The 72,089-nt window shown below is 33.0% G+C and overlaps 1 protein-coding gene and 1 long non-coding RNA gene across 3 annotated transcripts; both read left to right on the top strand.

Annotated features, from left to right (window-relative positions):
- Nucleotides 1-21,338: 21,338 nt before the first annotated feature.
- On the top strand, nucleotides 21,339-50,564 carry LOC127722062 (gamma-aminobutyric acid receptor subunit beta-like). Of its 2 annotated transcripts, XM_052228911.1 has the most exons (9): nucleotides 21,339-21,609; nucleotides 25,727-25,849; nucleotides 31,917-31,931; nucleotides 41,480-41,941; nucleotides 44,673-44,828; nucleotides 46,237-46,413; nucleotides 46,743-46,790; nucleotides 48,440-48,508; nucleotides 50,272-50,564. In XM_052228911.1, the coding sequence occupies exons 1-9, from the start codon at nucleotides 21,577-21,579 to the stop codon at nucleotides 50,392-50,394; spliced, it is 1,206 nt and encodes a 401-aa protein (XP_052084871.1). In that variant the 5' UTR covers nucleotides 21,339-21,576; the 3' UTR covers nucleotides 50,395-50,564. The 2 variants fall into 2 exon arrangements, with proteins under 2 accessions (XP_052084871.1, XP_052084872.1); XM_052228912.1 differs by lacking the exon at nucleotides 31,917-31,931.
- Nucleotides 50,565-60,960: 10,396 nt separating this feature from the next.
- On the top strand, nucleotides 60,961-65,111 carry LOC127722079 (uncharacterized). The gene is made up of 2 exons (XR_007991635.1): nucleotides 60,961-61,569; nucleotides 64,584-65,111. It is a non-coding gene; the product is annotated as an uncharacterized LOC127722079 (long non-coding RNA).
- Nucleotides 65,112-72,089: the final 6,978 nt, after the last annotated feature.

Below are 72,089 nucleotides of genomic sequence, written 5' to 3'. Positions count from 1 at the left end.
TCCCGTAGTTTTCTTGCCTCTATTTTGAAAACTCCTGTATCGCATCTGTAATATATATACATATATATCAATCATAAAATATTATAACTGTAGAAACAAATGAGTCCCTGGTACTCGGTTCTAAAGATCGTTTCATAAAGGATACAGTGATTTCTTAAATAGCTTAATACTGCAAGGTTATTGTAAATGTCTCCAGAACAGAATATTATCATTAAATTGAAAAGGGTTACATAAGTGTTTCTCGTTTCTCGTTTTTTATATAGATTAGACCGTTGGTTTTCCTGTTTGAATGGTTTTTACACATGTCATTTTGAGGCCCTTTAATGCGTGCTGTTCGGTATGAACCAAGGCTCCGTGTTGAAGGCCGTACTTTGACCTATAATGGTTTACTTTTACAAATTGTGACTTGGATGGAGAGTTGTCTCATTGGCACTCATACAACATCTTCTTATATCTATTAACATTGTAATATGTTTTTTGATTTATTGAGAATATAAGATATTGACTTTCACTTAACTACAGTTATAAACTTAAGGTCAGATTTTAAGACTGGGCAATAATGCGTTCTGTCATATTCACATTTTTGCTTTTTTTAAAAATCGGACCATTTGTTAAAATACCCGGACGTTTTACATGTTGATCTCAAAATAAAAAGAAAAATGTAAAACGCTGCATTTTAATTATACTTACGAAATAGTATCTATTCTCATGAAATATCACTCGAAAAAACCTGGTCTGGACTCGATAAAAGTGGACCGATTCACTCGAAAAAAAACTCGATCTCAGCCAAACACTACACCTACCGTGATACTATTATATATGTTTTCAAGAAATAGAGTATTAGATGTATAGTGCACTATATCATTTGTATCTCATATGATTAAATAGAAGTAGTCGAACTGAATAAATAATATATAAATAAAAAGATGTGATACGATTGCTAATGAGACTACTCTCCCAGGGGTTCAAATTAGCGGTGGTCCGAGGTCCGCGACCTTCCACTTTTGCAATCGGACTTTCGACTTGGTTACTAACTACGCCCGACGGACCTTCGACTTGAAAGAAAATAAAAATATAACTTTGAAAACCTTTTAAGGCTTTTTACCAAAGTGACGTCTCCAAATAAACGATCTCAAAACTTATTTTCATCTTTATTATTCATGACAGCGATGTTAATTTTGTTCAACCGCTAGCTTTATACAGAAAATCGCCGACAAGTTAGTTCAAGTAAGGTGTAAATTCGAGTAAAATCGTATCTGACTTGACAAAAACAATATTGAAAAACAATGGATGCCATGAAGACAATTACATTATCGGGTCCAATTCCGGAAGCGGATTAGGGTAATTCCGGGTTTTGGCGATCAACTGACTACATAAAAAAAAAATTCAGGCAGGTGACAAAATACATCTATGGTAATGAAATATAAACACTAGAATTGAAAACCAAAAGATATATGGAAAAGAAAGAAAAAGCAGAAAATATTTTATACAGAAACTCAAAATTACTTTTTGGCAAATTTTAATGTCAAAATCCAATACAATGTGACAGTATAAATTTTCTTTATCAGTGATAAATGTTAATAATGCATGTAGATGTTTTTAAAGTGTAAACATATTACTGCAATTTCAAGGGGTAATTTTTTCTCAATTTAAATTTTGAAGGGCCTGTTAAAATAGCTGGAAGTTTCTTACTTTATTTTCACAAATAGTACAACTAGATATGATACCTGAATGTAAGCAAAGCAGCATAAGCTCTAGTGGACTTTTAAAATCGAGCTGAAATACGTGTGAGCCCTGAGATAATCATGGCATAATTAGCAATTTAATACCAATCGTTGAGACAACACACCCATCCACAGTGACATGCATCCTCCCCAATACCAAAAAAAAAAAAAGATTACTTGAAATAATTATATACAAGACAATTACATTTATCGTGAAAAACCGTGAACATGGTGAAACTGACAATGAAATAAGCTAACCTCATACCAAAAGCACATTAATTTTGTATCTAACTGAGTTATGAAATATTTTAAGTAAAAGTAGGACCTGGAATTTAGGTTGTGGACCTTTCAGTTTGGAGAGTTAAAGGTCCTGAACCTTCCAGTACCAAATGTTAATTTGAACCCCTGCTCGCCATCAGAAACCAAATGACGTGGATGTTAACAACTATAGGTCACGGTACGGCCTTCAACAATGAGCAAAACCCATACCACATAGCAAGCTATAATGCCCCGAGATAACAAATGTAAAACAATTGAAACGAGAAAACTAACGGCCTAATTTATGTACAAAATAATAAAAAAAAAACAAATATCATATACAGCAACACACGACAACTACTGAATGAGAGGTTCCTGACTTGGGTCAGGCACATACAGAATGTGACGGGGTTGAACAAGTCATCTACTATTATCTATCCACTGATCTGCAACAGCTTAATATTAAACATGCACATGTAAGTAATAAAACTGAACCAAAGTTATTCTTTGAAAGAATCAATATTAAATGAAATAATGTTGCATATGCATTGGAGAAAATATCTATACATATATCTTAATCAAACTGACTGGATTCAAATTTACGCTCTCATCGTAAGACATACGGTCACGAAGTATTAATAAAAAGATTGAAACACTTTACAAGTATCTGTCTATATATTTATATCATAAAACATAACCATCGATGGGTCTTAACACACGGTGCTGTTTAGAATAAGATGCTGTCAATGACATATGATATGATATTCATGTGATTATAATCATATTCTGGTTTATTCTGTTAATTATATAAAACGAAAAATACATCCATTTACTACATTGAATTTCAAGTCAAGAAAATACTAAAACAACAGAAGTAATTTGTGCCACTCGATCATTCTTCTTTTTGAAGATAAAGGGGGTATGTTTTTTTTTTTGAATAAGGGAGCTATCATTTGATTTTTATGGGGGTGGGGGCTAGAATGAAATTTGAAAAAAAGGCAGGACAGGAGTTTTGAGTAAAAAAAAGGCAGGATGAACAACTTGGCAAAAAAAAGGCAGGATGACAATTTATGTAAAACAAAGTCAGGATAAACTAATAAAAAAAAAAGGCAGGACCGAATAGAGTGAAAAATAAAAAAGGCAGACAGAGATTACAACTAAAAAAAATGCAGGACAAAATTTTTCATCCTAGCCCCTCCCCCATATAAATCAAATGGTAGCTCCCTAAATTGTTTAAAAGAAATCAATCGTTTCAGAAAGGAAATGGAACAAATAGTTTGTTTCTTATAAAGATTAGAGGGGACATTAATACAGCATTGAATTTCAAAAGAAAAAATCTGTTTCTTGTATTTTTGGTTCAAATCGAAAAAAAAATGCTTTTCCCTTGAGAGAAACCCATGCTCTCCCCCACAAAAAAAAGAAGGATGGTCTGTGTCTAACCATAAACACAGAGACAACTACAATCAAGTACAATTACATCTTTATATGTTTTCAAGGGAATAAATATAAATCTTGTCAAATTAACAGAAAATACTTATTGTAGAACAATTAAGTTGATCTAGCTAATTTGTGTAATGTATGCATACATTTGTACGAATAGCATCATTCAAAAGGGATAACGTAGTTTTATTCTTGTTCACGTGTTTATTGTTGAAAACTATACGTTCCCATCTAGATATCGTTTTGGTATTATTGTGGCGCTTGATTGGTGTATTATTGATACATATCTAACAGTACCTTTAATGTAAACCCAAAATATAGAAGTACCCTGGGAACAACGCGTCAGGACATAAATGTATTTTAAGTCACGTTGCCATTTAAGCCTCTTTCAAAACTATCATGTTAAAATATAGCTGCAAGAGCTATCTCATACCGCGTATTTTTCTTTTAAGTAGCACATGTTTCTGAAAGAGCATACAAGTCGTAAGTTTTGCTATGATTTCATTGTATTATTAAGATAATGGTGAAATTTCTTGAAAAGTGCTAAATTTGCTGCAAGTATTTTTTGCTAATTTGACCAGTTTTGAAGTTCATACATGTTTTTATTCCCTTTTATACGTATAATTATTCTGCAAGAACTCAAACAAGATATCGTTATCTCAATAGTATTTGATAATTTTAAAAGTTTACGAAAATACGAAAATTGATTAAAAAAACGTATTCTTGGCTTAGTAACACCTGCCTCTTCTGTTTGAATGTAAAAAGACAACATATTTTGTCACGGGGAATAAAACCAAAGAAAACATATAGTAGCAAATTTCCCATGATATAAAGCAGAAATTCTATAGAATGTTGTTCTACGTCAATATATTTCATTTTTCCTTGCAACTTATATATAATGTACATTCAAATAGCTATTTTGTAATTAATTATTTCCTAAAATAAATGAAAATATGTATCAATAATGTATTTATATTCAAAAAGTACCAAATAATCAAAGTTACCTGCACGTGTGTGCGTCGAAATGGGTATGTCCTTTAATGCGATTTAGAGGCGAGCGTCCGCTTCCACATGTTCAAAGGGCATATATTACACATTTATAGAAACATTAAAATCTGATAAAATGAACAAATGTATATGATCGTTTAGGTTTAGAATCCATTACACTTAAATCCATCGAATAACGAAGTTTTTTTAATTCCATAAGTCGAACAATCTTCTAAAATAAGCTGAACAAAATTATGCAACTGTAATTACACACCGTTCTATTATTTAGAATTCCAAGTCTACTATGAAGTATTACACACCGGTTATTGTCTATCTTATTCTTCTATTCAGTACTACACACCGGTTATTGTCTATTCTAGTCTTTTATGAAGTATTACACACCGGTAATTGTCTATCGTAGTCTACTATTCAGTACTACACACCGGTTATTGTCTATCTTATTCTTCTATTCAGTACTACACACCGGTTGTTGTCTATTCTAGTCTTTTATGAAGTATTACACACCGGTAATTGTCTATCGTAGTCTACTATTCAGTACTACACACCGGTTATTGTCTATCTTAGTCTTCCATGCAGTATTACACACCAGTTATTGTCTATCCTAGTCTTCTATGAAGTATTACACGCCGGTAATTGTCTATCGTAGTCTACTATTCAGTACTACACACCGGTTATTAGATATAAGAAGATGTGGTATGAGTGCCAATGAGACAACTCTCCATCCAAGTCAAAATTTATAAAAGTAAACCATTATAGGTCACAGTACGGTCTTCAACACGGAGCCTTGGCTCACACCGAACAGTAAGCTATAAAGGGCCCCAAAAAATTACTAGTGTAAAACCATTCAAACAGGAATTGTCTATCCTAGTCTTCTATGCAGTATAACACACCGGTTATTGTCTATCCTAGTCTTCTATGCAGTATTACACACGTTATTGTCTATCCTAGTCTTCTATGCAGTATTACACACCAGTTATTGTCTATCCTAGTCTTCTATGAAGTATTACACGCCAGTTATTGTCTATCCTAGTCTTCTATGCAGTATTACACACCAGTTATTGTCTATCTTAGACTTCTATGAAGTATTACACGCCAGTTATTGTCTATCCTAGTCTTCTATGAAGTATTACACACGTTATTGTCTATCCTAGTCTTCTATGCAGTATAACACACCGGTTGTTGTCTATCCTAGTCTTCTATGCAGTATTACACACCAGTTATTGTCTATCTTAGTCTTCTATGCAGTATTACACACGTTATTGTCTATCCTAGTCTTCTTTGCAGTATTACACACCAGTTATTGTCTATCCTAGTCTTCTATGCAGCATTACACACCAGTTATTGTCTATCTTAGTCTTCTATGCAGTATTACACACCAGTTATTGTCTATCGTAGTCTACTATTCAGTATTGCACACCAGTTATTGTCTATCTTAGTTTTCTATGCAGTATTACACACCAGTTATTTTCTATCCTAGTCTTCTATGCAGTATTACACACCAGTTATTGTCTATCCTAGTCTTCTATGAAGTATTACACGCCGGTAATTGTCTATCGTAGTCTACTATTCAGTACTTCACACCGGTTATTGTCTATCCTAGTCTTCTATGCAGTATAACACACCGGTTATTGTCTATCCTAGTCTTCTATGCAGTATTACACACCAGTTATTGTCTATCCTAGTCTTCTATGCAGTATTATACACCGGTTATTGTCTATCTTAGTCTACTATTCAGTACTACACAACCGTCATTGTCTATCTTAGTCTTTTATGCAGTATTTCACACCGGTTATTGTCTATCTTAGTTTACTATGCAGTATAACACACCGGTTGTTGTCTATCTTAGTTTTATATGCAGTATAACACACCGGTTGTTGTCTATCTTAGTTTTATATGCAGTATAACACACCGGTTATTGTCTATCTTAGTCTTCTATGCAGTATAACACACCGGTAATTGTCTATCTTAGTCTTCTATGCAGTATAACACACCGGTTATTGTCTATCTTAGTTTTATATGCAGTATTACACACCGGTTATTGTCTGTCCAAGTTTCCTTTTTTGTTATTTCTCTTTCGGCAATACTTAAAAAGGCTAGTCTGTCCATAGTTAAGTGTTGTGCAAGCCAACCCAGTAAAGGTCAATTACCAAATGAGACATATGACTGAATTATACATATTACCGAATAAGATATATCACCGAACGAAACATATCACCGAACCGTTACTTACTGTGATCATTACAATAAATGCCACATGTGGAGCAGAATTTCTTACCAGTCCGGAGCACCAGAAATTACCCCCCCCCCCCCCCCCCCCCCGTATTTGGTGGGGTTCGTGTTGTTCAGTCTTAGTTTTCTATGTAGTGTTTTGTTAACTAGACATTGCTGTTCCCATCTACCAGCAAAGGCAAAGACAGACTATGCATAATTTCTATTTCAAAAAACAACGGCAGACATTATCTGTTAACAAAGCTCTGTTCATTACCGGTAAATAAGTTAAATAAAATTTTAGAGGATTGCAACACAATTTCATATAGCAGTCCTAAGTATGAAATCGTTCAAATTTTAATGGCATATTGTTATTCTAAACTGTTTCCCAAAATTATTCGCCCTGAAGATCATAAAAAACAGTTTATTAAAATAAAGTATGTCAATAAAGGTTTTGATTTTGTAAATATTGCCGGTATTTTTAACGACCATTCTGTTAAAAAACAAATTCCGGGATATTTTGATAATACTGAGCTCCCTCTTATTTGTTATATTTACAAGAAATCTACCCGGAAATTTGTGTTTAATTATAGCCAGTTGTGTAAAGATGTTAATATCAGTGAAAATACACCTACTTCATGTAATTGCAGTAGTTCCGAATACATTTATGGACCCATTTCCCATGTTATAACAGGAGATCTTAACATCGTTCAAGACCGAGAGTTAAAATCATTCCTCAGTAAAGGACCTAAATATCGTCCCCCGTCAATTATTAATTGGAATGAGTGTCGTAATATCATCCACGACTCACTCCATACTTACTGTTTGAAATGGATAAAACGGGAAAAAGCTGACAAAAAATCTTTGGACTCTTTTTTTAATTCAGTAATGAACATAGTTGATATACGTATTCAACATTTTAAAGAACATTTTACTCTTAACAATAACCACAATAAACCTATTTCTCGTATCAAACATAAACTAAAAGAACTAGCCAAGGAATTTGTTTTTGTCCCGGCCGATAAAGCTGCTAATAATATTATTATTGTTTGACGTAAATTTTACATTGAGGTTCTGAAAAAAGAAATCACCAATTCACCAACATTCCAACTGACTCCATTTTCAGAAAACGACATCTGTAACAAACATAAACTTTTAGCTACCGCTTTACAAGCAGAACCAAATACAATGAAAGTCCCAACTATGTATTGGCTTCCGAAGCTACACAAAACACCTTACAAATATAGATTCATTTCGTCTTCAAGCCATTGTTCCACTACTAAATTGTCTATTCTTCTTACCAGTACACTTGGTACAATCAAAAACCTGATAATAAATTGTTCAAATAAGGCCTTCGAAAATAGTGGAATTAATTACTTTTGGAGTGTCAAGAACTCGTTGGAAGTACTTGATAAATTACATGCATATATTAGTGATTTTGAATCTGTTCAAAGTTTTGATTTTTCTACCCTATATACCACATTGCCTCACATTCTCACTAAGAAAAAATTCACACACCTAATTAAATGGGCATTTAAAAAGTCAGAATGTGAATATATATGTTCAAACTCTTTTAGGTCATTTTTTTAGTAGCAATAAACAAAAAAACTATGTCAATTGGACATGCTTTGATACTACATGTATATATGCCCTTGAATTTTTACTAGATAACATTTTTGTTCGCTTTGGAGATTCCGTATATCGTCAGGTTATCGGAATTCCAATGGGGACTAACTGTGCACCACTTATTTCGGACCTTTTTTTGTATTGCTATGAGTTACAATTTATGACAAAAATCAGCAAAGACCCATCGAAACAACATCTGATACACAAATTTAATAATATTTTTAGATATTTGGATGATATTTTGGCTCTCAATAATGACGACTTCAGTATGTATACTAAAGAAATTTATCCTGTTGAACTTACTTTAAATAAAGCTAATACTAACAATGACCACTGCCCTTTCCTCGATCTTGATATCTATACATTTGTATCATTAATGGAAAGCTTAATACTAAAATATATGATAAAAGAGATGATTTTTCATTTCCTATCGTTAATTATACATTTTTAGATGGTGACGTTCCCTTGTCACCATCTTACGGTGTTTATATATCTCAACTTGTACGATTCGCTCGTGTATGTAACAATGTTTTAGATTTTAACGAGAGAAATTTATGTATTACTGAAAAATTATTACACCAGGGTTTTCGATATCACAAACTAGTCAAAACATTTACTAAATTTTATCATCGGTATAAGGACATCATTCGTAAATATAGCTCAACATGCAGACTTCTTATACGTTCAGGTATTTCACATCCAATTTTTTATGGAAATATTCTTTATAAAGCACAAAAATGTCAGTATTCACCTCTGAAGCTAACAAAACCTTTAAATAGACTTATTAAGAAGGGATATAGTTACGATACTGTTGTCAGGTCATTAAAGATTGCATATTTTGGCGTTAATATTGATTCACTTATAGGGTCTTTGCATCGGCACTAAACACATTTATCTAAAAACCAGTTGTTGGCATGACACGGGTTATGTTCTTCTCATATATGTTATGATGGTATGATACTAAACCCCTAACGGGAAGGATTGTGCCTGATATTCATATGATGAAGACATAATCTTTCAATCAGTTTAATTGAAGTCTGGAGCTGGCATGTCAGTTAACTGCTAGTAGTCTGTTGTTATTTATGTATTATTGTCATTTTGTTTATTTTCTTTGGTTACATCTTCTGACATCAGACTCGGACTTCTCTTGAACTGAATTTTAATGTGCGTATTGTTCTACTTTTCTACATTGGCTAGAGGTATAGGGGGAGGGTTGAGATCTCATAAACATGTTTAACCCCGCCGCATTTTTGCGCCTGTCCCAAGTCAGGAGCCTCTAGCCTTTGTTAGTCTTGTATTATTTTTAATTTTAGTTTCTTGTGTACAATTTGGAGTTTAGTATGGCGTTCATTATCACTGAACTAGTATATATATTTGTTTAGGGGCCAGCTGAAGGACGCCTCCGGGTGCGGGAATTTCTCGCTGCATTGAAGATCTGTTGGTGACCTTCTGCTGTTGTCTGTTCTATGGTCGGGTTGTTGTCTCTTTGACACATTCCCCATTTCCATTCTCAATTTTATAAAGCGTTTGAATAACAAGGTCAGTTACAAAATTACAAGCACGTGTAAAAACAGACAAAGTAAACATGGTATAATAACAGTCCGTAATGACTTTAATTCTAAACGAATTGATACCAGGTGTATGGAAAAGGCTTATGCATCTCCGATTATTAAAAAAAACATATTCAATTCTATAATTATGGTTTGGATGGTTAAGAACATGAGAAAGCTGGCAGTACATATAAGAGGGTCTGGATGGAGTTTACAAAATAAGGGATATCTGGCATACAAAAAAAAAGAATACAGAATACCATTTAGACCCTCGTAGACAGTTATAAATCAATATTTGTTATGACGTAGGAGAAAATGTATGACACCGACTTCTGTGCGAACAACGCGTTTCTGTAAATAAACTCCTTCAAGTACGCTCGAGGATAGAAATCTAGAAAGGTTAAAACATATACATTAAAAACGTCCATATCTAACGTGATTACCGAGGGATATGCTATATTATTTTAAGCGATGAATTGTTAGACTTTATAGTTTAAGTATGTTATATTAAGTGAAATATTGTCCATATTCTAAAAATGGTAATATTAAGGCTACATATAGAATTAGCGATGCATTGAACTGAAATGTCAAATCCTTCCGTAGGCCAACTAGTAAAGTTCAATGTTAGACACACTCATCAGATGTCAACAAAGCTTTTAAACAATGCAGCTCCAGGTCGTTTTTACATTTATGAAATTAGTTCCAATGCTGATGTTTCATCACCTCAACAACACTGCTTGTTGGTCGAATTGAAATAGTTACATAGTCAAAACGTGGTCTAACTATTGAAACACAAACATTTGATTGTGTACAATTTATTGCGTTTTCTAACCAAATTTAAAGACAGAATTAAAAGTTTTCTCAAACTATAATTTCAATGCTTACAGTAAACAAACTCTGTAAAATGGTCTAAATTGTATTACTGAATAAATCTATCAACAACTGGAAATGAATTACGTGAACGAAAGGAGGTATGATGTGTTCTCCAAACAAATTAAATGAGATAGCAACCTAACGACATACAAACGTGACGATTTCAGTTTTTCTATTGTCAATTGTCCATTTTTGTCAGTAGTAACATACCCTTTGTCCCATCGTATGGCGTTTTATATCTCATGATACATGCGATCATGCTCACATTGTAAGGGTTCCTAATACAAAACCTTCTACAGGAGGGTTGTTAGGAGAAACGACTAAAATTGACACTACACACGTTTTATGGTCACCATCATGATATAATTGCTTCATAAAAACGTTTAAAATATAGATTTTTTTACCAAGAAAGCACTAGTTTACTCTACGTAAAAGGAATTGTGTAAGTCTGTACGCTGAAAGGATTTGCGTAAGTCTCTACGTTAAAATGAATAGTGTGTGCCTGTACGTTGATAGGATTTGTGTAAGTCTGTATGTTAAAAGGATTTATGTAAATCTGTATGTTTAAAGGAACTGTGTAAGTCTGTACGTAAAAAGGATTTGTGCAAGTCTGTACGTTAAAATATTTGTGTAAGTCTGTACGTTAAAAGGATTTGTGTAAATATAACTAGAGGCTCTAAAGAGCCTGTGTCGCTCACCTTGGTCTATGTGCATATATATCAAACAAAGGATACTCTCCAACATTGTAGACGAGAATAGACTTCATGACGAAAATCTCTATTTTGTTGATCTTGTATTACTGATCTTTTAGTCTGATTAGTTTTTCTCTATCTTCTTTAGTTTTTGCTCAAAACACAAAAGAGGGTAAAAACAAATCCTCATTTAAGGGCAATCACTCTTATGAAGAGTAACAGTCTAGTACTATCTATACCGGCAACATTTGACTTTTTAATGGATCTTGCTTTGCTGATCATTTTTGTGATTTAAAGTGTTTAAAAATAATTTATCTATTATAATTTAAATCATATAAGGCATAACAGAAAAAACATGTTTCTCTCTAAATATCATAGTTAACATGATAATGGCAAAAATGAAAAAAAAATGGTAAAATTTGTCATTTATGGGCAATAACTCCTATAAGAATTTGTCTAACAGTTTTGACATATATGGACAATTGGTAGAGCTTATAATTCGGAACATTTTTGCTCTATTTATGACGGTTCAAAAAATAATAGACAAAACTTGCATATTACCCCTATGTCCTATTTTTAGCCATACCTGCCATCTTAGTTAGCAGGCAGGGTCATTGGACACATTTTAAAACTACATACCCTAATGATGATTGTGGCCAAGTTTGGTTAAATTGGTCTCAGTAGTTTCAGAGGAGAAGATTTTTGTAAAAGATAACAAAATTTGTTAAAAATTGACTATAAAGGGCAATAACTCCTTAAAAGGTCAATTGACTATTTTGGTCATGTTGACTTATTTGTAGATCTTACTTTGCTGAACATAATTGCTGTTAACAGTTTATCTCTATCTATAATAATATTGGCAGCAACCCAACTACGGGTTGTCTGATTTGTCTGAAAATGTCAGGGCAGATAGATCTTAACCTGATGAACATTTTTACCCATGTCAGATTAGCTCTAAATGCTATAGTTTCAGAGATATCAGCCAAAATCTGCATTTTACCTATGTTCAATTGATAGCCATGTCAGCAATCTTGGTTGGCGGGCCGGGTCATCGGACACATTTTGTAAACTAGATACCTCAATGATAATTGCGGCCAAATTTGGTTAAATTTTACCCAGTAGTTTCAGAGAAGATTTTTGTAAAAGTTAACGACGAACGGACGACGGACGACGGACGCCAAGTGATGAGAAAAGCTCACTTGGCCCTTTAGGCCAGGTGAGCTAAAAATAAGAAGATGTGGTATGATTGCCAATGAGACAACTCTCCACTAGAGACCAAATGACACAGAAATTAACAACTTTAGGTCACCGTATGGCCTTCAACAATAAGCAAAACCCATACCCCACAATCAGCTATGAAAGGCCCGAAATAAAGTCCGCATGTTAAAAGGATTTGTGTAAGTCTGTATGTTAAAAGGAATTGTGTAAGTGAGTATGTTAAAAGGAAATGTGTAAGTCTGTGCGTTAAAAAGATTCGTGTAAGTCTATATGTTAAAACGATTTGTGTAAGTCTGTACGTTAAAAGAATTTGTGTAAGTCTATATGTTAAACGGAATTGTGTACGTATGTATGTTAAAAGAATTTGTGTAAGTTTATATGTTAAAAGGAATTGTGTAAGTATGTATGTTAAAAGGAAATTTGTAAGTCTGTACGTTAAAAAAATTTGTGTAAGTCTATATGTTAAAAGGATTTGTGTTAGTCTGTGCATTAAAAGGAATTGTGTAAGTCTGTATGTTAAACGGATTTGTGTAAGTCTGTATGGTGAACGGAATTTAGTAAGTCCGTATGTTAAAGGGAAATGTGTAAGTCTGTTCGTTAAAAGGATTTGTGTAAGTCTAAATGTTAAAAGGATTTGTGTATGTCTGTATATATGTTAGAATGATTTGTGTAAGTCTGTACGTCAAAATAATTTGTGTAAGTCAGTCTGTACGTCAAAATGATTTGTGTAAATAGATAAAGGAAGATGTGGTCTGAGTGCCAATGAGACAACTCTCGTCCATCCTAGTCAAAATTTATTAAAGTAAACCATTATAGGTTAAAGTACGGTCTTCAACATGGAGCCTTTGCTCACACCGAACAGCAAGCTATAAAGGGCCCCAAAAATTACTAGTGTAAAACCATTCAAACGGGAAAACCAACGGTCTAATCTATATAAAAAACGAAAAACGAGAAACACTTATGAACCACATCAACAAACAAAAACTACTGAACAACAGATTCCTGACTTAGGACTTAAGTCTGTACGCCAAAAGGATTTGTGTAAGTCTGTACGTCAAAAGGATTTGTGTAAGTCTGTACATTAAAAGGATTTGTGTAAGTCTGTACGTTCAAAGGATATTTGGTTGTAAAGTTAAAAGAATTGAGTAAGTTACATTCGTTGAAAGGAATTGGGTAAATCTTTATTTCCGACTTCCACAGCAAAATGTATGCAGTTATAATTTTGAATCATGAGGAGAAAACTTAGAATCGGAATCTTACTTTCATAAAGTATATCAGTTATCTTCTTCCACTATAGTAATGCTTTTAGTCATTGTAGCGAACCAATAACCACTTCTATTTGTTTCGGATCCTTGATAAAAAAAATCATATAGAAGACTAAAAAAACAAACAGTTCAATCTCGGTCATTTCGCGAAAGGCTTAATAACCGTTTCTCTGTTTGTTCTCAATGAATTTCAATGTGCATCGATTTTACATTGCATGATATCAAAATAATTATTCCAATAAAACATTTCCTCTAATTCTTATTCGGTTTATTCGTCCTCTATCCAGTTGTTTGTGTGAAGGAGACACAAAGGATAAGAGTTGGGTCGATAAAATGATATCATAAGCCCGGTGGGCGACTAGTATCTTTTATGAATCAATGCCAATCATTTGAATATGTGTCTTACTTAAACTATTGTTATGACGGGTTTTTTTTTTAAGTTACAGAGCTTTTTTTTCTTAATTAGACCCTATAAAAGACGAGGTCAAAGAATCATCTAGTTCTTTTGAATAATCAATGACAACAATAATAAACAAAAACTATATACGTAACAGAGTTGAAGATATAAATCATGAAAATATAGTTAATAAAAAAAATACGATTTTGCGCAATCAGTATACTGTACTGAAATGTTTGTTGAATAAATATGATTCATATAGTTATCAATTATTATAGTTTACAAAACAAGAAATGTGATATTCGAACAAATATTCGAGTACAAATGTAATTTCACTAAGTATTTAGAAAGAAAAAGGATGAAATCAATGTTCCGATTTACACTCATAAAATTTTACAAATATGTATTTGTAATGGTAAGTATCGATACAGATGAACCAACCAGAAAATATTAAACAGCAATGTAATAAATTTCTTTTGAAATGGTTAAAATCTTTAAAAAAGATCCATTCTCAGGGCAACCCTATCAGAATTAACACAGAAAATAAGAAAAAAACAAACGGGAATCAAAAATAGAAAATCAGTGAATCTAACGGTCACCCTGCAATACGTCTTAACCTCGCAGCTACCGTAAATCACAGTTTACGAACGTCGTTTTTTTATATGTGGGGGCAATTTGGACTACCACTTGAAAAAGTTGTGTTGAATACGGATTCATTAAAGAGTTGTTGCAATGGTTCCTTAACGTGTAGACAGCTGCGTGGCACTTTACAATAATGTGGTATATGAGTTATCGTCCCCATTCCGACAGGACGTGGTCTCGTATTTATACTTCCCACATTAAAACAGACGCCCGACAGGGTTATACTACCGTACGACAGTAGTCCAGGGAAGATTATATTTCGAGTCTGCATTTAACCCTTGGGATACATGGAAAACGAAAGCATTGACATAAACCTAAATTGGATAAAGGACAGGACCTTTGAAAACCATTTTTTCCAAACTATTCCACAGATAATCTAAACTGAAAAATGGAAAGAGAGGATAAAAAAAATTGTTTGATTCACTTTTCACAACTGGTTTCATCGTTAAAATTTACCGTTTTGTGCATAGTTGATTTGCAAATGTTCAATGAAGTTCGATTTTATAACTGCATGAGAGAAACGCATCATACTAAAAACGTGCGGAAGAGCAACGATTAACAACCCTATAAAATAACAAAATATAAAGCATCCAATTACGATAACTACATTTAATGCTACATGCATATGCATGAAATTACGAGTTTGATCAAGCTTTTTATTGTTATTGTATACATTGTTGTAATGCTATCATGGAGAGCACGAACAGTACTAGATGTTGCATTTTATTCGGAAACAAAACTTTATTTTGAAATGTCTCGTGATTGTTTTAACTGCCAATCATAATTGTGGACTCTCGTGAAACATAAAAACATTATGGTAAGGGAGCTACCATTTGATTTTTAAGGGGGGGTGGGCTAGGATGAAAAGTTTTTTGTCCTGCATTTTTTTTTAGTTGTAATCTCTGTCCTGCCTTTTTATTTCTCGCTCTATTCGGTCCTGCCTTTTTTTTAAAGTTTATCCTGACTTTTTTTACCTAAAGTGTCATCCTGCCTTTTTTTTTTAAATCAAAACTCCTGTCCTGCCTATTTTTTTCAAATTTCATCCTACCCCCCCCCCCCTAAACATCAAATGGTAGGTCCCTAAGCTTGTGAGACATAGAACTTAAGAATCCGACTTGGTGTGTCGGTCTAGTACAAAGTAGGGAAATATTCATAACTCATTCACATTTAATCATGAATATGTATGACACATTTCCACTAGACATTTTAAACAGCAAATAATAAATCACGGATTCACGTGTTGCTTACCTAGACGACGGATATGCTGTTGTCTATAAAAAAAAGTCCCAAACAATGTCATGTATGTGTGTAAAGTGCAATTACTTATATAAACCTAACATGTAGTCCAACAACATATGTACTGGAGAGGAAATAATAAAAAATCACTGTTCTGTATTATGCTCAATCAGAATACCAATCAAAGCCGAGGAACATGATGTCCCTTCACTGTTCTGTATTATGCTAATTCAGAATACCAATCTAAGCCGAGGAACATGATCTCCCTTCACTGTTCTGTATTATGCTCATTCAGAATACCAATCAAAGCCGAGGAACATGATCTCCCTTCACTATATGTGATACCTAAATGACATCGTGATGCTGATTTTGTAGTATTCGTCAAAACATTATTCCAAATTATTCTCTTTGATTGGCATTAATCAAACTCTCGCTTCAAAGTTCATGTAACACTACTTATTTTGGGGCGTTCTGAAATAAGGAAAAGTGATGATTTTCTAAAAATTGTTTGGAATTTCACAGTGATATCATACTTTAACTTTGTTTAAACCTGTTTATTTACTTTTGGCTTTAATTATTTATCCCTTGTAATTTTTTTATTAACTGTGTATTTGCATTCAGGTGTCACAGGTCAAATTTATTCGTTCATTGTGTGTTAATTTACGTTTTTTGATTGAGTTAAGCCTTCCAATTGATATTTTATAGTGTGTTTTTCTATGTTGTGATGTTATGCTATTGTTTCAGAAAAGGGAGAAGGTTTGGTACCATTAAAACGTTTAATCCCGCTGCAAATGTTTGCACCTGTCCTAAGTCAGGAATCTGATTACAGTAGTTGTCGTCTGTTTATGTAGTTCATACGTGTTTCTCGTTTCTCGATTTTATATAGATTAGACCGTTGGTTTTTCCGTTTGAATGGTTTTACTGTAACACTAGTATTTTTTTGGGGGCCCTATATAGCTTGCTGTTCGGTGTGAGCCAATGCTCCGTGTTGAAGGCCGTACCTTGACCTATAATGGTTTACTTTTATAAATTGTAACTTGGATGGAGAGTTGTCTCATTGGCAATCATACCACATCTTCCTATATCTATTCAATACATTTCAAATACCACTTAGAGTATATACGTCTTTAGTCCTGTTCATGCAATAGTATGAAAACATTGAATTGACCTCGCTAACGCTCGCACAACTATTATTGGCCGTTTCAGAATCTAAAGGACTATGGATACCGAAAATGAAAATAACATCACGTCATTGGTTGAACTTCCATTGTTTTGGACGTTTTTAACCAATCAGGACGTTTTGGTGTACACTTTTGAAAATATTACCCAGAATGCATTAGATTCTGAAACGGCGAATTCCTTGTTAACCTTAAGACAGATTGAATGTTTGGTGGATGCATTATCTCATTATCCTTGATATAAAGGAAATTACAACTGTGTCATATCTTGACTTTAAAATTCTTAAGAATAAAAACTGACAGTGAGAATTACTGTAGTTGAAAATTGAAATTAGCGACAAAACAGATGATTTAAAAGTTCCTATTGCTAATTTGCCATTTCTATGTTACTATAGTAGCATTATTTTCTTGGTATAGGGTTACTGCTTACAGAAAGCTATTGAACCAAGAGTTCTAAATGGAAAAGTTGAATTAATCTTTCGAAAGTTTTACGACATAAAATTTATTTGGTAAACTGTTATGGAATATTACTGGACAACTGACGACGACGACGGATGCCGCGACAATAGCTCACCACCTGGCGCTTTTGGCCAGATGAACTTTGAAAATGACTGCATAGGTTAATATGATTATGACGATAAGGAAATTAAATTATAACAAATAATTAGATTTTATACATGACGAAAAACTTCAGGATACAGAGGTACGATTACAAGGTTGAAACTATAAATCAAGAACGGATCTCATTCTGAGATTGAAAAAGGCAATCTTGAAAGGTTTTGACAATTCATAGAATATATGTCTTTGCCCTTGGTTGCTCCGTGATATAATATAGAACGATTTATCATTATACAAACAGAGACGTCCAATATCTCTATATTTTGAAATGAATAGTGTTTTTTTTTTGTAAATAATAGTTGAATATAATAATTTATACTGGAAGAGGGATAACTCCAGTCAGACAACGAATAGAATTAGACTGTCAAATAACTATGTCGTTTATAGCCATGTTATGTATGCGAAATAAAATCATTTGAACATTTATGTAGAACAACATTCATAAAAATTGATGCTTGCTTTTAATTAAAAAGAAGTGATTTTATGTTGTTTTTCTTTTAATCAGACTCGTAAATTCAATAATTTATTAATTGTAAGCAATTCTTATTGTTAAAAGCAAAGCTTTCATCAGCAAGACTTAAATTAGTATGTCTTCAGAAGTGTTTCACATTCAGAACATCACTACGGTTTTTGTTCATGTACATTTGTATTAGAAAAAAAAGAACGAATGTAATGCTGTATAAAGGATCAATTTAAATGTATGTACGCGTAGTTTTGAAAATTAGTAGTGCATTTTTTTTAGAAAAATAAATGGTTTTGCGCCAAAAAAAACCTGGTTTGACCCCGCCACATTCTGTATGTGTCTGTCCCTAGTGATCAGGAGCCTGTATTTCAGTGGTTGTCGTTTGTTGTTTATAATATTTGTTTTTCGTTCTTTGTTTTGTACATAAATCAGGCCGTTTGTTTTCTCGTTTGAATTGTTTTACATTTATCATTTCGGGACCTTTTATAGCTTACTATGCGGTATGGGTTTTTCTCGTTGTTGAAGGCCGTATGGTGACCTATAGTTGTTAACTTCTATGTCATTTGGTCTCTGGTGGAGAGCTGTCTCATTGGCAATCATACCAAATCTTCTTATTTTTAAATTTAAAAAAAATTCTATATACCCGCGCTTTCTCAATAAGATTTTTGTGCAGTGTTGTGTATCACATTAAGGGAGCTACCATTTGATTTTTATGGGGGGGGGGAGGGGGGGGGGCTAGGATGAAAATATTGTCCTGCATTTTTTTTAAGTTGTATTCTCTGTCCTGCCTTTTTATTTTTCACTCTATTCGGTCCTGCCTTTCTTTTATTAGTTTATCCTGACTTTTTTTACATAAATTGTCATCCTGCCTTTTTTTTTTTTGCCAAGTTGCTCATCCTGCCTTTTTTTTTACTCAAAACTCCTGTCCTGCCCTTTTTTCAAATTTCATCCTAGCCTGCTACTTAAAAAGTGGCAACGTTAACCCGCTGCATTTTTATGCACATGTCCTAAGTCAGGAGCCTGTTGTTCAGTGATTGTCGTTTGTTGGTGTGGTCCATAAGTGTTTCTCGTTTCTCGTTTTTTATATAGATTAGATCCTTGGTTTTCTGTTTGAATTGTTTTACACTAGTCATTTTGAGGCCCTTTATAGATTGCTGTTCGGTGTGAGCCAAGGCTTCGAATTGAAGGCCGTACTTTGACCTATAATGGTTTACTTTTACACATTGTGACTTGGATGGAGAGTTGTCTCATTGGCACTCATACCACATCTTCTTATTTATATGTATACTGTCCACACTAAGTACTACATTTTACACGACGGATATCAAAGTACGATAACTGAGGTCCCGGACAAACTTACCACACTTAGGACTACATTTAGACGACGGATATCAAAGGACGATAACTGAAGTCCCAGACACAATTACCACACTTAGGACGACATTTAGGGGACGGATATCAAAGGACGATAACAGAGGTTCCGGACACACTTACCACACTAAGGACTACATTTAAACGACGGATATGAAAGGGCGATAACTGAGGTACTTCGTGTTTACACATACACCACAGTAAATGGACAGTTACCAGTGGCGGATCCAGGAGGGGTGTCCGGGGGTTGGACCCCCCCCCCCCTTGTTTTTGACGATCTGTGCATTTGAATGGGGACGTTGGAACCCCTCCCCCCTTTATCCTGGGTTGGGAACTCCCCATTTAAAAATGGCTGGATCCGCCCCTGGTTAGATTGGGAAAGTTGACGTTAAATATTTCTGCATACGAATAAAAGGGTAATTGGGGTATGCATCAATGAAACAGCAACCCAATGACAAGGGAAAAACAAAATACATCTAAGTTTCCAATTACGGTCGCCAACATTAATTTTGATAGTCTTTGTTGAATTCGTTTACACATGTCTACACTTTACATGTAAATGATTTAAAATTAGAATTAAATTGACTTATTAAGTTTTAGTTTACTCGCCTGTCCATCTTAATTGACAATACGTGTATAATTAACTTTTAAATTAGGATTAAATTGACTTATTAAGCTTTAGTTTACTCGCCTGTCCATCTTAAAGGACAATACATGTAGAATGCACTTTAAAATAAGACGTCTATAAGTCTATGTTTAATTCATTTACACAAGTAAAACATGTCTTTACTTTAACACCATTTTTAAATTAGGTTAAGATTGAATTGTCAACCGTTAGTTTACTCGCATGTCCATCTTTAAAATACGAATAATGACCTTTTATATGTTTAGATTAAATATATATTCTACTATCGATTTTTCGTTATTTTTTCCCCACATCTTTTATTCTCATTGGCTTTAGCTGAGTAAAGAAAATGATCCCAGGTGGAAAAAGTACCAACTGAGCATCTTATCTTTCTTTTAATCACGTCTTTGGCCTTTAGCGCACGTACATATTAGCTAATTATTTATGTATTGCATGAAAAAATACCAACGTTCTGTTTTAAATAGGTATAGAATTTCAAGTTTATAGTGTCTCATAAGTCGTGTTTATGGCTGGATATTGATTGTTTTATGTGTATATAATTATATAATGTTGCTTATATTTATGTCAATCAATATGTGAAACTATTTACTTACTTTACTTACTTACTTACTTACTATGAACCTCCGGTTATTGACGGAGTACTCCATTTTGGGTAATATCATAATTATGCATATTTGTACAATATCAGAGTCATAATAATCCCAAGTAGTGTCAAACATGCAACGTTATTTTCCTTGAACCTTAGCGAATGTATACAATAATTAAATAAGGAGTTAATAATTATTATGTAAGGTTAATATACAAAGAAATCTTAATTGATCTTACCTGGGGGTCAGGGTTAATATGTCATTAAGATTTAAACGTAATACCTTTATAAAGTATTATAATTATATTGACATTTGTTTACCAATATATTTAATCGGGTTAAAACCTTAATTAGCCATGCAACCGCGAATCATTCACAGAAATATTATTTACGTGCAAACTATATTAAATAGCCTGATGTGCTGTTTTGTTTCCTTTATACGTTTCATACCTGGATACATATTTATCAGTGATGTATATGGATATCTTGTTTGAAGTTTAAATGAGTTTGAGAAATCGATTGAACCCAGTATCTAATGTAAACAACTATGTGAAAAGTCGATAGGTTATAGAAAAAAATGGAGGATAAATTACCCAATATTAAACCAAAGGTAAGTTAAATTAATGCAAAAAATAATTTAATTTGTAATCTCTGCAGGTGCGCGTTTTTACCTATATAATAAGTTGTAATAATTTCATCTTTCCAACCGATTACGTACGAATCATCATTTAAAATAACATTAAGGTAATATGTGTGGGATTAGTTTCAATATGGCGAGTTTGAAAGGAATCATGGTGGTGTAGGAATTAAAATAGTTAATACGGAAAATTCACTGCATTGAGCATACACTCTTATTCTCAAAAGAAATTAATAGGCTCCTACAAGGGCAAACGCTTGCTGACAAAAAGATCTTTCGTACATAAAATATCTGACGATTAACCTTGGTCATAAGTTAAACAGAAATTTTCAAGAGTTTTTTCACTCGTACTTTTTTAAATTTGTTTTACTAGTTTTAAGATTCACTCATTTTTGTTGACTTTTAGAGAAAACGCGTTTCGCAAATTGTTGTATAGATATTTTGGATTTTTGCGGATTATGTGTAATCTTTAAGAGTTGCAAATCTTTTAGATTACATGTTACCTTTTAATTAAAACTAAAATCCGTTAGTTTTGAATTTCATTAATAATTGGTTAAAACGCCTATTTATCACTTTTAACTGATCATGCTTATGCATGGGCAGCAGTCAATTTTGTCCTATATAGAACAAGTCTACAGTGGGAGGGGGGTCACCAGGAGTCTCGACAGATTTTTACAGTAATTGAAAGTAATTCTAAAGTAATCTATAATAGCTGCTAGTAACTTGTATGAGATTAATTTGAGGGTCTGGATGGGGATCCTTCATTTCTGTATTCTTTTAATTTTTTGGCCATTTTCCTCTTTTCTTTATACTTTTTGCACATTATTCTCTATTCGTTATATTTTAGCACCTCATAATTCTCTATTCTTTATTTTTTTTTTGGTCTTTTTTTTCTTTATTCTTTATATTTTTTTAATATTATTCTCTATTAAACCGCCTCAGTGGTCTCGTGGTAGCGTGTTCGCCTCGAGTGCGGGAGGTCGTGGCTTTGCACCCCGGCTGGGTCAAACCAAAGATTTTAAAATTAATATTTGCTACTTCTCCGCTCAGCACGCGGTATTAAGAGGTAAGAGCAAAGATTGGTCGGCTTGGAGTCAGAATAATGTGTCCGGGTAAGGTGACATGTCTCCCTGCTGACTTTAACCTTGTGAACTAGCCGTTAAAAATCCGACTCAGCGTGTAGGTCTAGTACAAAGCAATTACATTGACATGTTCTCGTCCTGAATAAGATTAATTTGCCCCTGGACGTTAAGCAACCATCCAACGTCATCTATTCTGTAAACCCCTATCCACACCCTCATTTATCAACCATCTACTAGTTCTTACAGTTTTAATCCTTATTTCCTGCCCTCCATCCCGATAGACCCCTTCTGCAGACTAGAACATATCTACTTGCATTCAGGTGTCCCAGGTCAAATTTATTCGTTCATTGTGTGTTAATTTACGTTTTTTGATTGAGTTAAGCCTTCCAATAGATATTTTATAGTGTGTTTTTCTATGATGTGATGTTATACTATTGTTTCAGAAAAGGGAGAAGGTTTGGTACCATTAAAACGTTTAATACCGCTGCAAATGTTTGCACCTGTCCTAAGTCAGGAATCTGATTACAGTAGTTGTCGTCTGTTTATGTAGTTCATACGTGTTTCTCGTTTCTCGCTTTTATATAGATTAGACAGTTGGTTTTTCCGTTTGAATGGTTTTACACTAGTAATTTTTTGGGGCCCTTTATAGCTTGCTGTTCGGTGTGAGCCAATGCTCCGTGTTGAAGGCCGTACCTTGACCTATAATGGTTTACTTTTATAAATTGTAACTTGGATGGAGAGTTGTCTCATTGGCACTCATACCACATCTTCCTATATCTATTAACGACACAAATAACGCACCACAACTTACCATATATGGTTGTTTCACAATTTCTTGTTTTTGCTACAAATTTGTAGAAATATATTTTATTTTAAACATAACCTTGAAATTAATGAAGAGTTTGCAGAGAATTTTTTTATTTTAGTGGCGACAATGGAGATTTTAAATACAAAAATCAAAAGTCTTAGACTTTTTTTAGTTAATTCAAAGTTGGTCGTTAGACAAGAATTCGATTCAGAAACTGAAAATCAAACGTTATTTTCGTTGTTTGCAGGTGAAAAGTTACACGCGACTTATGTTACAATTTTAACAACATTTTTTATGTTCTTGGGTAAAACAAAACGTTATTCCCTGTTCGCAAAATGCTTGAGCAATAATTCAAATAGTAGTCTTACTTTAAAAGTCCCTGACTGAGATATTTGCATATTACAACAACACTATTTTAGTCGCGATATTATGACATTTTAACTACAATTGAACATTCAATACTTTAGAAATGTGTTTACCGTAATAAGATATTTATAAGATATTTATTTATACATGTCGAGTACAGTATTTGATAGCGCCTATTTACATATCAATATTGAATGATCCAAATTAACAATAAACGTTATAAATCTTAGTTCACTAACATAAGGACATTTTCATTTGCTTTGCGAACTGCAAGGTAAATTACAAAACGGAGGTCCATAACACCTGACAAAATCAAACGCTCGACTTTATCAACCAACCGAATGAATGGAAAACAAGTGTTATATTTCTAAACATTATGAAAGGACTATTCACTCTCTATAAACGTTATCGGGTGGGTGATATGCAATCTAAATGGTCTTCCTAAAATAAGTTTTTCCCTACGAAAGTTGTCAAGTTATATTGTCTTAAGATGATGGGGATGATGAGTTAGTGTTTATTGTTCAGTGGCAAATATTACATATATCATAAGGAAAAGAACATTGTAATGTAATAAGAACCCTGCTTTATAATAGACCGACGTGATGAACCGAATTTTTAACATGCTATTTCTCAAGGTAGCAGTCCGCAGAATTACATACATGTATCGCCCTATACACGGAAACATTATTCCGACTTCGAGTCGACCAGTCTGGTTTTGCTCCTAAATGCCGCGTGCTTAGCAGACAAGACTTCCTGCACTCGAGGCGAATGCACGATACCACGAGACCCCCGACGAGTCTTATGAAAACAAGGTGCGCGTCTGCATATAAACTCATCATAGATACCAGGCGCAACATTTTGTATACGCCAGAAGCGCGTTTCGTCTGCAAATGGAGTACTGAATTATAAGTCTGGTATCATTTATAACTTTTTACGATTGGGTTGATGCAACTGCTGATGGACGTTTTGTCCTAGAAGGTATCACCAGCCCATGGCCAGTAGTCAGCACTCCTGTGCTGACACTGAATATTATTAATATAATTATTATCTGTAAATTTACTCTTCATATATATTTTTTTAATTCGAAACTCTAAGGTGTTTTACCCATTGCAGGCACACATGTAGAAGGCCAAATATAAAAATAAGAAGATGTGGTATGAATGCCAATGAGACAAGTCTCCACACGAGACCAAATGACATAGAAGTGAACAACTATAGGTCATCGTACGGCCTTTAATAATGAGCATAACCCATACCATTGTGTATGGTTGTTTGTCTTTTGGTCGTATTTGTTTTGCCATGACGTTGTTAGTTTGTCTTCGACTTATGAGCTTGAATATCAAAAACCTATACCACAGTCAGCTATAAAAGGAAAGCCATATTTGGCACAACAAGTGTTTCTCGTTTCTCGTTTTTTATATAAATTAGGCCGTTGGTTTTCCTGTTTGCATTGTTTTACACTAGTCATTTTGGGGCCCTTTATAGCTTGCTGTTCGGTGTGAGCCAAGGCTCCGTGTTGAAGGCCGTACTTTAACCTATAATTGTTTACTTTAAGTTTTTACACATTTTGACTTGGATGGAGAGTTGTCTCATTGGCACTCATACCACATCTTCTAATTTATAAGTCTTGTATTTTTTATTTTTTTCGTCAATGCTCATCAACGCCAATCTTGAATTGGCCTTCCAAATGTTTCAATACAAACACTAGTGATGAGTCTTCTGTACACGAAAAGAAAGTCTGGCATACTAATTTATAAACTTGGTATCATTTTTATTACTACAATTCCGAAAAAACTGTAATTTATTACATCTTGTCTATTGTAAATCATTGTAGGTCAAGCAAGTGTTCATAAAAGTTCATTTTCTGAAGATCGGTGAAATCGATACAGTGAAAGAGAAGTATACAGCCGATATTTTCATACAAGCAAGATGGCGGGAAAAACAATTAGATCACAAGGTAAGAGGAACAACAATTTAACAAAATATTTATGTGAAAGCATAATGCTATGTTATCATTGTATACTTCATTTTTTTTATTATTATACTTATTACATATCATATCTTATTATATTTATATTTTACTTAGAGGTCAATTAAAATACGGCTGTCAATTAAGAAAACATTGAAGGTCAATACATCATGTTTAGGTCTAACCTATTCCTCCTTCCCTGTCTTGAATCTATTTGTTGCATTGCAACTATAAATGTCATGTATAATGAGTATTTCTACAAAGATTTGAAAAGGATTCTTTCGTTAGAACTTTTTGTTGATGTTATTGATGTGTAAACTGGACTGCTCACTCACAAAGTTTACATAAAATCTATTCAGCTTGCGAGTTCATCGTTCCGGTTTACACATCTCTAACCTCTAGAAAAAATGTGCACAATCCTATATTTTTAGGCGTCCACGGGGACATTAGAATGGCTGTGTTGTTGGTATTGATGTTGAACTATCCTTTACACGCTTCCCAGAGAATGTAGTTATTAAATATACATGTACATGTACATGTATTGATGTTGAACTATCCTTTACACGTTTCCCGACAGAATGTAGTCTGATTAAATATACATGTACATGTATGGAAAATGTATCAATTAACAACATTGAATAGCAAACAAAACACATAGTGTCAGTAAATCGTGTCATGCTAAGATGTTTTAATCGCATTTATTTTCAGTTATTTAATCTAATGTAAAACATTCAAAAATAAAAGATTTCGTTTTAATATACCCTATTTGAATTTTACGTGAAAGTGAATATATTTTTAATCGCATTTGTTTTCGGTTAATCTGTCAAAAAATAAAAGAAATGAAAAAGTTTTAATGTAATTCTAATTGAATTTAACGGGGAAGTGAATGATTGGTTTTTTCTACAAATGAAATTAATAAACTAAAAACTATTTCGTTTTTTCTCTCTTTCGTCCTGTTTGTTTATGTTAAGCAGTCCTATTGTTTGCCCTGTTCATGCGTTATTACCTAGATATAAGAAGATGTGGTATGAGTGCCAATGAGACAACTCTCCATCCAAGTCACAATTTGTAAAAGTAACTCATTTTAGGTTAAAGTACGGCCTTCAACACGGAGCCTTGGCTCATACTAAACAGCAAGCTATAAAGGGCCCCAAAAATGACTAGTGTAAAACCATTCAAACAGGAATTACCTGTCTTGTTGTCTATCATACATGTATATCTTGAAGTGACCCGTGGCTTTCTAAATTTAATTTGTATATTGCGTATTAAGTTTTAAAGTTAAAGTACACCTTTTTTCAGAATCTAAAGCACTATGGATAATCTCATTGTTCGTACACCAAAAATGAAAATAGCATTACGTCATTGTTTGAATTTCCATTGTTTAGAACGTTTTAAACCAATCACAACGTTTTGGTGTAGGTTTTTGAAAATATTACCCAGAATGCATTAGATTCATAGCAGCATTTGTTAGATTTCCTTGACAATTCTAATTTGAAATTTGTTGATATCTCCCCAATGTAGAAATGTAGTTTGAACGACATTTCATACCACATACAATGTACACTGGTACCAAAACCGTCTTGATCTTGCAGTGTTGTGATAGGTTTTGTTCAATGTCGAATACCTCACTGTGACTTTGAAATGGAGAACAGCAATGTAGATGTACCGCTGCTCATTTGCTTTTGTATATATATGACATTTTCTTTACTTTATTCAAATATTTTAAAATTTAACTAAAGACTAAGTGGTAAACAATATCATACCTCAACTCTCTATAATGTAGTGGAAGTATTTTTCTTTATATTCAATGGCAATTTGGGACAAATAAGTCCTTTATTTGACAACCTTAAACAACATTTTTGTAAATTCAGCACATATGGTAAATGGGAGTAGATTAGAATGAATAGTTTACAAACCTTGCTTTCAAATTAACTGTTATAATGGATTCCCGGAAGACCATGTTAAGGGGACGACCATTTGATATTCTGGGGGGGGCCAGGAGGATTTGTTTTTGATCGGTTATTTATTTTTGTAAACTAAGAGGACAGATTATCTATTTTCTGCACTGTTGAAGCAAGATTTTTCATTTTCATTAAAGCAAGGGACTGATTATTTATTTTCACAACTATATTTATAATATTTGAAAACATACAATTTTTAAATTTATGTTTTATTATAAATAATACATGAATAGTCCAATCATTATGTACTATTTAATCAGAATTAATCATCATCATCTGTAGAAATGAATCTTCTGAATTCCCAACTGCATATACATGTATTGCATACATACAAGATATCAAAGTTTGGCTGTAATTAGTGTCTTTTAAAAGTATTGCAAATCATTTATGCCGAGCGGAGCGAGGCTAAAAAAATTTGAAGGGTTTTGGAGCCGCTGAAGCCCCCAAGTTGCTATAGAACTAATGATGCAAAATGTGTTTCCCATACCCTTTCTTAATCTGAAAATGAAAGTTCTGTTTTAATCATTTTTTGACAATATTTTGGTCTCAAAGCAACATGTATAGATTCAGTGTAAGACTTAAGTTTTTAGGAACAACATCAAAAGACAAAGATAAAGCAAAAATTTAATTCACATAGTTAAGTATGTGGCTGCTGTTTTTTTTTTAAACTCTTGATCAAGTTAATAACAAAATTACTAAATTACAAAAGGAATGCAACACTAACAGAATACAGAAGGGCAATCAATGAACAAAAGACAAATAAATAAGAAACATTGATCCCCAAAAAACAGGATCTACGTCTGAGGGAGAACAGAACTTGCTTCTTGCAAGACACTTGATGTGAAAACAATTTGATATGAAGACAAGCTTTTGGTTTTGAAATTTCCTACATGAGGCATTTGCCTGAATGTAGTTACTGCCATAGCTAATAAAAGTGAGTTAAGTCAGGAACATATATATTGACGGGACTTGACACTACCTGATTGTAGTCGATTTTATCGTCGTGCCATAGTTAATAAAGATACGATACAGAAACGGACATGTGTTAAAAACGGACTCGCTATTATCCTAATAATTTCTGATATTATCAATTAAATGTCATTCAAACTAGTTTTATAGTGATGCTAGTGTATCAAACTTGTATTCTGTCACTTCAAATTTGTTAAAATCGCAAGCATTTCATCACAGAATTGTGCAGAATGCAAACCAGGTAATAAAAAAATGGCGGCCATTGCCGCGATGATTTACAAATTCCCAAACTATTATAAAACACTTCACATCAAATAAATCAAACTTATTTTGGTAATTTTATATGACAAAATATATCTACTAAATGATAAAACTTGTATTTATTTACAATTAGAGTTATGTGGTTTATTTGTTGAGCAGTTCTGATAGTTTTTCAGTCAGACGCTACCAAAAGCCGTAAATCTTGGGAAGTCTCGGGGAGTCCGAGATTTTATCAATTTTATACTGAAAAGCGTATCAGATTCATTTCCCGTTAGATATACTGTTCCCAGGTTAAGTGTTCCTGAGACAATATACCTCAAGTTAAATGAAACCCATTTTTCAGACATTTCAAGTATTTTAAATAATATTTATACTTTTATTATTCAAAGATTTGGGAAGTGATTCCCGATTTTTTTTGAAAAAAATTGAATTTTATGAAGAATCTGGTGCAATCTCATGCTCTCAAATAGACCTGCCGAGTTATTTATTTTTAATACATTGCAAGTCAGGTTATTTATTTTCAAACTACCACAGAACAAACCATTTATTTTTGTGATTATCAAGGCTGAGTTATTTATTTTCAAAATCCTCCTGGCCCCCCCCAGAATATCAAATGGTCGTCCCCTAAGCATTAAGAAGAACTCTTTCTCCATCGTTAAGCATAATGATGATAATAGTCGTTCAGTGTTAGAATTCTAAACTTGCTGGATTCATATTTTTTTGTGTCTTCAATTTTATTGTCATATAATACTCTTACACAATTGATCAGTAATTTTACTATTTTTATTTATACGTTTACATGTACTTTTTATTTATACGTTTACATGTACTTTTTACTTATACGTTTACATGTACTTTTTATTTATACGTTTTTGTGTACTTTTTATTTATACGTTTACATGTACTTTTTATTTATACGTTTACATGTACTTTTTATTTATACGTTTACATGTACTTTTTATTTATACGTTTACATGTACTTTTTATTCTACCTTTATGTTTTCGAATTTGAAAAGTACATTTGTATTCGTACACTGACTAGGGGGGATTTTGAAAATATATATTCTATCCTGGTATGAGCTGGAACTAAATAATCTGACTTAACCCATTTCTCTGACGTCATTCTATTGTTCTTACAGTGGATTATTTTTCAAGAATCCACTGACCACTTCGTTAACTTAAGATAACTTATTTTATAACTTTAAACTTTTAACTTACGATTTTTTATCCTCTCAAAAACGAGTGGCATATGAAGGGTTCGAACTCGCGCGTATTTTCTTCATAATCAGTAGAGTCTTCAGTCTATGCATGATACCACTATACCACGAGTGCTCACATAAATCAATATTTAAATAACACTCTTAAAGCGCACAACTGTCAATACATGTCAATCAACTGTATTTCTATCTCAGAGATAATTCGCTTTTGTTATCTAATAAAATATATATACTATGTCTGGATTTGTTCATGTTCTTTTCAAATTTATTTATATCACGTCAACATTGAACGGACTCTAATTTGAGTAAAGTGTGATATATAAGCTACGACCGTTAAACTACTTCTTTGACTGTAAAACCAGAAACAAAATCATCGCCTTTAAATGAAAATGAAGTATATAATACCTCTAAGATTAAAACTATTTTTATCGATAAAAAAATTACAATGAAAAAATTTCATTCCGGATACAAGGTTCGAACTTTGCACTGTTAATATCACCGTTATGACATTCGTTACCAACGACTAGACGATCACAGCTACGAACAGCTTGATGGTAAGTTTATGAAATCAAGATAATTATTCATTGTACATCCGTAGCAAGAGCAATTCTGATGGGGATTCAGAATGCGTACCTCAGATAAAAGTAGTTTATTTACCGGTGAACGATATGTGCCAAATGTAATAACGTTAAAATAATCGTAACTTAATGAAACGGAAACAGCTTAAACAGATTTGAATATAATTGTTCAATTTAAATCGTAAGCACATAATTTTAATACTTTAGGAAAGCAACATGAATTTGAGCATTATGAAATTGCAGATTTATGGCATCTACCTTATCAATATTTTTTTGACTAAGAACGGCTTAACGGTGTTTAGTATTCAATTAACCAAAACATGTTGCTAAATATTATATATATAAATTTTGAAGGTTCTAAATTTTGGTAATTAAATTTTTTTAACTTTTCAAAACAAGATAAATACATTCTGTATATTAATATATGTCTTTTTGAATAAATTAAATATACCAAAATCTATTCAATATAAATAATTTGTAATGATTAAACATTAAATGAAATATGTATATACAAAACTAAAATCTGGTGTTAAAAAGGGGAGCTAACACCCCATTTAAGTTATCTTAAACTTATGTTAACTTGTCAAATGTCTAATTATAGATGCGAACCGTGTGGATATAATCATTTCCAGCTATTATAGAATAAAAAAGACAAAATACTAAACTATTTTTATGAAATATCGTTGATTCATTGTCAAAACGTAAAACAGGCAGTCGTTTTAATAGAAATGGGTTAAGCTAGAGAATTGATAAGAAGTAGTGGATTCGGAAACGATAATCAACTTGCGACTAAAGTCGCTCGTTGATTATCGTTTACGAATCCACTACTTCTTATCAATTCTCTACTACAAAATGAATGTTTTAAGATAGTCGACTATGCTCACAACTTGGCTAGACGTGGACCCATCTTGTGAGATTTTGGCATTGGGCATTTTTCCACCTTTAGAGACAATACAGCGATACCCATAGGTTTATCATTTTGGTAATTTCTTATATAATACTTGCTTTTTATTCATATTAAGTTTGCAATAAAAGTAATTCATTCACTAAATATTATTTATTAATACAGAAACTGAAACACAAGGTAAGCCTTGGTGTAACTAATATAATGCACAATATTTAACAGATAATTATCTAGTCAGTAATCCTGTGTTGATATTAATGGTGATTTTGACGACTGTTAAACGTTATACTAGACACATTGTTAAGTTAACCATTGGAGTCGGAATCAATGAAGAGCTGGGACGGGATACGTGCTCAATCTTAGAATTATTTGTTTTCTCGATTTCATTGTTTTACATTTATTAAGTTGGAGCCTTTTATGGCTTACTGTGCGGTATGGGTTTTGTTCACTGTTGAAGGCCTACGGTTACCTATTGTTGTTAACTTCAATGCCATTTGGTCTCTGGTGGAGTGTTGTCTCATTAGCAATCATACCACATCTTCGTATTTTTATATTAGCGTCCAAACTTGGGTTTTTATCCATCATACCAACAACCCAAATACGTGCTTTTGCTGACTCCAAAAATTATTGTTTGTTTAACAATTAAGATGAAGCAACCTTATTCATTAATTTAAAGAAATTTACGGGTGTCACACACTGGACAGGATCTGCTTACCACTCTGTAGCACCTGAAATCATCCCCGGTGTTTTTAGTGGATGGTGTTACTCAGTTTTAGTGGATGGTGTTACTCAGTCTTAGTGGATGGTGTTACTCAGTCTTAGTGTATGGTGTTACTCAGTCTTAGTGGATGGTGTTACTCAGTCTGAGCGGATGGTGTTATTCAGTCTTAGTGGATTGTGTTACTCAGTCTTAGTGGATGGTGTTATTCAGTCTTAGTGAATGCTGTTACTCAGTCTTAGTGGATGGTGTTACTCAGTCTTAGTGGATGGTGTTACTCAGTTTAAATGGATGGTGTTACTCAGTTTAAGTGGATGGTGTTACTCAGTTTTAGTGGATGGTGTTACTCAGTGTTAGTGGATAGTGTTACTCAGTCTTAGTGGATGGTGTTACTCGGTTTTAGTGGATGGTGTTACTCAGTTTTAGTGGATAGTGTTACTCAGTTTTAGTGGATGGTGTTACTCAGTTTTAGTGGATGGTGTTACTCAGTCTTAGTGGATGGTGTTACTCAGTTTTAGTGGATAGTGTTACTCAGTTTTAGTGGATAGTGTTACTCAGTTTTAGTAGATGGTGTTACTCAGTCTTTGTTTATCTATGTTGTGTTTTGTATGCTGTTGGTTTTTTTTATCATTTTTCTTTTTTTTTTTTGTCATAGTATTCAGATAGTATTCAGTGGCGGATCCAGGGTTGGAGGGGGGGGGGGGGGGTCCGGGGGTTGGAACCCATCCTTTTTTTGACGATCAATGCATTTGATTGGGGACATATAGTTGGACCCCCCTTTATCCAGGGTTGGGAACCCCCACCATTTAAAAGTGGCTGGATCCGCCCCTGATATTGCGAGTTTTTTCGACTAATGAGTTAATTTGAAATTCCCTTTGATATATTTCGCCAAGTTTGACATTAAGCACGCTTCTTTCCCACTAACAAATGTATATATTCAAATATATAGAGTTAGTAATAGTAATTGCACGAACTAATAATGATTGTGCACCTTTATTTTGTTTCATTTTAGGTGGTTGATATATTAATACTCAAAAATCATCTAAATAAATATTGTCTTATTTGTTATTACTGGTCATCCTATGGAATCTATTATTCTAAAATTTTATTGTTGACTATCTTTGAAAACTCATCTATGTGACTTTGACGAGATACGCTGAATCTTTTGCATTTTTAAAAGATTTGATGTGAATAGTTTTAATGAATTAATATTTGTCCAGCTCAAAATGTGGCAAATGGAGGGAATACTATAGCTGCAGTCATTTCAATATTCAATTTTACACACAACTTTTGTATCGCATTTTTTACCTGCAAATGGGTGCGAATGGAATACTTTTTATTGTCCCGTATGAAATTATCTATTGGCGCAATGGTAATGCAAATTTGGAAATATGCAAAACGTCAATACACTGAACACTAAATAGGCAACCCAACAATAACAAGTATTAGTCTAAGAACATAATCACAATACTTCCAGGATAACACATGTAAACAATAACAATCTGTTATTCACTGATTTAAAACAAGGGCTATGCAAAATGCCACCAAGCTGGGACGGATATCTTGACAACCGTTCTTATACCTATCATTCTTTGTAAATATTTATATACTAAAATTTTCACTTATACTTGTATTTTTGTTCTCAAAAATCTGAAATCAATGAATTGAAGGATCCACGAACATGTACCTTTTCTTCAAACCACGAAAATTGATAAGCATGTTTTAAAGTACTTTCACAGTACTAGTAAATGGTTTAATCGCTGGAGATTAATTCATATCGACACTAATTCATCTGTGTGATTGTTGTTCAGTTATGTAGATGCTATATATTATTAAAATAATGTTTACTTTTAGATTACATGAATAGTCCGTTTTATAAAGAATACAATTGTTTATTTGAAATTGACAAATGCAAAATATCATAATTTATTAGCACATTTTGAAATTTTGAAATGTAGGATATAGAATTACTATAAAATAAAGTTATGCAATTATAAAACATATAGACAGCGAATAACAGAGGATCTATTATATAAACTCGACGTTTTAAACAGGAAAACTTTAATCAAACCTAACATATGAAAAGGTAATTTTAGATTGAAAGATTTATACTATTAGATAATCACTTACTTTAGGGTTAAGAAGGAAAAAAATTCATAATGAATACCTCACCGATATTATATCCGGTTGACCTGTAAAAATATGTCAACATATCTCATTAATAATCTAATCGGTTGATTCGTATTGTTCATGCTTTCATCGCTTTAAAAAAGAATATAAATAAAGTTATTCAATATAACTGAGATATATTTTTATTTTTTTTACAATTTAACCTGGCATGCAATAGCTGTCAAATTCCTAACAGGCCTCGTCTTCACTAATCTGCTCCAGTAAAATAAGAACATGTAATGGTATTAATATGCATTTTGTATTTGTTGATATAATTTGGTATGTAAATTCTCATATATACTCTTGAAATCAAATCCGTATCCACACAAGTAGAAATATAAAAAAAAATAAGTTCAAAATGCACTAATGGGTTCACCTCTCGTTTTCGCGTTTTCGTCCTGTAGAATATGAAAGGCGAAAACGCAAAATGGCCTTAACCAGCCACCATAAAAAAGCATTGCTCCTTTATTTCGGGGTTTTGCAAGGTACGTGCAGCGATTTGTGATTTAATACATAGATATAAGAAGATGTGGTATGAGTGCCAGTGAGACAACTCTCCATCCAAGTCAAAATTTATAAAAGTAAACCATTATAGGTCAAAGTACGGTCTTCAGCACGGAGTCTTGGCTCACACCGAACAGCAAGCTATAAAGGGCCCCAAAAATTACTAGTGTAAAACCATTCAAACGGAAAAACCAACGGTCTAATCTATATAAAAAACGAGAAACGAGAAACACTTATGAACCACATCAACAAACGACAACTACTGAAAATCAGATTCCTGACTTAGGACAGGTTCAAACAATTGCAGCGGGTTTAAACGTTTTAATGGTACCAAACTTTCACCCTTATATGAAACAATAGTGTAACATCACAACATAGAAAGACACACTATAAAATATCAATTGAAATGGCTTAACTCAATCAAAGACATATTAACACCAGTGAACATACACTGAACAAATAAATTTGATCTATGATACAATGTAAATACAAAATAAATAAAATAAGGGAAGAATAATTAAAGTAACATGTTATACCGCTGTGAAATGTTAAACAATTTAAGAAAAACAATATGCTTGAACAAAAATATCAGCCATTTGCAATTACTTTAAATACAGATAAATGAAAATAATTGTGTTGTTAGGTATACGTGTACAGTTCAAATGGAGAAAGGAAATATTTTTACAAAATGAATAATTTTGATGTTCATAGTTCGAAGAAGTGAAAATTTATGTACATTTTACATTTGCTTTCCAATACTGGCTTTGGATAGGGATTACCCATTAAGAAAAAATGGAAAAAATTTTACAGATAGATCATTTTGGGGTTTTAAAATATAAAACAAAATAGGGAATAATGGGCAAACAAACATGGAATGTAGAAAAATGACTAAAAACCCAGAAGTGACACCCCTCCATCCAGACCCTCTTACAAGCATTCTGTGTAGAACTTACCATATCCAAGAAGGATATATAAATATATTAAGGCTGATTAGTGAATTGTTATAAGCTTGATGATCATCTATGGATTAGATGTGAAAACCCCCATCTGGATTGGAAAAAAAACCAACGGTTTTTATTATTTGGGCACAAAAAAAAAATAAAAGCGTATTAGATTATTAGATGTGTCAAAATGAACATTTAGAAAAACCCTAACAACTCTCTGATGGGTCCGTGGGTGGCCTGTTCCAAGGCAGAATTAATTCTATCCAACTTGCAACTACTTTCCAATGGCAACGTTAATTTCCCGCCTTTTCCCCTGTAGACCTACAAATTTTGTACTTTACAGAACCTACTTGTTCCTGTCCTGAATTAGCTTAAATATGAAAAAGATATCAGACACAAATAGAGCAAACTTATAAAATCTGGTCTTGTCCTGTAAACGATTTGTAAAATTTACAAAAAATATAATAATTATAGAGCATGCTTACTATTATAGAATATTGTTTAAACAATATGTATTTAGATAAATCATCATATTACAATAATTACACTTGAAGTAAATGTCTTGGATTCAGAAACAAGCAAAGTTGCTTAAATTCACAAATCGTTCGCCTAGTACACAAATAATACACTTATTGAGCAAAAACATAAATATGATTATTGGCATGCTCTGCAATAAATGTATAGATATGAAAATGGTAAACGAATAATCTTTCTGAAACGTGCTTTCTGTCTCTTGTTTCTTGTTTATAGTGGCTCCTTCATTTGTCGAAAAATCGAGGTCAAATACCAAATGCTAAACGGATAATCATTCTGAAATGTGCTTTTCGTCTCTTGTTCATTGTTTATAGGGAAATCGGGTAAAATATCATACGGAAGAAATTTACTAAATGTAACTTCTTGCTCTTGTTCCTCGTTCATAATGGTTCCTTTGTTTATCGGAATTTTGGACGAATCTATAAACGAAGGATTTTCTCTTGTTCCTTGTTTATACTGGTTCCTTCGTTTATTGAAAAATCTTGGGAAATGCCTAACGGATAATCTTTCTGAACTATGCTTGTTGTCTCTTGTTTCGTGTTTATGCAGGTTCCTTCGTTTGTCGAAAAATTGGGGGGAATGCCGAACGGATGAACTTTTTGAAATGTACTTACTGTCTCTTGTTCCTTGTTTATACTGGTTCCTTCGTTTATTGAAAAATCTTGGGAAATGCCTAACGGATAATCTTTCTGAACTATGCTTGTTGTCTCTTGTTCTGTGTTTATACTGGTTCCTTCGTTTATCGGAATGTGAGAGGAAATGTCAACCGGAGACGCACTATCCTCTGATGATTCGTCATTTCTAGAGGAACACGCACAATTTTGTTTCAGAATGTTTCTGAATTCTACAAAGCGTAGAAAATATATCAGAGGATTGAATATTGGTGGAACTAATAATGTAATATTGCCATAGTTACCACTTTGTTGTTGTCCTGTTAAAGCAACAAACACTCTTGGTACAATTGATATGACCAATACTATGAGAACTAACCCCAAAGTAAACAGGTTCAATTTAAGACGTTGAATTCTTCCTCTCCTTTGTACACAGGACGTACCATTATTGATAAACGACACTTTTGTTAAAAGTTGCTTTATTCTGATAGCCGTATTCATATAGATGAAAAATATAACAATTAAAAGTGACACTAATGGGACTTCTTTAAAAACCATGTATGTAAATGAATATTTGTTTCCCAAACATCCATATTTCACTTTGAACCCGCTTATGCCATTGATGATAACTGTGTACACGACACACAAACCGAACACCAAAGGTACACACTTCTTTTGTGATAAAACATTTCGGCAAGTATTGTTTGTCTTTGACGTTGCTAAAAACCTTTCAACACAAATGAATAATGTTTGACAAAGTGAAAATAGTATTGAGCAGTACACGAATGAAGACGTTATAGCGCATAAGTACCCCATGTTGACCCCCATTACTTCCAACGATGAGTTTGTTAGTAAAACAACTGTGAATATCATAGTCAGAAAGTCTCCAATACTCAAACAAAGCGTAAGAAAGTGAAATCTACTTTTCTGCAGTTTTTTCGATTTAAACAGTGTTATCATACAAATCGAGTTGAGTACGGCAGCACACAGACATACAATTGCTGTTCCGAATAGGTTGTTAAATTTCCAAACATCATTTCTGTACATTCCTGTCAGATTCGTTGTGTTCCCCATCGTAGACTCGTACATTCCTGTCAGATTCGCTGTGTTCCCCATTGTAGACTCGTACATTCCTGTCAGATTCATTGTGTTCCCCATCGTAGACTCGTACATTCCTGTCAGATTCGTTGTGTTCCCCATTGTAGACTCGTTCATTCCTGTCAGATTCGTTGTGTTCCCCATTTCTATGTTTGGGCGTTGTTTTTGATATAATTTTTATTATGATCTCTTTTCATACTATTTAGTAAAGGTTATATACTTTCAATTAAAAAGGATAGTACACGTGACTAACACATGTTAACAGGTGTTAAGTATAAAGTCTTTCTGGAGTTACCATAACCTTTTTTGGTAAGAAAGATGTCAAGACGTGAAAATCCAATCAAACACTTTTAATAATATCTAGATTCTGCATGTGAAAATTCACTGACGCCTTTGTGATTTAAGGCAATTTAGGCTGAAGTTGTTCTAAGTATGAATATTTTATACTTATAAAGTAGCACGATACGCAACATTGAGAGAGAGAGAGAGGGTGGGCTTTCGTATTTAGTTTAGGATAGAATCAAATAAAATAGTCAGTATTCATCATAGCAAGTCGCAAGAATGTTAAAAAGTAAATTAACACATATCTGCACGACTTGCTTTCGAAAGAATTATTCGGGAGTATAGACATCCCGCTGCATGATAATGCACCTGTCCTAAGTCAGGAGCCTGTTGTTTAGTGGTTGTCGTTTGTTGGTGTGGTTCATAAGCGTTTCTCGTTTCTCGTTTTTTATATTACCCTTTCCAAGTTTCTAAGCCTCAAACAAAACGTTAATATTTTTCTGACATTGACCTAATATTGTTCAACCAATGTGATAATTTATTTGTACGTAGCTTGTATGTACTATAAGAAACTAAAAGGTTATTACGACGATATCTACGATAGTGATCAAGAAGTGTTAAGTGAAGCATTCTTCGTTGGATTGAAACATACAATATATACCAGCTTTGATAAAAGTTTGGTATTACTATAAATTTTCACGTCTTCGTACTATGAACAACAAAATTATTAATTTTGTAAAAATATTTCTTTTCTCTATTTGAACTGTACACGTATACCTAACAACAAAATTATTTTCATTTACCTGTGTTTAAAGTAATTGCAAATGGCTGATATTTTTGTTCAAGCATATTGTTTTTCTTAAATTGTTTAACATTTCACAGCGGTATAACATGTTACTTTAATTATTATTCCCTTATTTTATTCATTTTGTATTTACATTGTATCATAGATCAAATGTATTTGTTCAGTGTACGTTCACTGGTGTTAATATGTCTTTTGATTGAGTTAAGCCATTTCAATTGATATTTTATAGTGTGTCTTTCTATGTTGTGATGTTACATTATTGTTTCAGATAAGGGTGAAGGTTTGGTACCATTAAAACGTTTAAACCCTCTGCAATTGTTTGAACCTGTCCTAAGTCAGGAATCTGATGTTCATTAGTTGTCGTTTGTTGATGTGGTTCATAAGTGTTTCTCGTTTCTCGTTTTTTATATAGATTAGACCGTTGGTTTTCCCGTTTGAATGGTTTTACACTAGTAATTTTTCGGGCCCTTTATAGCTTGCTGTTCGGTGTGAGCCAAGGCTCCGTTTTGAAGACCGTACTTTGACCTATAATGGTTTACTTTTATGAATTTTGACTTGGATGGAGAGTTGTCTCATTGGCACTCATACCACATCTTCTTATATCTAAAAACTGAACAGGTGTTCCCCAGACCCGTCAGGTTCAGGAGGGCATGGGTTGCGGGTACATACCGAATGATATTGCAAGAAAATAAAATAATAGTTTATTATAAAGAGATGTCAAAACCTTTCAAAAAGTTGGAAGAGGTTCTGCTAATCCTGACTTAATTGTCAGGTCTAGGGTGCACATGTCCAATATAAATCCCGAATTTTATACACAAAGAATTTTCATTTAGAAACCAATGTTCTAATGAAATTTCATTCTACATATATGCAGCTGGCATATGTTATAAATACTTCTTCCAGAGGCTTTAGATTTTAACGGGTTCGCCCCTTAGCTTTACCGAACATATTGTGCATGGATCCCTTAATCTAGTGTTTGGTTGAATATGATTATGAGAAGGTTTATTATTTTCAAAGATTTATTCTGCAGAAGCCTGAATTTTTCAACCTGCTGTTATCAATATTATATGAGATTTACACAGGTTGTTTTAATAAAATAATCGTTTATGTTTAAAATAAACGATCAAAATGTAGGTTTCAAGAAAACATGTCTCGAAATTTTCATAAAAACAATAAAAGAAGGTTTACGAAATAAGAAGGGATCGAAATTCATAGTCTGCGTATCACAACTTAAGGTTGACTTTGGTTCTGATATTTTAATCAGGATGAATACAATTTGCAGTTCTGTAATTGTTTTGCCACTCTTGTAAACGATAAGAAACGATAAGGCATCTGATCAGCCAATCAAAACGTTAGTAATGTGAAAAGCAGTCTCGTGTAATCAAACCTCCATATACAACTAACAAGTTGCTTTCTTTAAAAAAGAATAGAGACCTTTCGTCCTATTAAGCTGAAAATCAAAACAATGTTTCTATATCTTTTGTCTATGTAATTTTTACTCCCCTCCCCCTCAAAAAACTGGAGATATTCACAAGAAACCAAAAGTTGACAAAAACATTATTTGGCTATGAATGTTGACATATAATTGACCCCCAAATCAATAAGCTTCTTTTTCTTCCCAACATCTTTCATCTGAGTAATTTCCTAACCATTTACATGTAGCAAAGGAATCCGGGGACCATTTTTCTAGTATGCAAAATGTTACCATGCACGGACGTATGGATGGACAAAACAACGACTATATATATATATATTTATATATGATCCCAACTTTTTTCCAAAACAACATTCCGATGCAGTACTGTAAACCAACTTATTTTCGCGGATACATTTTTTTCGCGTTTAGTCCTTTCTAGCCCATTTCACGACGATTTAATTTCGCGATTTTCAAATTTACTTGATTTAGTTAAATAAGGAAATGTCCAAGTTTTACATTTATATTCGCGTTATTTTTCTACTCGCGAAAGTCGAGAAAATGAATCGCTCGCCAAAATTATTTGGTTTACAGTATATTTGTCGTAAAGGTGATGACTGATAATGAATATATTAATGTTTATTTTTAGAACGACTATGTGCTGGATTTAGACAGTTTCTGGGATCCAAAGTTGATAGTACAAAATCTAATAGAACAGACCAAAGATGACAAGCCGTGGAAAGAAGTTCATTATACAGACAAAAAGAAGGCATATATTGTCGAAAAACGTCGCCTTCAAGGAGCTTTTTCAGAGAAACTTGAACTACCAGATTTTCCTTTTGACCATCAGTTCTTAAATGTATACATTACGTCTGAATACCCACAAAGCCAGTTAGAAATCGCAGAAGACAAAGAAGAAATAAGTCTGTTAAATTCTGCATGTTTTGTTGATGAACAAGAATGGCAACTTTGTGATTTTGTTACAATGCGAAAGAAGCCAACGAGAAAAGATTTTTCCCAAAGGAAAAGGGTAACATTTCCGGGTATAAGTGCCGGATGTTGTGCGGTCCGGAGATGGAAGTTTTTCGTTTGGAATATGGTGTTAGTGATGGTAATGGCTTTAAAATCTAAGAGGGTATGGTTTGGGGGATCTTTATTTCTGTATTGTTTTTTCGTCACAATTTTCTTAGCTTTTGTTATAGATAAAGAACAATGATTGGATGTTTATGCAGAATCTTTATTTTTGACGAGTTTTACTGTGTAAAAGAGAGTTGTAAGCGATTTTCAGATCACTTAGGCAGTCACTTCTTGTTTGACCTTACTTTGAATTTGTCATACCAACTGAACATGGAATTTTTGCCAATGACTAATCTAATTTTAAAATACTATATTCAGAATATAGCTGAAAAAGATTGCATATCAGTTTTAAACCTATATATATCCTCTCCAATACAAAAGTAACAAATACATGTTTCTTATAAGGGGACGAACATTTGATATTCGGAAAGGGGGGGGAGGGGTAGTAGGATTTTTTTACGGATTAATTTTCACCTTTGTTCAAATTTGTTTCCTAAATTTTATGTTGCAGAATTAAGAAATAATTCATGAAAGCCATAGATTTGTTGGACATGTACACATGGCCTGGGCTGTGATAATCGAATTTTATCATGAGCGTTAGCGAGGGATAAAATTAACGAATATCACGGCCCAGGCCATGTGTAAATGTCCAACAAATCTATGGCTTCCATGAATTATTTCGATTCTAATAGGACAAATACGGTAATTTAAAAACTGAAGCGAACGTAAGATTCCTGTGTGTATGGCTGTTCTATTTTACCCCCTGTAAGATAAAAGCTACACATTTCATATAAATTCAAGTCTTACATGAATTATTTCTCAAATAAGCAGTAGAAAAATTGTGTTCAATTCTCATAATTCTTAACCCAAACATTTATTTTTCGTTGGCTACTATTTACTGTCAAATCCAGAGTTGACATGTCGTAACTAAGGAGTGCGGAGCCGCCATGTTGACTTGCTGAAATCCACAAATGTGCGAATAATGCAATGGAATAGAAAATGAAACAACACCTGCCTCAAAACTCCATTTTAATGCAATATTATCCGAACTTAGGGCGTATACGTAACGGAAAATATTCAGCTTTAGAGTTTTCATTCATATGACGCCAAGATCATTCATGAAATTTGGCGGAATTTTATTTTAATTTGATTGTATACATTTTTTAAGCTCTTGTGCATTAATTATTTTTGTTATGCAATATAATAGGAATAACGGTTCTGTAGTTTCTTTTTCAATTTCAATTTGGACACAACGAAATCGACACAGTGTTTGCACATAGGTTACGATACATGTAGATTTACGTGGGAGGTAAATAATAACAGCCACCAATATGCACATCTCTGAGTCTGCGCTAAGTATAGATATATCGAGAATTTTATCACGGTGTTGTTTACAAAGCGAAAGAAGCACGTCATATTAGAATATTCATTTTCATCAAGTCTTGTGCAAAGTTATTTATTTACAGTTCTTTCCATGCCATGTTATTTATTTTCAGTTCTTTCGAGGCCAAGTTATTCATTTTCAAAATCCCCCCACTCCCACCAGAAAATCAAATGGTCGTCCCCTAACGCGTGGCGCATACTCCTTGTTAAATTAAATATTTTCTCCTTAAGTCGTTTTAAAAAGACATTGGGTGAGAGTGATGTTAATAGAGAATATCATATGGCTGTTTCAATATCACATCCTTATCAACCCGAGAAACCAATATAATCCCAAGAGCTCTGTTCGAGGGATTAATATATTGGTTGAGGGTTGATACAGTGTGTGATATTGAAAAAGCCATATCAAATAAACTTTATTATATATATAACCCCGTGAATTTCGGTATAACTCCGTGAATTTCGGCACGGGTTACATTAAAGTCTGTAGGTCTATAATCGACACTGTGGCTGCTTTAAACGCAAGACCATATACAATATATACAAATTTATTCACATGTGTACAGCTTGAGAGCTAGGGGAAGACTGCCCAAGCAACAGTTTACAAAACATACAATAATTCATTAATCTCAAGTTAAGGATCTTAAAAACATTATAAAAAGTTCTCATGAAATATATCTGTCATTGTCTAATCTTATGTAATCATAAACGGATTATTGTCCTCCGGCTAAACTTAGCAAAATAGCGATACTTGCTTCTTTTGAAGTTGAGTGTAAGTATCGCACTTTTGACAGCCAACGGATCAAGTTGTAAAATAGTAAATCTATAATCTCTTGGGTATTTGAAATCAAGAAACATTATATTTAAGAATGAAGAAACATTTAAAACAAGAAATATTCAACTTAAAATTAAAACGAGAAATAGTCAATTTAAAACGAGAGTCCATATAAATATCCAATTTAAAACGAGAGTTCATATAAATATTCAATCTAAAACGAGAGTTGATATAAAGCACTTTGCGAATTATTGTAAAAGTTCCCAATGTCACTTTTCTTCCGGTTATATATATACCTCAAGTAGATGTTTTTATGTGACATGACGTTATACAGAATAGGGGTTTGATAAAGCCTTTGCAACAGTGACTGATATCGATGACGTGACTTCATACATATTAAAGGTGTGATAAAGCCTTTGCAACCGTGACTGATATCGGTATCATCACGGATGGCTGATACAACACGATTGCCGTTGACCGTATTACACATACAATTTATCTGTATATACTACTAAGTATATAATAACCCATTTTAATAATGTGTTGCCGATATACTGTTACATTAATTTATAAAAACAAATCTTAAAAGTGTTTATGCTTTTTATTTCAGGGATTTATTTCATCTACCTCAATAGCAACATTTGCAGTCGACAACAATTTGACGCAGAATCGTTTACAGTTATCCATCACATTAATGTTAACTACAGTAGCATTCCGAATAGTCACAAATCAAGGGTTACCGAAAATATCGTACAACACAATATTGGTTAGTACTTTGCTATTAATGTATATAACACTCAAGGGATCTAATCTGTCAACATAATTTTAATGGAGTTACATCCCTTTGACAAATTCTAAAATTTTCTAAGAGAACGGAACTTGTCTGATGTTGTAGCTAGTGGCTTGAGACAATAAAATTTTTGAAACCTGACCAGTCAAATTTGTCCCATTTTCGTAAATATATAAGAAAATAATAATAAGGATATACATATTTAAGTGATTGATTTATTGATCGTCGTTTACTGATCGACCAGTGGCCAATATTTCATAAAAAGTCTAGACTAGAACAAATTACACAACAATATAGGTTCTGTAAAGTGAGTTACTGCAATGAAGGGCTGGAATTTTCGGCTGCCATTCATAAAAAAATGTAGGAATTGATTCATGAATTTTTCTGCTTGACGTCCAGCGTTTTTATACATCCCACATAGCCAACCGGACGACCTATTTTGTCAAGGGTTTTACTGCCGGTCGGTAGAAGACCAAGGAAGCCATATTTTTATTCCCCAGTCACCCTTGAGGTAGAGTATGTTAGGAAAGATACGAAATTAATCTTTACACAGGTCATCTTCAGATCCTGCACATCCATAAAAATATCAAAGAGATGGAAACGGGTTTCAATTTTAAGCTGTGGATATATTCAGAATGAAGATTATGTGCAAGTCTTTAAGAAAGTTTACATCGAACGTTTCTCAGAGAATAGAAGCTGTTAAAGATGTGAAACGTGGCTGAAAGATAACATGGATAATGTTTCATGTGTCTTGGTATCATGAGTTTTGATGGCATGTGTCTTTCTGGTTACATGTAAAAAAAAAAAGCACGATGATAATTTTCCATATGTACGAGTAAGAGGTAAAAACTGTTCTCTTTTTCACAATTGTATATATAGTAGTTTGAGTGGTGACATGTACATGTAATAGTATGAACGGAAGTTGGTGAAAGGAAATTAGAATGTGTATTCGTTCGAATCTCTTCAGTTTCATACACATTCCAAAGGTTCGCTCAATGTAAGCTTCTTCAGGTTTTTTTTAATTTATGTTATGATAATATTTGACTTGCTCAAACTGAAAGCTCATAGCTATGATTACATGTAATAGGTTCTACTGCCAGGCAAGCTATTTGAAAATCTGTTTCTTGTATGAACAGCTACAATGTTAGTGACCTTGTTTTTTGTTTTTTTTTCATTTGTAAAAAAATATCAGTTTATTAGTGTTTCAAAATGTTTATTATCTTCAATATAGTATTAACGTACTACCACAACTGTATCATTCGGCACACCTCGGCAGATCTAACAGTCTTGTACGGTAGCGGAATCTGCCGAGGTTTGCCGATTGACAACTATATTTGATACGTCGTAATATTCCAGTTCTGATATCTTGAACTTTATATTTCAGGATGTGTATTTACTGTTTAGTATGTTATTTACATACACAGTATGTATCTGGCACGCTGTGATATCACAGTTCTCTTCACAGTCTTACCAGGACGACCTTGATCTTTATGTTTTCATCGTATTGGTGACAGTTTTTGGGCTGTTTCAAATATTTTTCGTTATTTATGTTATAATTAAAGTAAGTATAGTGCTGTATAATTCAAATATCCTGAATACATTATGTTGTATTTTATATGAACCATGTTTTAATGCTACCTTACATCAGCATGTCATTGATCAGTTGAATTACACAACTTAATATCATTGAAAAATATACTGTAGATATAATTAATATTTAATAAATATCGAAACAAAAAACTAAGGTTCTTAGAAGTTATCCCCCCCCCCTTTTCGTCGAAAAAAATAATGAATTCAGAATTGTTTCCACTTCTTTCTATCCTTCCCGACAAACAAGAATAAATCAAATGGTTACTTACAATTTTTATCAAGATTTCATTTTCTTTTCAGGTCTTTTTAAGGAATAGAATTATAAATGAATGCCTTCAACAGTATGAGGTAATATTTAAGTCGCTTTTAATATTCAAGAAATGACGAAAGTTTCATTTGACATATATAACATTTTCCAAAAGACCAAAAAAGTGAAAAAGTATATTTTAACAAAACGCATTTGACTAGCAGGTCGAACAACAGATGTTCTTAAACCCTGCTGACTGCCATGGCGATTGTCAAATAAACGGATCACCAGATGTAACAAAATGGATCTTAGTTCTTAATTTAATACCAAACAGAAAACAATAAAATTGCGGTTTTTATCCAACGCAATCATAGGTTTGAACGTTTTTTCAATTTAGACTTGTATATATATACATGTATATATATCTTTTCCGCAAGTTTATTGTTTTCGTTTAGTATTTAATTTATAATTAAGATCCATTTATTACATCGGTGATACGTTTATTTGGCAATCGCCCATGGCAGTCAGCAGGGTTTAAGAACATTTGTTGTTCGACCTGTTAGTCAAATGCGTTTTGTTAAAATATACTTTTTCACTTTTTTGGTCTTTTGGAAAATGTTGTTTGTGCTGTATTTAGACCCCTCTAACAAGAAATTTGTTTTTGCATGCACACGTATAAAAATTGCGGTTTTTATCCAACGCAATCATAGGTTTGAACGTTGTTTTCAATTTAGACTTGTATATATATATATATATATATATATATATATATAAAGAGTAGAAGATGTGGTATGATTGCAAATGAGACAACTATACACCAGAGACAAACTTACGAGGGTGTTATCCTTTGAAAAAAAATTATCTACTGGCGCAGAAGTATCATTTTGTGAGTTTCATTAAATTGTGTACGATTATTCTAAAGCCATTTAACAAGTTTCCAAATGAGAAAATAAAATAAAATTTGAAAAATGGTTTTCAATTATAGTCATAGTCAATAAAATAAATTGTTTAATTCTAAATATCTTGAATTTGTGTTCAGAAGTGAAGTGAAAAGAGCAGTTTTTTCTACTGAAAATAAGTAGAAACAAATAAACAGAACATTCATTTTTGAGACAAAAAATTTGTTCCTGCACGTATACAAACAAATATGTTTGTCTCGAAAAATAAAACAATACCCCCTTTCCAACACACATAATAAGTAAATGGTCGGTGACTTGATGTTCACATAAGAGAATGAAGTTTGTGAAGGCGACTCGTCTTTCTGCAATTATTTTCATCAGGTATCCTCTAAGCTTATGTTTTTGGAAAGCCAGAAATATGAATGTAAAATGATTGAGAGCATAAGAACCAAACGAATCTTAGCCGACACCCGACACCCAGAATCTTAGCCGACACCCAAAATCGTCTGAAGTCAATATTTCCCGAGAGAGGAGCATGCTTAACTTTATTACTTTACGTTATTGATAAGCTATTCGTTTACCACAGATCGAGGTTTTTACATGCACTATGGTACCGTACGGGATTGGTAGTCCACCAGCAGCAGGACCAACTATGTGTTGTGAAACTCTGATCGTGTAATAACGTGTGCAAGCCAACATGTACATTCTTTATTATATCTTGATATAATCTTACACTGTAACATACTGAATATCGGATGGATGGAAATCTCGTAGACCGTATAGTCCACCAGCAGCAGTACCGACCCAGTAACTATATGCCCATTTTATATCAGTCTTTTGTTTATTTTCAGGAGCATGCAATGAAGGTATTCGGAGACAACTGGAAACACCAACGTAACTCCCGGAAGAACGCTCTCCTGGTAGGTCAACTATCTTATTCATTAAAACAACTTTTCATTTTCGAATTTGACGTACTTTATTATAAAAATAAGAAGATGTGGTATATGATTGTCAATGAGACCGACTCTCCACAAGAGACCAAATGACACAGAAATTAGCAACTATAGTTCACCGTACGCGGCCTTCAACAATGAGTGAAACCCATGCCGCATAGTCAGCTATATAAGGCCCCGAAATGACAAATGTAAAACAACTCAAACGGTAAAAAAAATGGCCTGATTCATGTACAAAATAGTGAACGAAAAACAAATATGATATACAGCAACAAACGACAACCACTGAATTACAGGCTCATGACTTGGGACAGGCACATACAGAATGTGGCGGGTTAAACTAGTTTGAAGGCGCCAATCCTCCCCCTAACCTGGGACAGTGGTGTAACAGTACAAAATAAGACCAAACTATAAAAATTAGTTGAAAAGGGCTTAACTCATCAGATTGATACAAAGCAGAAATACATCTAACAAAAACACAGAGTGGACGTGGCAGGGTACTTATACATCCCAACAACAAAAAGACATTAAGTACAGATCTGAGAGTACTCGCAGTTACTAACAGCTAGTGCAAAGCCAATAACAATTAATAAAAATTAAATCATGCATCTATGACTAAAATATCAATCACTACACATCCAACATCCAATGGATTTAGTGAAAGACATTATTAACAGTCCGAGAAAAACATGACCTTGTGCAATGCCAAGATACAAGCATCGACAGATTGTAGAGCCGATGAATGTGCATATGTGTGTTTGATTTTAATTTACTGATAACAAAATCAATATTAATACCAATAAAAACAATATTCAAAGATCTAATCATAGTGTTGAAATGGTAAGATTTTAGAATAAGTTTATTACTTTACGATTTATTTACTTTTCTTTGCTTTCTTATTTATTTTAAAACTAACAAAATGTACATTCCATTTTTTTATTAACGGCAGCAAATATGTCTTAATATAAGATAATTATTTAGATATAATATGCACTAACACTTCTGGTAGTAAGTCACCTGTAATTTATTTAAGTTTTACAGATTTACTTTTATATACTTGTATCATGTATGTATATTGTTTTTCTCTCGTTCTCTTTTTCTTGATATTGTCTCCTTCGATGAAATAAAAATAGGTACATAAACACCTCAGTTCAGATGAAGCACTTTTTTTCTATAATATGAATAAAAGGAGATTTGATGTAAACATTATTGAGGCAACAAACCAACAACAACAATAACATAAAAAAACATTTAAAGGAGCAACATAGAATCTTCAACAATAGACTGGCGTCTATACAACATCGCCACAAGTCTTTAAAAGTTGTGAATAATTTTTACAGAAACTATTTAATACTTGTCTGTAAAATTCGACTCCAAATAACGGCAAAATTAAGATATAACATACGACAACTACGAACGAGGTTTCTGGCTTCATCCAGGCATATGAATATCGAGATTGTAATCACAAAAACACAAGTCAAGTACAATATAAAAAAGAAAAGATGTGGTAGTATGATTTCTAAAAAAAATAGTACTACTAGTAACATTCATTCCGAATACAAATAAAATAGATGTTAGCAAATATATGTCACTGTACGACCTTACAATGAGCAAAACCCATACCGTTTAATAAGCTTTTATAATAGAAACCCCATGTACATTTGTAATCATTATTTTTACAATGCATATATCTTTAAGTTTGTTGTACAATACTTTTTTCTCCTTTGTAGAAACGCAAGCAAAGAGGACGAGCAACTCAACCAGCAGAGGATGACTTGGACAACGAAGACGACGACGAATTTATCAATACATTTTTAATTGGTCAAAAGGAAAGAAGAGTGTCCGAAAGATAAATTGTTTGATAAAACTTTACAATATGCAAACCAGTGCCATAAAACAGTATTATTTTTTACAATGGTCTTTCCTGTAAATTTGTATTTTTTTTTGTATATTCTACAATTACAAACGTAGTTCATTTTTTTTTATATTCAACAACATTATTGTATAAAAGATGTATTAAAAGCGTTTTATTTATTTGTTGCCCCCCCCCCCCCCCCCCCTCCCCAAAAAACAAAACAAAAACAAAAACAAACTTTACATCAATTGTTACACAAAAAATATCCTGATCCATGTTTAAACAGAGAAAATATGTCAAAGGACCAATCAAACCGTCGAATAAGGACGCCGTGTGTAAATTTAACAAAATTTAGACGGACAGAAAACTACACACTACATAGAAAACAAAAGATTGAAAACACAGACCGCACCGAAACTGAAAACATGGCTTCAAAAAGGTCAACAGAACATGCTCCACTAATGATGCCCGTATACTGCTTCTTACAAGTAAAAATCCAGTGGTCAGAGGAATTTGTTGATGTCATAAACGATTCAAAGAAAAGGGAATGGTAGCTTCGACAATGTATTTACACAAACTGTGTTCTCTTTTCATGTTTATCTCAGTTGTTTTGAAATCCTTCGCTCTGAAAAATTTAACTAGTTAAAATCAATGTTGCCAGAATACGATTCAATCTATTTCCCTTTCGATTTTGTTGATCGTTGATCTTCATTACTATAATAACTTGTGATTTCTGTCCTTCATTATTGCTATAAGTTTCACTTTTTAGTTCACCTGGCCCATAGGGTCAAGTGAGCTTTTGTCATCACTTGGCGTCCATCGTCCGTTAACTTTTACAAAAATATTCTCCTCAGAAACTACTACCAAAATTATCATTGGGTTATCTAGTTTAAAAATGTGTCCAATAACCCGCGTGTCAACCAACATGGTCGACATGACTAAAAATAGAACATAGGGTAAAAATGTCAGTGTTGTCTATTATCTTGAAAACCGCTATAAATGGAAAAAATCTGACATGAATGTTGCGATATATCCGTAGTATTTTTACATCAAAACTGCTAGACGACTTCTCATAAGAATTGTTGCCCTTAAACGACAAATTTTACCTTTTTTTCACTTTTGCCTACTATCTTCAAAACTATAATTAGTAGAGAGAAACTATTTAACCGCAAAAATCATCAGCAAGAAAAGATCTACAAATACGAGTAAGTCAACATCACCGAAATCGTCAGACGACTCCTTATACATTAAAATTGAGAATGGAAATGGGGAATATGTCAAAGAGACAACAACCAGACCAAAAAGCACAAAACAGCTGAAGGTCACCAAAGAGTCTTCAACACAGTAAGAAAATCCCGCACCCGGAAGCGGGCTTCAGCTGGCCCCTAAATAAAAATGTGAACTAGTTCAGTGAAAATGGACGTCACACTAAACTCCAAAACTCCAAATGAACTAAAATTAAAAAGCATACAAGACTAACAAAGGCCAAAGTCTCGTGACTTGGGACAGGCGCAAAAATGCGGCGGGGTTAAACATGTTTTGTGAGATTTCAACCCTCCCCCTATACCTCTAGCCAATGTAGAATAAACAAACACACAGCATTACGCACAGTAAAACTCAGTTTAAAAAAAGTCCGAGTCCGAGTCAGAATAGGTAACAGAAGAAACTAAGCAAAATGTCTATGATACATAAATTAACAAAGGACTACTAGCAGTTACTGACATGCCAGCTCCAGACTTCAGTTAAACTGATTGAAAGATTATGTCTTCATCATATGAAAATCAAGCACAAGCCCTCCCGTTAGGGGTTTAGTATCATACCATCATAAAATATATGAGAAGAACATAACCCGTATCATGCTAACAACTGGTTTTAGAAGAAATGTGTTTATTTCCGATGCAAAGACCCTATGAGTGAATCAATATTAATACCAAAATATGCCATCTTCAATGACCTGACAACAGTATCGTAACTATATCCCTTCTGAACAAGTCTGTGTAAAGGTTTGGTAAGCTTTTGAGGTGAATGCCGACATTTTTGTGCTTTGTAAAACATATTACCATAAAAGATTAGATGTGAAATACCTGAACGTATAAGATGTCTGCATGTTGATTTATATTTACAAATGATGTCCTTGTACCGATGATAAAATTTAGTTAATGTTTTGACTAGTTTGTGATATCAAAAACCCTGATGTAATAATTTTTCAATAATACAGAGATCTCTTTCGTTCAAATCAAATACGTTGTTACATACACGAGCGAATCGAACAAGTTGAGATATATAAACGAGGGAACGTCACCATCTTAAATGGATAATTACCAATAGGAAATGAAAAATCATCTCTTTTATCATAAATTTTGGTATTAAGCTTCCCGTTAAAGATGTAGATATCAAGATTCAAGGAAAGGGCAGTGTTCATTGTTAGTTTATTTAAGCTTTATTTAAAGTCAGTTCAGCAGGATAAATCTCTTTAGTGTACATATTGAAGTCGTCATTATTGAGAGCCAATATATCATCCAAATATCTCAAAAGTGTTATTAAATTTTTGTATCAGATGTTGTTTCGATGGGTCTTTGCTGATTTAAGTCATAAATTGTAACTTATAACAAGACAGAAACAAATCCGCAATAAGTGGTTATGTATTGTCCTATTTAATGACGATTTATACCCTTTTGTGCGTTTTTTCGGATCTATGTATCCGGGATCGATTAATCTATATTTTACCGTTAGAATATAGGGAACCAACTATAATGTAATGTTTCTCCATAAGCTCACTACTGTCTATAAATAATATAAAAATAAGGAGATGTGGTATGTTTGCCAATGAGACAACTATCCACCAAAGTTCAAATGAAGTGGATGTAAGCATTTATAGGCAACCGTACGGCCTTCAACAATGAGAAAAACCCATACCGTATAGTCGGCTATAAAAGACCCGACATGAAAAATATTAAACAATTCAATTGAGAAAACTAACGGCCTAATTTATAACAAAACAATTTACAAAAAAACAAATATGACAGACATGAACCAACGACAGCCACTGAATTACAGGCTCCTGACTTGGAACAGGCACATAAAGAATGTGGCGGGGTTAAATCAAACATGTTTGTGAGCGCTCAACTCTCCCCTAACCTGGGACAGTGGTGTAACAGCACAACATAAGAACAAACCAGAAAAATCAGTTGAAAAAGGCTTAACTCATCAGATCGATACAAAGCATCAAACAAAAACACAGACCGGACGTGGCAGGGTATTTATCTATCCCTCATCCCTAACAACAAAAAAGAAGTCACATGTTTAATGTTTATAGATCTGCATAAAAGTCGGAACACACCAGGGCTAAAAGTAAATCAAAGTGCTTGTGAGCACTGAAGGTTAAAGATTGCTTTAATTTGGCAATTTTGTAAATATAGAATAATTATATGAAAATGTGAAGAACAGGTTTGACTGTAAAATAAAGTATACAAATTGTCTCATATTTTCCATGTTGGGGCCCCTAACGCCGACTATACGGCATAGGTTTTTCTCATTGTTGAAGGCGATTTCACGTTATCTAATGAAATTTTGCACAAGTAATACCTCTGCATAAAAAATCAAACACTCTAGATAAAGGAAACTATAGACCTGTAAGTATATTGCCCATGATTTCAAAAAATTTTGAGAGGTCTATAGAAAATCAACTTGTTGAATATTTTAATTCATTTTTCCACATTTTTCTGTCAGCTTTTCGAAAAGGATACGGATGCCAAACCGCTTTATTAAAAATAATTGAAGATTGGAAAAAGGCTTTAGATCAGAATAAATATGTAGCAGCTATATTAATGGACTTGTCCAAGGCTTTTGACTGCCTACCCCATGACCTCCTCCTACTAAAATTAAAATCCTATGGTGTCTCCGCTTCTTCTCTTAAACTTTTGGAAAGCTATTTAACTAATAGAAAACAGTGTGTTAAAGTAGGTACTAATTCAAGCTACTGGCAAACAATGTTTAAAGGGGTGCCAAAAGGGTCGATATTAGGGCCAACATTATTTAATATCTTTTTAAATGACATTTTCTTTTTTATTCATAAAAGTGAACTCTATAATTATGCAGATAACAACACCCTTTCATACGCAGATAAAGATTTAGATAAATTAATTAATACTCTAGAAGATGAAAGCAAAATTTTGATAAATTGGTTCTCAATAAATAAAATGAAAGCAAATCCAGAAAAATTTCAAGCAATAGCTGTAGGTAAAAAAACTAAAGACAAAAACCCAAAATTTAAATTAAAAGGTAATGAAATAGAATATGAAGATAACGTTAAACTTCTAGGCGTTACAATAGATTTTAAACTAAATTTCAATGAACATGTCTCTATAATATGTAAAAAAGCATCCAAACAGTTAAATGTATTAAAAAGAAAAGGAAAACACCTGACTAAACTCGGAAAATTAACAATATATTATTCTTTCATAATGTCCAACTTTAATTACTGCCCACTAGTTTGGCACTTTTGTGGGGAGGTTAATACAAAAAAGATAAAGAAAATTCAAGAGAGAGCACTAAGGTTTATCTATGAAGACTATTCAGCAAGTTATGAAGATCTACTCTGCAAATCAAAATTACCATCTTTAAAAATAAGAAGAATGCAATCATTGGCTATTGAAGTTTTCAAAATTATTAATAAAGATTGTCCTGTTTATCTCCATGATTTAATACACTTAAAGGAAAACACTTACTCTTTCAGATATCAGAATACAGCCGACCTACCACATGTAAGAACAACTGCATACGGCCAACAATCTTTAAGGTATGCAGGTGCTAAGCTTTGGAATGAGCTGCCAAATGTGCTACGTAAGCAATCATCTTTATATCAATTCAAGAACTTGATAAATTCTTGGTCTGGCAGCTCATGCCAATGTTTTGCCTGCAAAACCAGTTAATTTCTGTTCATTATTTTTGGTTTAATGCTTTATTTTCAGCATGGCAATTTTATTTTATTATCTTTACTATAGTGCTTCTGCTGCTTTGTGCTAGTTTTAGTAACTAACTAATCTATATGTGCTTTTAATGTGCAAACCATTTTATTTTTGCTTTTGTGCTTTTATCTCACAAGTGCATGTTTCAGTGTGTGTTTAATTTGTAAGATTCTTTTAAGAACTTTTGTGCTGCATGTTTATATACTGATTTGAACTCTTGCTTTATATGTTTAATTTATGTGTGCATGACTTGATATGTATGTTTTGTTTTATTTGTTGCTCTGTCGGTTTTAAAAGCTCTTCAGAGCTTATGTTTTATACTTGTATTTGCACATACCGACTCTAAATAAAGCTTTATGTCTTATGTCTTATGTCTTATGCATGCAACCAAAGCATAAGTAAATACACATAAATATCGAATAAATGATCAGTGTACTAATAACCTTTATACTTTCTGAAATATAATAAACTAAATATCCGGAAAATTGAAGTACAAAAATGTATAGAATGCACATAGATATCATATAAAGAAAAGTCAGCAATTTTGACTTAAAATTATTATTCCTTAAAATCCTGCCCTACGAATTTCTTTAAAATGTGTATGTTATTGCTATTGAGATTTCCATTTTATTGATATATTATTTATTAGGGAGCCACTGTTATTCGTCTTTTTTTGTATATAAGTGGTTGAATCTTCTCTTCAGCGTGAAAAAAAGCTTCAAAAAAGGCAAAATTAAGCGTGACGTCGTGACTACATTTGTACATTGTGCATTGTGCATCGAAATATCATTTATTTTTTCGACGTGTTTAGATATAGAAGATACACTTGAATGATTTATTCAGCAAAAACGAATCTTTGACCCCCTATAACATTTATATAATCAAACGGAATAATTACTAATAACATATCATTTTGAAAATTCGTATGACTGATTTTTGAGAAAAGGCAATTTAATATCGAATGCTTTCGTATTTCTGCGATACTTACGTTCATTTTATACATTTGTACCTTTTTCTACAGAATATTCATTAGCTCGAAAGAAATTTCTTCCAACCAACTAACTGCCACAAGTATTATATTTCAGGCCTAAGTATGATATAAGAAATGTCTTCCGATTAACTTACTGCTCCAAGGATTTTATTTTATATCAAATAAAAGAAATTTCTTCCATTAAACTGACTGTACTCCTTTTAAGGTCTGATAAAAGAAATTACTGACATGGAATGTTGTTTCTTACAGAGAAGAAATTTCTTCTAACCGTTGAAGTTATCAAAAACAGTTTATAAAAATTGGAAAACAGTTGATGTATTTGCACTTTTTTGGATAAATTTATGGATTTTGCATATTGCAGTCCGCAAAGAGGAAATTCCTGGATTGTCTTTCAATTTGCTATATCTCCAAAAGTATAAAAGTTACTCCGATATTTTTTTTCGAAATTCATATGCAGTTCAACATGCTATAGTTGCCTGCAAAATTAAATGAAAATCCGTGAGATCGCTCAATTACGTACCTGTTACCTTAACAATGTTTTGTTTTAAGTCTTCGCTCTATAATTTACGTTTGAACTGAAGTAAGGAATCTGAAGTTTTACCTTTACTAGACTGGTACCAGGTCGTTAATTGACAAGTTTGACAATACTTATATTTGTATATTACGAATTTTGTAGGCACACTAAATATTTTACGGAGGGAAACCACTATCGTGTACTTGGCTGGGGGACTATGGTAAGAACCAAGTAACGAGTCGACAAATAAACTGTACTTCACACTTTACTTCTTTCAATTTTTAATACCAGGCCATGCTACTGCACTGGCAGACGACAACTAACTTAATAATTAATAGCTAAAAACATGTTCCACCTTTTCCGACATAAGAGATAAATTGTGTGAGGCAGTCCCGATAACCAGAAGACCCAAAATAGGAATATAACACCACAATTTTACTAACATGATAAACACTTCATAAATAAATAATCAAATACAGTGAAACCTGTTTTAAGAGACCAATAAGGGGAGACAACAAAAGTGGTCTCATAAGACAGGTGGTCTTTTACTACAGGTTCAATCTATTTGAAATGCACTACAGAGGGACCTTAAATTAATGGTCTTATAACACAGATTATTGCTTAATACAGGTGGTCTCTGAAGCAGGTTTGACTGTATAATAGTCTTCAGCTGGGAGACAACTCGTTTGTGTTGTACCTTATTACTTTGAAGGAAAAAAAACTTTATCATGTTTTGGTTGGATAGTGCTAGCTTGCCGAAATGTATTTTCTTTTTTCTGCACTCGGCGGATTTTATAACTATACGATGATCTAAGTGTTGTTAGTCTGTCAAGCTAAGTTCGGTTGTAAACGCAAAACAATGACTGCTATCTTAAATGTCAAATATGGTACAACTTTTGTAACTGTTAATATAGTGTAGAAGTGCTTAATTGAAAAACAAAACCATAAAAAAAACCGTTTCCGATGACGAACGAAACCTGTAATTAATTTTATCACTTTGTTTACAGGTACATAAATAACCCCAAGATAGTATTGTCGATTGCCACAATTTAAGTACATGTACAATAACTATGCCAATAGAAAATGTGTTAAAATGATTGAAGATTTCTATGGTAGTATTAACATGACCAATTATCGACGTATAAAACAATGTTTTTGTTTTTTTGTAAACCATTGAACATGATTGTATAAGAAATTAGTCATATCGTTAAATCACGTGACGACTTAGACACCACTTCTGATAGCAGAAAATCTTAACCTGATAGACCTATCAGCAATGTCCCTCGCATAAACAATTCTGGAAACAATTATTTTTCTTTCAAAATAATAAAAATAATAAAAAAAGGGGGATGCCTAGAAAATTAGTGAAATCCTGCATTAACCAACCTGCGTATTTCTCACTTATACATGTTCCAGAGTAATCATATTAATAATTAAATGTTATAATCTAATTATGCAAACTTAAAGACAATTTATTTCTTACAAAAATGTAATGGCAATTAAAGTGGAAAAAGTGTGTAACTTGCTCAAAAAAGTGTCTGCCAAGGGCAATATTAATTTAAATATACAACATTTCTATATAATTATAATTTTGGAAAAGAATTTTCGTAAAAGAGAGGCAGAAGATACCAAAGGCCTTTTCAATCCCATAAGTCAAGGACAAATCGACAACGCCATGACAAAAGGAACTAGAGGCTTTTAAGATCCGGTGTCGCTCACCTAGGTCTATTTGCATCTTTAACAATGTGGACTAGAAAAGAATTCATCACAAAAATCACTTTTTTGCTTATATTGCTGATTATTTTTTCTGTGTACAGTTTTTATCTATCTTCTTTAGTTTTTGCCAAAACCACAAAAAAGGGTATAAAAATTGTCATTTAAGGGCAATTACTCCTATAAAGAGTCTACTAGAGATTTCGGCAAAATTTGATTTATTTGTAGATCTTGTCTTGCTGATCATTCTTAGACAATTTCAAGTGTCTATCTATCTTTTATAGTTATCAAGATAATAGGCAAACAATGAAATGTCGGTAAAAATCGTTATTAAAGAGCAATAACTCCAATCAGGAGTCTACTAACGATTTAGGTTATTGTCAGGATTAGAGTTTCTGTGTGTTTGCTTTGAATTGGTCTTGTACCAACGGGGTCTACACCTTGACGAAAGCTATTAAAATGTCTGTCCAAAATTGCAATAAAATATTGAAATAAAAATAATTTGCTTTAAACTTAGAACTTTTCTACTTTTTACTGAAATTAAGAATTTCACAAAAATAATAAAATCTGATCAAAATGGTACCATGACATTATGATGACTAAAGTCTTATTTGTAGATCTAGTCTTACTGTTCATTTTTGCTATTTAAATTGGCCAATTATCTATAATATTTTACAAGATAAGAGGCAGAACACTACAATTGGGTGAAAATCGTAATTAAAAACCAATAACTCTAATAAGGAGTGAACTAAAGACTTTTCCTAGTATACATATTTGTAGATCTTGTCTTTTTTTGCTGATCATTTTTGCTTATTTAAGTTTCGATCTATCTATTAGAGGTTTTCCTGTATGTAAATGGTAAAAAATGGTCATTAAAGGGCAATAACTCAAATAAGGGAATGTCAGACGATTTCAGCAATGTTATCTTATTTGTAGATCTTGTCTTGCCGATCACTTTTGCTTTTTAAGTTTCTATCTATCTTTTATAATTTTTCAGATATGAGGCAAAAACATAAAAAAAATCTTCATTTATTCATAGGGCAATAATTCCAATAAGGATTCGTCTGACGATTTGAATAATATATACTTATTTGTAGAGCTTGTCTTGTTGGTCATGTTTGCCATTTAAAGTTTCTCTCTCACTATTATCATTTTCAAGAAATTGGCTAAAAATGAAAAAAAAGGTAAAATTCGTCATTCAAGGGCATCAACTCTTATAAGAAGTCGTCTGACAGTTTTGATGTAAATAGACAATGGGTAGATCTCATCAATCTGAACATTTCTACTCTTCTCAGATTTTCTCTATGGATAGCGGTTTTCAAGATAATAGACAAAACTTGCATTTTACCCCCTATGTACTATTTTTAGCCATGTCGGCCATGTTGGTTGGCAGGCGGGGTCATTGGACATCATATTTTAAATGAGATATCCTAATCATGATTTTGGCCAAGTTTGGTTAATTTGGCTCAGTAGTTTCAAAGGAGAAGATTTTTGTAAAAGTTGACGATGACGACGACGACGACGACGGGCGACGGACGACGGACGCTAAGTTATGAGAAAAGCTCACTTGGCCCTGTGGACCAGATGAGCTAAACACGACGGGGAAAGAAAAGTAGCAACATTCTACAAAACACAAGATAGAAAACTAAAGACTGAGCAACACGAACCCCACCAAGTCCAGTTGCACAAGAGTTTACCAATGTCCAAGGTCGTGGATTGAGCGCCCTTAAGCATACCGAATCCCACCTCATTTCGGAAATGCCTGTCCTAAGTCAGGAGCTTGTAAATAAGTGGTTGTCGTTAAAATTTGTCTGGCATATTTTTTTCCGTTTATTGTTTTAACTTAAGTCAAGTCATTGAATTGTGGATTTATTTTCAAGGGTACTAGTTTTCGTGGATGTAAGGAACAGTGTATTTATGTCGGTATTTGATTTCATGGATTTACCAAAGTCTACATAGAGGACTAAATGTATACTTTGTTGAACATTAAATTCGTGGTTTACCTATATCAACGTTTGTTTTTAGGATAAACCATGTAGGTAGTTTTCTCGTTTAAATTGTTTCACATTTTGTCATACCGGTGCCTTTTAACAGAATTCGTTTTGTTCATTGATGAAGTCCATTTTTACCTTTGAACAATATTGTATAATTTCAGTAATTTAAAAAAAAAATTGTAATGAAATTCCATTTAAATCTCATTGCATACAAACAGCGTTAAGCATGCGTAGTCACACCTGATTGAATTTCTGGTCACACAGTCATATGGGATTTTAGTTCATGACATAATAAATTCAATTAAACTTATTGACTAAAGGGAAATATTTTAAATTTATGAAATAGAATGAATATTCTGAGAATAATTTTCATAATTTCCATGGATGTTAAAAGTTTTGCATAAAGAATTATTCAACGTTAAGTGAATATTTTGATTTCATGTAAATGTGCATGAAGACTTCATGTACTGTAATGTTTTCATTAAAACCTGGTGTAGGTAGCGATACCGAATTTGATTAACAGAAAAAACGAATGATATTGAAAAATTGATACATGGAAGTAATTTCCAATTACATGTATGTATTATAGTTCTTCTCGTGGTTATATTATATGGAGTCAAATTCAAGATTCCGGAAATGAAAGTAAACGATTCCGAAATAGATAGAGGTGAACTAGAATTTGTTTACATGTACAATACAACACCTATTAGCACGCAACTGTTCAATGAAGGGTGGTTGGACGATAATACTTTTGTTGTACGTCACATTATGTCATACAATTGATAATTATCCGTATTTATTACATATGATATAACTTGTCAATCAATGATAATTAATAAGTATTAAACAAAACTACATGTACAACAAACTATAGAAGGATACACATCGGAATACACCAAAGTCTGGAATGTCTGTGTTGAAATATTCTGTTGTTTGTGCAATCATATTTGTTCTTGGATTTGAGTTAACTATGGCTGCGTTTATTCCAGACAAGGTAGTATTAAACATTTTTTTTTCGTATTTTGATCAACCTATTATTTGATGGAAAAGTTTAAGCAATGAAATACGGGGGATCCCCAGACATTATACTTTTTTTAACAAGAATTATACATAAAGTATAAAGATACATATCTGTAATTTTATTCGTTTGATTAACTGTAATAAATCAAAGTAAATCAAAGTATGAACATATCGGGCCTCCCAATCCGAAATCCGCGGAGGGATCCGAATGCCGAGGAGCAAGTAAACACGAGACCAGAAACGGTGGGGAAGTAAATTTTTTTCCGGTTTGCCATATCCTGTATAAAAGATAAAAGAGCACAATGATCTTCATTTTACTTCCCCATCGTTTGCGGTCTCGTTTAGGTGACAGACCACCTATTCAAAATCCCCATTTTTTCTTCTTCCATCGTCACAGCTTTCTAAAGATTTCACCTTAAGTTTAAATTCATAGAAACCAGGCACATATCCTGAATTGTACATGTATCACCATTTACATGCCAATTTTCAACCAATGTTTTAAGTCCTGTAATGAAACACCACCGTTCGGCAACTGCTACTAAAATTAACCCCTGGTTTTCTGGAAATCGTAAATAAATATTTTATGGAGCGTATTAATCTTCAATTTTTAATTCAAATTCATAGACAAGTGAATTTTGGCTCAAAATGGGTCTAAATATATTTCTCTTTCACCAAAAGTTTCATTTCTGCAAATTTGTTGGTTATATTTTAGTAAACAATGACATCAAAAGTACTATTTTTGTCAGGTAAGGGCTACTTTTACATTGAAGTGGGTGAAGTAGTGGTCTGACATCTGTTATTGCTCCTCGTCATTCGGATCTCCTTGTCGTATTTCGGATCGGGATACCTGGTGTGATGAAATAGTACTACAATAAACATCGCAAGATGGTTGCAAATGTCAGTCCTTAATTGGCAGATGGCAAACTGGATCGCATAAACTCGCTACATGTCCCTTTCTTGTGGAATTCTTCTATATCAATAAATAATCAATTAACAAACTGATGTTTATTGAAAAAGAGGCGGAAGATACCAAGGGGACATTTCAAACTCTTACATATAAGTCGAAGAGAAACTTAAAACTCATGGCCAAAAAAACCGGAAGACGCCGAAAAGACAAACAAGTCTTAAACAGCCATAATACTGATTGTCCTCGGATACAAATACATGTAACTGTTGGAGGCAGGGGTTAAAGTTATTGTATTATGGCTCTGAAAAACTCAAAAGTCTGTATTGTTATAATTAACAGAAAATCGGTGCAGAGTTTAAATAGCAAAAAAAATTAAACTTTTTAAAACAATCAACTGTAATTTGTTGACGGTTTTTATCATTTCTTGGATTTAATTCTGTATATAAATTTTCTTGACATTAAATTTGTCTTTTTGTCGCTATTTTTTATCTTCTTGTCGCTGATTAGTAAGGTCGGTTTAGGAGAAGAAGCAGATACATGCATATAGAACGTAGAATAAGGACGTTAGAAAATAGTTCTCAGCACGAGAACAAGGTGCAAGCATGTCTATGCTGTTATTGTTTTATATCCGATGTTATAATATGAATTTCAATGATGTTTTTAGACTGATTGTATCAGTAAGACTTGGACAAGGAGAACATCCTGATCAATCAGAAAACTAGAAACAAATTTCGAACACCAAAGAGCGGACCAAAAGCAATCACTTATACTCATGTTATTCACATACAAGCAATAGAAAAAGTAACTTAAAGGGCCTATCAGAAATCGTAACTTTTAAAGGGTGACTAAACTTTTGATCGCTCTTAAAGTCATATGAAACTAGTTTCTTGTAATTTTAATGTTATCGAATTTATTTAACCAATGCATGCATATATATACGAAACTTAAGTCCTGTATGCACGTTTTTTTTTAAATATTTATTACTAAGCTTTAGCGTATTATTGACAAATGTACTGAATGGCCCTAAAATGAACTATACATTACCATCAGACAATGCTGAATGACAGGAAAGACAACAGATATTTATGAAATAAACAGTAGCATTTATTAACTAATGAAAAATAATTTTTACATATTTTCATACAATTTTTAATATAATCAAATCAAAATTGTACATCAACTATTTTATAAATTTATAACAGTTTACAACCAAACAGAATTCATTTTAACATACACATTACTGTTTATTTATAATTTGAATCCCATGGGATTTTTATTTTGTCACATGGGATTTTATTTGTCCCATGGGATTTTATTTGTCCCATGGGATTTTTTCTGTCACATGGGATAAATTAATGAATCCCATGTTATTCTACACATTTTGGTTATTTACATGACCCCGTATCTTTAAGAAAGGGCGGCGGCGGATTTGCAAATGAGTGTTTTGCAAATTTAAAGTGTCTTGTGTTAATATTTCATTCAGTGATTGTTGATCGCAAGCTAATTAACTTTCGAGTTTGTTGCCGAAGTTTACCGGATCGTGACTTTGATAAACAATCAACACAGAGCACGTGACAAATAAGTGAATTGAACGAGCTTTTTATATTTTCCATGCCTTCCCATTTTGTTAATTAAACTTTTCCTTAACAGTTGTTAAATGGCTTGTTTTATAAATTTTTTTTTTTCAAAAGAATCAGTTATTACTATTTACCTTCCAGTACACGTTTGTTTACATTCTGTTATCACGGTTTTTCCCTTGCACTTGCGCTGTGCGTTGGCCGAGTTTCTAACGAGAGGTCTTGTAGTTATGGTCACTGCATACGGGGAAATATCGGCGAATTAGTGTACGGGAAGACAATAATTCAATAGCAGTACAGTTATGAAGATTTTGATAGTACATAGGACTTTCTTTTACAGGACAGCTTGGGTACATTTATTTCACTTATCTTATAGTAAAACTTAGCCGTTCAAGTATATAAAACATATTCAACTTTTTTTTAATTTGAAGTTTCATATGACTTTAAAATAAATGTACATCATAAATGAAAAATATTTATTTAATTATTTTAATTCAATTTCAGGATTTTCTTCAAATGCAAGATCATCATATGTCAAACTACAAGAATATATTCGAACAATATACCAGACTTGCTGACGGACCAGACAACAATGTATTAAGAGTATATGTTCGTCCCAATACTGATTTCCCGAATACTCAGATAGTATACAGGAACGAGCGGAACGGTAGACTGAACTCTGAATCATTTGGAGATCAGAGGTTACCGAGAAATAGATGGCCTTCACATGATGATACTGACAGTTTAATAAAAAATCATGATCATAATATTATCAAGAAAAAGAAAGGAACAGAGCGTAGAGAAAATACAATTCAAACATTCGTTTCGGAAATGGAAAAGAATTTCAAGAAAAGTTCTAAGTCAATTTTTTCCAGGGCTAAGGACTTATTTTCTGATCAAACTACTGAAAAACGTGTATACGGAATCAAAGATTTTGTGTATGACTTTTTAAAGATTGTTTCATATTAATCTGTTATTTCAGATGTATATGTAATTTATTTATAGTTTTAAATAAAATTATAATACTTAAAATCTTCAATTATTATATCTATACATCTATCCGGGTGCGGGATTTTCTCGCTGTGTTGAAGACCCATGTGTGGCCTTCGGCTGTTTTCTGCCCTTTGGTCGGGTTGTTGTCTCTTTGACATATTCCCCATTTCCATTCTCAATTTTATGTATATTACTTTCCTCTATAAAAGTCAGGATACGTGATACGATTGCCAATGAGACAACTACATGTACCCACCAGAAACCAAAGGACGAGGGTCTATCCCAAGAAAAGATTACTTTAGCTGTATTTGGCAAAACCTTTCGGGGTCCTCAATGAACTTCAACTTCGTACTTTTTTTGGCCTGTTTAACTTTTTTTATTCGATCGTCACTGGTGAGTCTTTTGTATAAAAACGCGCGTCTGGCGTACACAATTTTAGTCCTGTTATCTATGATGAATTTATGTACACATCTATAAGGCATTCATTGGCATTCAACAACGAGCGAAACCCATGCTGTATAGTAAAGTTAAAAGGTCCCAGAATTACAAAACGTAAAACAAATCAAAAGAGAAAACCCAACGCCTGATAAAATAATAAACCCAAAACAAATATGGCAGACAGAAACCAACGATAACCACTAAAAAAGGTGCACCTGACTTGGTACAGTAACAAAAAGACAGAAACCAACGATAACCACCGAAAAAGGTGCACCTGACTTGGTACAGTTACAAAAATAATGTTGCGAGGTGAAACATGTCTTTTATCCAGAGTTAAAGTAATAAAAAGGGAAAACGAACTCAATCTTAGCAGTACTTGTTCTTTTATTGTTATAATTAATTCCCTATTCAGATGTTTTATATGAATGAAATAACATCTTTTTGTATACGTCAATGGGACATCAAAAAGAAAAAGCGCAAGACATCGAGAGGTCAACATAATTTATAGTCTTCAAAAAAGAAAAAAAAAGGCGGCAAATACTAAATGGAGAATCAAAAATAGATAGACAAAAAGACAACAAAAAGACAAAGACACAACCACCAATCTACAAAACTACTAATTAGCAATCTAAACCCAACCAAAAACCATGTGTGAATACTATGAAATCCAAATCGGGAAATTCAAAAGAGAAAAAGAAATCACGCATTAACGACAAAAACAATGCGAAGTCTTAATACTGAAAAACCTCTTTGTGAGACGAAATTTCAATGCTAGTAGTCAGTTTAGAAATAAGAATATATTATTCTAAAAGTTCGTTCTAGGTACTTAGTTGCGAAGACGTTTGCAAAGTTCACCCGTCCAGATCCTTGCATTTCCGTGTAATAAATCTTCTTTTTTTTCAATTAATTTTACAAATCCAATCTTTTCAATACGGAAACTTGTGTTATTAGAATTGTCTTCCTTTGCCCATTCGATCGATTTGCAAATAACTAATAAAATAAAGGTGTGATGATAAACTGTCGGTTTTTCTTTCTTTTTAAGACAGAGCTTTTTATTAACCTGATACCTTCTATCAACATACTGTTTTTGTAAATTTCAGTTGCTCTGTGCTTTAATACCGAAAAATAAGTTAAAGATTTTCTTTAAAGTAAAATGATCGGCAGTGTTTGCATTTTTCAAGAGAATAAATTATAATTTTATCACAAGTATTGATTTTTTCCATTTTTTAATACATATATCGTTCTCTCTATCGTATAATTGTTCTCCTTCATTGGTGAAAAATTGTTTTTTGGGGGTTTTCTGTAGACAAAAATATGATGATTTCTACCCACTTGAACCGAAATCGGAAAAAAGTCGTTTTGTGACAAAAACGGGCGTATGACATTTGCGCCGATTTTAAGAAGTTTCGATCTTTCATTTGCGCCGATTTGATTCTTTCACTTGCGCCGATTAAGCACAGGTAAATTACAGGTGAATGTTATTTTTTAGTTATCAATATTAAAACCTCTTCCATTAGCCAGTTGTACATATGTTATAAATTGTCAATTATAACATGTATATAACTGTTTTCCCCTGCAAACAGATTGTTGTCGTTTTCATCTGGCACATAAACTGGTGGGGGAAAATCCAGTCTGTTGGTTTAAGTATACATTTTTAAACAGAGTATAAAGACAAATCAAGTGACACTGGTAAATGGCTATCTCAATTTTTGGGCTATCATTCATCCCCCAGATGAAATCGAGGACTGCTTCACGTTTGACATTAGGTCTGAAGCTCCTTCTGATGACAGATGTCATGCATTCTTAGACTATACGTAGTATTAAAGTATTTATATATGCTTAACTTCACGTTATTCACCTTATTTCTTGGCAGCTACACCCGTTGAAAATTGTAAGAGGACAAATAACAGTCCTGAATCGTTTCATTCGCATAAATTGACTTCTATTGCTTGAAATCCTTATTTCACCTCCCCGTGGTGAGCAGGGGACAACAGCTATATACATGTTATAATTGTCAACAGAAGAGATTTATAATGATAGATAAGAAATAAGAAATAACATTCAATTGTAATCCACCTGTACACAATCGGCGCAAATGAAATAAAAATCGGCGCAAATGAATTAACAAATCGGCGCAAATGAAATGCAAATCGGCGCAAATGCAAAACGCCGGACAAAAACAAAATCTGAATTGGAATTTTCAGAATGTTCTTACTATAGGTTTGTGTACGATTCAACAATTTTTTTGCATGAAAAAGCTCACATTGCAAACTTGAATTTTTCAATTAATCAAGGGGGTACACAACACTTTGACTAACATAGATTTTGTTCATTTAATTTTCATAAAATTTTGACAAATTTACTTTGACCTGATGACAAAAATTTGAACAACACAATTTACAGGAATAATTTCGTTGGATATATAGCAGATTGACAAACACTAATTTTGATCATTGAGAGGCTTTGATTTCTCATTATTGATAGTATATAATTAAAACGTTGATTTTTAAAGAGTTAACTCCCTTAGGTGTTCTGTTTTAATCTGTAACAGCATCATTACTACTATAAGATTATTCAAGAAAATATTTATTATGATTGGGTATGATATATGTTTTTTGTTCGCAACATAAATCGTTAGGTTTCTCATTTGAATTGTTTTACATTTGACATTTCGGGTTCTAGTATAAATGTAGCTTGCTTTGCGGTATGAGTTCTTCTCATTGTTGAAGGCTGTACGGTGAATATAGTTGCTTACTTCTGTGTCATTTGGTCTTTAGTAGAGCGTTGTCTCATTGAAAATCATACCACATCATCTTATTTTCAAGTTATATTGCTATCTCCTTGACGTTTACTCCACATATTTTCTCCGGTATAATCTATCGAAGGTCTTTAATAAACACCAAACAATGGTCGTTAAATTCATGACTAGTACATTCAATCTACTGAAACACGCAAACGTTCACGTTTTTTTTTTCAACAAGCCACCTCAACACAGAAGTGACTAACTTGATTTAAATGACCATTAACATTTTTAGAGGTAGTAAGATAAAATAAATCTCAAAATATTATAGTGTTCTCATTGTATATTCAAATAACGCCAAGGGATGTTTGAATGGCAGAGGCAGATTTAGGGGGAAAAGGAGTCCGACCCCCCCTTCAGTAGCTACATATATGATAAATGCAAAGACTGTTTACAAGTCTTACTCCTAAAGTTGCCTTTGTTTGATCCTGCCACCTATCAAATAAACCATCATCATGGCATCACACTCTTTTATTGTTTATCCATAAATTTTGATGTTTATATACCTACATAGGCTTATGATATTTACAGCTTTAAATAGAACACGTTACACGTTACATGCATATGACGTTTAAGTCTAGTACGAAAGAAAAGAAAATCAATGTGATACCGTCAAACTAAATTTTTTGTTTGAAAGAACACAAAAACATATTATGTTTGATTTGAAAGGCAAAATGCTTAACGACATATTTCATGTAAATCCTATGGGACAAATATCTTCACACGATCTGTTGTAAAAGTACATTTCACCATATTGGCATACATTGTAAAGATATTAACATCACTTTTCGTCGAGTGAAACACTGATGTAGCTTTAATGCATGCATTATAAAGTTCATTGCAGAAAGACAATTAAACAAATTTTAACAAATGCTTTTGCGCAGTATGGTATCGATTGTTTTTGTTTTGCTTTTTGTTTTGCTTTTATTATAGCTGGAGCTATTGGTTTCGTAACTTTTTCTTTGTCATACTAGAAACAATTTGTAAAATGTAGTTTGTAATATGTTATTTTTAAAATTTAATTTGTAAAACTATATGTAGCACACACATATATATATAATATATATTACATGTACATTGTATTCCTACCCAATATTTTGAATCATTATTGGGTCTTGGTGCGATTGAAATAAACCTGTCCGAGTGATTGATTTGTGTTTGATAAACGTCCAGTAATGCCAGTAATAAAGTTTTCTGGGGAATATGGAAAACAATGTACTTAACGTTTTTTTTTACAAGTCGTGACCAGTGGTCTGCATGGAAATGAATTTACAGCGAAAAAAATTAAAAAGTGTATATGTTTAGATCAATTTTTTACTTCTTCATTTAACTGTTTTATTTCATCAAATGTGAGAAACATTAAAATACATTCGTGTTTTGACTTAAAATCATACCTATATTTTTGTAGTTTCATTTAAACAAATAATGTAACTGTACATATATATTATGGGTTTAAAGCTGACTATGCGGTATGGGTTTTACTCATTGAGGAAGGCCGTATGGTGACCTATGGTTGTTAACTTCTATTTAATCTGGTCTCTGGTGGAGAGTTGTCTCATTGTCAATTACGTCACATCTTCTTATTTTTATATTAACTCACCTGGACAATACTGACTTCGATCTATGAACAAAAAGTTATGAAAGAGGGTACTTGACCATAACTTATGATTGGAGCAGTAAAAATTTCTTTTTTGTCGTTAAATCATTTGTCATCATAATTTACTTGGCAATGGATTGATTGATCGTTGTTTGCTTAATGCTTAGTGGCAAATATTTCATGCATGTTCTGGACGATATAATAATGGAATGTTAGTCTGTAGTTTTCAGTTTAATGTTTTGACTATTGTTTGTTTATCGTCATTATTTAATTTAAGGTTGTGTGTTCGAAATCCGCTAATGACAAGGTGCGTTCGACTACGGTTTTAATTGACTAATTAAAGATTGGCTGTTTTCTAGTCGAAGATTGGTCATCGTGGTTCTCCCAGGGTTCCTCAAACCAATAAAAACTGACCGCCGTAAAAGTTGGTTTCGGTTCCTGTTTTGCTCATGATAAGGAATTATAATTACCTCTTTTCTCAAGTTGAAGTCATCCCTTCAAAAGTTTAACGGACGCCATCATGAGTAGAAAGACTGTTATGAAATATATTCACAGATGATGACGAATATGCTCCAATTTTTGCAATTACAATCTCGTCTTCTTTTCCTCAAATGTGACATCACAGAATAAGACTTAATACCGAATTTGAACTTGCAAGAGCAACACGACGGGTGTTTGCTTACCATTTTGAAGCACCTGAGATATCTCCAACTTTTTGTACGTGGAGTTTGAATTGCTCATTCTTAAGTTGTCAATGTTGTATTTTGTAGACTGATGTTTGCCATGGCGTTGTCAGTTTGTCTTCCATTTATGAGTTTGAATATCCCTTTGGTATCATCCGCCTCTCCTGTGTATTCTGTATTAAACCATTTCAAATGAGTTTGAATACCCCTTTGGTATCATCCGCCTCTCCAGTGTATTGCGTATTATACCATTTCAAATGAGTTTGAATATCTCTTTGGAATCATCCGACTCTCCTGTGTATTCTGTATTATACCATTTCAAATGAGTTTGAATATCTCTTTGGTATCATCCGACTCTCCTGTGTATTCTGTATTATACCATTTCAAATGAGTTTGAATATCTCTTTGGAATCATCCGCCTCTCCTGTGTATTCTGTTTTAAACCATTTCAAATGAGTTTGAATATCCCTTTGGTATCATCCGCCTCTCCAGTGTATTGCGTATTATACCATTTCAAATGAGTTTGAATATCTCTTTGGTATCATCCGCCTCTCCTGTGTATTCTGTATTAAACCATTTCAAATGAGTTTGAATATCCCTTTGGTATCATCCGCCTCTCCAGTGTATTGCGTATTATACCATTTCAAATGAGTTTGAATATCTCTTTGGTATCATCCGCCTCTCCTGTTTATTCTGTATTATACCATTTCAAAGAGAATTTAGCGTGTGAACAAATTCACCATACATGTACAGTTAGTAAATTTTACGAAGTATAGATGCATTTTCTAGTTACTTAGTATATTGTGTCGGTAGTGTTAATACACTCATCATAGAAGCGACGCGCGGTTCGTCTACAAAAAACTCATCAGTGACGCTGGAATCAAAGATTGGTATATAAATTATTGTGTCTTAAAAAAACTTATCAAAGATACCAGTCTTATAAATTGAACGCCAGACGCTCGTTTCGTCTACAAAAGACTCATCAGTGACGCTCGAATAAAAAAGTTAAAAGGTTTATTTTTTGCACAACCCACAACTTCTCCCGACTAAACTGGAAATAGTCATTCACGGGTAATTAATTCTTAGACAGCTCACTGGGAAAGAAAATGGATTTATAACATTTATAAAGCCATTAATCTGATTTATAAACAATAGTGGTTTAAAAGGCAATTTCCGTTAATCAGCTTCACATATCAGGAAAATGTAATCTAAGCCGTAAAAGTCCTATTCATTCTAGATATTTTTAAACAAATCAGATTTTTATATGAGAAAAAACGTTTTGATGATTAAATGTCAGACAACAATTATTTGCAATGTTATAAAGATACTAGAACTAAAGGTCCTTGTCCTGATTCTGGTTCAATAACTGCCAATGGCTAATTTTTATATCCATACATACAATACATGCTCCTATCAACTTGAACTTTATAAAAAGAAAGAAAAAAAAAAACCAAGGTTGTTTTCCTTACGTAATAGTTGTCAGTTCTGTAGAGCAGATA

This window comes from Mytilus californianus, unplaced genomic scaffold (assembly GCF_021869535.1).
Source record: "Mytilus californianus isolate M0D057914Y unplaced genomic scaffold, xbMytCali1.0.p SCAF_12, whole genome shotgun sequence".
NCBI lineage: Eukaryota > Metazoa > Mollusca > Bivalvia > Mytilida > Mytilidae > Mytilus > Mytilus californianus.
The sequence above is the reverse complement of the archived record's forward strand: the minus strand, read 5'-3'. Positions and strand labels throughout refer to the sequence as shown.

What these genes read in the sequence shown, in the direction of transcription:
- LOC127722062 (XM_052228911.1), top strand. Translation starts at nt 21,577, where the DNA reads ATGGAGGATAAATTACCCAATATTAAACCAAAG. An exon ending in TACCCAATATTAAACCAAAG is followed by an intron (nt 21,610 to 25,726) that starts GTAAGTTAAATT and finishes AAATCATTGTAG; the next exon opens with GTCAAGCAAGTGTTCATAAA. An exon ending in GGAATATGGTGTTAGTGATG is followed by an intron (nt 41,942 to 44,672) that starts GTAATGGCTTTA and finishes TTTTTATTTCAG; the next exon opens with GGATTTATTTCATCTACCTC.